The sequence below is a fragment of the Melospiza georgiana genome, unplaced genomic scaffold, assembly GCF_028018845.1.
Source record: "Melospiza georgiana isolate bMelGeo1 unplaced genomic scaffold, bMelGeo1.pri scaffold_29, whole genome shotgun sequence".
NCBI lineage: Eukaryota > Metazoa > Chordata > Aves > Passeriformes > Passerellidae > Melospiza > Melospiza georgiana.
This window is the reverse complement of record NW_026652215.1, coordinates 8,258,670-8,329,544: the sequence shown is the minus strand read 5'-3', so window position 1 is coordinate 8,329,544 and position 70,875 is coordinate 8,258,670. Positions and strand designations below refer to the sequence as shown.

The following is a 70,875-nucleotide window of genomic DNA, read 5'->3' as shown; positions in this document are numbered from 1 at the left end:
GTTTGCATCCAACTTTGCAAAATCAACACAAGCTCTTCAGAAAGGGCTGCTGCCCACTTTTCTTATTTTTCCCCATTTGGTGGAACATTTTCATTCTGTTGTTGTTTGGAGCAATATTTTAATATATCTGGCTGCTTAAAATAGTACAGCAAGACACTTGTGTGAGGGATGGAAAACTGAGCTCTTGCACATCTAGTGTTTCTGTTGTTGGAAGTCTTCAATCCCACCTCTCTAGTGGGATGAAATAGGTGCTACTAATCCAATATCTAAAGTATCATGCATCAAGCTGGCATCAAGCTGACACTATTTTAAGACTTTAAAAACCCCAGCCAATTTAAACAAACCTCTGCTCTTTTCCATTTTCTCTGTTCCACAGTTTATGACAGAAGACAGGAGAGAAAGATTGTTTTGGGAACAATGTTTTCAGCAGCACTCTAAAAATAATATAAAAACTGCTGTGCCACACTCTCGGCTGTTACAGCCCCACAAAGCACAGGCTGTCTTTGCTCACAGAGTCACAATTGTGGTGGGATTTCTACCACACCAGAGGACAATCAATTTTTTGTTTTCTCCTGGAAATAACTACAGCACTTCTGGGTAGCAAGGCAAACATGAGCCTCTTTCAATGGCCCTTGAAACTGGCCATGTGAAATGAGGGACACAAAGCCAAAGGCCAGCTGAACCTGTGATCTCTGAATGTCTTCACAATCTTCCCAGGAAGATGAATGGCAATCACTGTTCTGCCAGGGAAACTGCATCTGCTGGGAATGGGGTGTAGAAAATGTGCTTTCTGCTCCTCTCAGAGCCAAAATTCCTATAGATTTCTTGTAAGTCCCTCTTAGAAAAGGACCATGTTCAGCTGAGTGACAGTGAAGCAAAATGGCAATCCAGGAATAAATGTTCCTGTGCACAACATCCTCCATTCACATGGATGGTTCCTCACTGGCACACAGGAACAAGGAAGGAACAAAAATGCATCATTGTACATAAAGTCAGATGTGTTGAGGGATGAACAGATCTCACAGGCATATGGAAACCTCCCCTGAAAACCCAGTCCAGGGAGAGCCTGAGCTGTTTTGTGGTTCTAAGCATGAGGATGCTCAGGATCTTCCACAGATGCTCAGGACTGTGCCTGGATCTTGCTCTGGAAATGCCAGTGGCTCAGCTGAGAGCTGTGGGGATGATTTACACTGCACTGAGAGGGGCCACAATCCAGCAAGGGTCTTTCATCAGGAGCAAACAGCAGCCTGGAGGGTGGGGAATGCTGATCTGAACCACTGCTCATCCTTCACCTTAATGTGGAGCTGCCCCCAAAGTTGCCATGTATCACTTCTTATTTTTCTCCTGTTGGGTATATTTTGGAGCAGCTGTTTTACGTGGCTTTTTATGGTGAACCTGTGGGAAGCAGCCATTTGCCTGCTGTGATATCCTCACAACTAACACTAACTCCTCATTCCCTTTGGTTTTATTTGGGATTTTTATTTGTTTGGTTGGTTTGTGTGGGTTTGTTTATTTGGGTTTTTGTCTGTTTTGGTTTGAGCTTTTTATTTGCTTTTTTATAAATGACTGGTTAAATTGGCATAGTCAAACTAAAGAAAATGTAACCAGGCTTGACTTTCCAGAAATTACTTTTGTCTGGGTTTAGCTGCATCCCTAGACTCAGGACCACCAGTATATTTGCAGGTTTTGCTCTGCATCATCAGCCCATCCAGACTCTGCTTGGTGTTTCACAAATGGAGAAGACAGTGGGCATTGCGCCAAGCTTCCTTTCAAACAGAAAAACCGTCAGCATGACAGAAAAGAAGAAAAAAATGAAATTCACCAGTTAGAACAAGTGTTCCACCATCTTTCCCTCCACTGATATTAATTTTGTACATTTAGAGGCAAATGTGGGTCTAAAACTTCCATCTCTCAGTTCCTGATGCTATTTGCTACCCTTCAGCCTTGACATCCCCTGATCTGACTGACTGCTGTCCAAGTGGCACTGGGGATGCTCGGCCTGAAAAGAGGAGACACTGGGAGGCTCCACTGTGGCTGTGCAGGACTGGGAGGGTCCCACAGGAAAGAAGGGGACAGAGTGTTCAACAGGGCCTGTGGTGACAGGACAAGGGGGATGGCTTTCAGCTGCCGATTGATTGGAGCTGAATCTAAGGAAGCTGCTGTTTTACACTGAGGACAGTGAGACACTGGCCCAGGCTGGGCACAGAGGCTATGCATGCCCCATCCTTGGGAACAGGGCTCCCCCAAGGTCTGGGGGAAGATTGCTCAGCTTGGAACAAGATGATCTTCAGGGTCCGTTTCAAGCCCAACCATTCAGGGATCCCCAGTGACCACTTCTGTTGACCCTGGAATCTTGGGATCTGTGTGATGTCACTTCCCACGTTCCAACTGGAACTGCCACCACCCAGCACAGAGAACAACTCAACCACTGGCCCTTGTGTCAGCCTACCATTCGGTGCGCTCCTGCTCACCCTCATCACCGTTCTTGCCGCCCTTCTTGTCACCCGCCTGCTGCTACTCCCATCAGTGCTGAGAGCTCCCTAGTGCCTGGATTTTGTCATCCATCACTTCAGGATGCTCACGTTTATCCTTTGTCTCATTTGTCAACTGAGGGAGGTATGGTGCCATTCCATGGAGGTGGACACCTCCAGCTGCCCGAGTGGGCTGCAGCTCTGTGGGGATGGTGTGGGACAGGGACCCCACTCTGAGGTTTTGCCACATCTGCAGGCTGTCATGGACAGAGAGGAAGAGATGGAGGTGGATGTCCAGACTTCTACAGTGGAGGACGTGGAAATGGAGGAAGAAGAGAGTGAAGAGGAAGAGATGGAGGTGGATATGGATACGGAAGAAGAGATGGAGGTGGATGTGGAAGAGGAAATGGAAGTGGATGTTTATGAGGAAGAGGAGGAGATGGAAGTGGAAATGGAAGAACACACTGAGGACATGGACATTGATATAAAAGATGAGGAAGAGGAGATGATTTTGGGATGAAGACCAATGCCAGCAGCAGGATAGGCACGTGATCCCCACAGGCAGAGTTGATCCCCTGCTGCCAGACTGGAGCTAGGCTGGTCCCTGTGCAGAGACATGGCACCTCGCGAACTGGAGTCTGGTGGCCACACACTGCCTGTCCTGTGCTCACTTTGGGCCACTCAAGCTCCATCCCACAGCCAGCCAGGCTCAGCTCTGGTAGCAGAGTCCTGCTTTGCCCACCTGTGCCAACCTGGGGACCCATGGAAGAGCCCTCTGTGCCTGACTGCAGTGACCACGGCACCTGCTTTTCTTCCAGCACTGATGAACATTCCGGACAGAGATGCCACCCTTTTGTACATATGTTCTACAGTTTTTTGTCTTTAGGAATAGGATTTAGGACTTAAGACTTTTAGAATTTTTTTATCTTCTACAAATGCATTTCATATATTTTAGCTAGATAGGTTCTTACGTATATATGTTCTACAGATTGTTGTTGTTACAAATGTTCTTACATTGTAAACTGTTCTGTATTGTTGTTGATGTTCTTCTGTAATAAACAATTTTTTTTTTTTTTCACACCCCCGTTCTCTTACCATTTGCATTGGGCACAGGCAGCATTTGCAAAGTTGTGGCTTCCACTTGCTCCAGGTTCTCAGGGCTGGAGGTCCCCGGGGGAGCTGGCACAGCCACCCCAGGAGTGGGGGCACCTGTGCACAGAGGGGTCCCACTGACAGAGGTCACCCCCTCCCTGCAGTTTCTCTGGACACACCTGGTAGCTGCAGGGGCAAATCCCAGCGTGCCCTGTCCCATGGGATCCCATGTTGGAGCAGGGCTGAGCCCGCCTGCTCCTGCAGAGCCTCAGCCATGGCTCTGCCCTTGGGAGCCCAGGGCTAAGGAGGGTGCGCTGGGCTGTGGGGAACCCCTATTCCTGAGCACCCTGAGGGGCTGGACCAGCCTGGAGGGAGCCCCAGCCCTACATGGACCAAGATTTCCCTTGGAAACCCTGTCTGTGCCCAGACTCTGGTACAAGCACAACAGGAATTGATCCTCCTAGTTAAAGGTGTTAATTGGCACAAATTTGTCCCTTGGACTTTCTAGTACAGTAAATGTCAGTACTTGTAATCCCTGTTCTGCACTCCCTGGTCAGGCACCAAAACATCTGAACCTGACAGAACATCTTTAATTAGCACCAGCCTGCAGAGAGCTATGGGGGAGAACCTACCCCCAACAGCCAGAGAAACACTTGACATTGATGGTCTGAGGCAGAGCTGAAACTAAAGCATTTTAATGCCAAGAGAGAGGATTTTTTTATTGAAAAATAATGAAAGCTTTTGGTCTCCTCACCTGCCACAGATGTGTATTGTCAAGGTTTGCTTCTGGATTATGACTGATTTTTATTAATCTGTTCAGAACTCTGCTGCTGTTCCTGGCTAAGGTGCAGAGATGATATTTCAGAGCCAGATGAGCTCAGCACAGCTTGTGCAACACACAGTTTCCACACCCAGACATTCAGGCCATGCAAACTGATACTTCTTCATCTCTGTGCAAAGATGAGTGTTAGGACATCACTGATGTACCACACACTTCTCAGAGCTGTCCTTTTCATCCAGCTCTCCCCAGTCACTTCACAGACTTCACTCCAAGCAGTTTATCTCTGATAGAGTTCAGTGGCACATGGGATTTATTCCTGGTTTTTCTTCATCTTCTCCTGAGCTGTCTCCAGACACAGTGTGTGGGTACTGTCTGACAGCAGCAGCATTAACGTGTCACCTCCCTGACACTCAGGTTCATGTCACAACTTTTCATCAAAAACAGCAAATAAATGATTCCCACTGTGTCCCACACAGCTCCATGGGGAGTTTGTGTGGCTGCGGTTCCAGCACCAGCCCTGTGCACAGGAATTTCAGGAGGAGATACAGAAGGAATCAGCCATTCACAGAGAAAAACATCACTTTGCACGGCCCAGACCCCCTCAACACTGCAGACTCTGGTGACCCAGACTCCCAGACTCTGCATTTACACTTTGGCCTCTGGGCCTTCCTTTTCTTCTCACTAAACTCCTCCCAGTTTCCCTCATGCTCAGGTTCCCAAGATAATTACAAGCAGCATTAGGAGCAGAGATAGATGACAGGAACTGTCCCAAGGCTTTATAAAATTTATCTTTTCAGAGAATTCCAGCCAAGGAGAGAGGAAAAACCTGTGTGAAAGAGGTGCGAAATCAAAGCAGTAATCTAATTTAAGTATAATGAGAGAAGCTGAAGAGGTTTTCAATGTTCAGAACAAGATTAGCAGCTCCAGGCACAGGAGGGATGGGACAATTTCCCTGCTGTAACAACTCTGTTATGCAAATTGCATCTCAAACCATTCTCCCCAGCTCTGGGACCTGTTCAGCCACAAACGTGGTGCTGAATTTTTTAAAGCAAAGTGGAAGTTGGTCAGGGAGGTGGTTTGCAAATAAAAACCACAGAGGACAGCTGGGAAGCACCAGATGGAGCAGAGAGGGGCAGAGCCTGGCCCTGAGATGCAGCACAGCCTGAAACTCTAACAAATTAAAGAATTTACCACTTGTTTCTTTTTCCCCCAGGAGATACAGAAGCTGCTTTATGGAATCCCTGCCTCCTTCACACCGCATCAGCCTGCAGGAGAGCCCAAGGATGAAGATTACAGCCCCTTCAGCTGCTGCTTCCATCTCCTGACTCAAATCTCACCAAAATCTGTCACCACTGGGCCTTCCCAAAGCCTCAGATTCACTCAGTCTGTGCAGGATTTCAGTTCTGAGGAGCATGAAGGAAGATAAAGGCACTTGCAGACACCAGAGAAGCAATTGCTGCCTAAGGTGCATTTCACTGCCCAGGTTAGTGCCTCTAAAACCATCAAAATCAGCCCCTTTGAGAGCACCAAGCCAACAGCAGGACATCAGGGCCTGCACGTGGTTGGAAATGCCATTTTTTAATGTTCCTCTCTCTGTCTCTCATTTCATGGTGCCATTGCAGGAGTTAATCCCATCACTTGGCAATCAGCTTCAGATGGATTTTTAGTGCTGAGCAAATAAAAGGCAATTTTACTTTGTCTCCAATGAATGAAATTTCACCTAAATCAGAAAAACTCTGTGTTCTGAGGCTGGCCAGGCACTAACCACTGCCAGGTCCCCAACCTGGATGTCAAACTGCTTTAATATTGAAAAGTTAAATTTATTTGGCTTTGTGTACAAGATTATTCTCTCTCAAAAGAATTGGAATCCATCTAATTGCATTTCCAAGCACTAAACTCAGACCAGCCACAAAGAGCACAAGAGACAAGAAAAGAAATAGGAGAAGAAATTTCCAAGGAGATGGAAATTGAATGCTGAGTTTTTTCCCATTATAGAAAATTTTATAAATTATCACCTGCCAGCTCCTTGCCTTCACTTGTGTGGCCACCACTGAATACACTCACAGATAATGTGAAAATGTTTGTCCTACTGAAAAGTGGGACTAGAAGCAGAAAAAGGCTCAGATGTCTGAATTAAAAGACAACATAATGAAAAGAGCTGCCTTATAATAGCAAGATATTATGGACAGCAGGAATGGCTGAAGCTGGCAGAGATATGTAGATAAGCATTTCCTTGTTTAAATCATGTCATTTGTCCTTATTATTTCTTTCCCATAAAATTGCATGGATTTGGTGCTGGCTCAACACTCAGAATATTGACAGCACAAAGTCTAGTTCTTACACTGACCCCTCCAAGTTTTGGACCAAGCCTGCAAAGAAGGAAATACAGCAAAGAAATTCCAAACTGGGGCCCTAATAAAGGTAATAAAATGCCACCTGTGTTTGCTGCAGGGAAGAATAGTGCTGCTTATTAAATCATTACAAACAATTAAAGCAGCAGAGGGGAGGACGACAGCGCTATCCTTTCCATCTCCCCAGCCCTCTGCCACTGGCAGGAATTTCATAAAGCACAAATCTCCCAGCAGAAATCCCTCATCAATTGATTTGCTGCTCATGGAACACAGCAGGCACACACCCTGGTTTTCCTGACCAGAAAAGGAGAATTTGCCTCGATGTTTTTCCCTCGATGTTTTTCCCTCGATGTTTTGTGATGTCAAATCCCCCTCCCTGCCCTGAAATGACATGTTTCTGTGGGGTGACAGCCCTCTGGAGAGGCACAGAGAGCTTTGTGTCAGTGTAAGGGATCCCCACAAGGGCAGATCCCTAATTCAGGCTCCATCTCTGCTTACATGCAGTTCCTAGCAGAAAATTCATTGCATTTCCCCAGAACAGGTAATTTCAAGCACAATTTTCTGCCTTCCACAAAAGCAGCGTGCCAGGGATTGCTTTGGAGACCAGCATCAGGAAACATAGCAACACCTAACAGCCAAGACCATCCAAACCCACTTGTCAGCTCACCCCCACATCTCCTGGACTCACTTGAATGCCCAGGAGAGTCTGAAGAGCCAACTGTTTTCTAAGAAATGGTTGTGCAATCAAAAGGTAAATGACAGGGACAACCAGCCCCACACAGGTGCCCCAGGCAGGAGAAAGAGCAGGAGGGATCCATCCCTTACTGACAGAGGTGCAGCTCAAGTGATGCTCTCTCACTGTTTAGGTTGTTTTTGTTACTTCTACATTAAAAACACATCCTCTCAGGAGACAGTCTCATTTAAATCTTCTACCTCTTTAGCTTTGTACACACAGCCCATTACATTGAAAGATTTTACCTTAATTTCTTCTCCAGGAAAGAAGTAATTGATCTTTTATTTGTGGCACTTTAAGTTGGCATGTTGACTACAAAAATCCACTGCTCATCACATCAAAAGTTGATCCAATAGTGCCAATTACTCCAGTAATGGAGATCTTTAGAGGGATGGGTAGAAAGGAACAGGATCAAAATGGATGGGTCTTCTCAGAGGAAGAAGCAGAATCTGGGAAGACAGCACAGCTTTAAATTAGGATATCTGCTGTGCATGGCAAGACAAAACACAGCCCATTCCTCATCCTGGCTCTGGATATGATTCAACCCAGTCATCCCCAGCTCTGGAGGTGTGGTGGAGTCTGATCCTCACTCCCCTGGCAAATGACAGAGCTGAGCTGATCTCAGCCTGGAATCCCTGAGGGTTGACAGCAAGGACTCCTACCAGATGTAACTCGTGTTTGCAACAAGCACAGCATCCACTGGCAGGGAATTATTTGCTCTTCATCCTTCCCACTCTCCAGGTATTTCTCTAGGAAAATCCCCTCTCTAGTGGGGACAAAGCAGTAGATATGGAAGGTTCTGTGTGCCCCAAAAAGCCACCAGCCTGTTCACCCCACAGCTCTGCCACTCACAGCCACCAGCTCTGCACAGAGCAGGCAGCAAACTAGTGACTACTGGCACTGCCTGTGGTCTGAACTGGGAACTGTGGATCACCATCAAGCTGCAAGTGTTTTCTAGTGGGAAGTATTTTACCCAGTTTTATTCAAGAGAACATTGCAGTTTTTATAGAGTGAGATGATTTATTCTATTTGATTGTCTGGTTAACAAAAACACATTACACTGTCCTTGAGAAGAACAGAAAGACGAAGTAGAAGAACACCACCTGCAGATTATTTATACTTAACAAGTTATCACATCCCTACAATACCCTAAAAATTCTCACACACTGCTGTGGGAAACACTTGCTGTTTCTCTCTCTCTCTGGAGATCAAGGATCTGATCAGAGAGGAGAGGAGGGAGATGAAGGAGGAGGTAAAGAGAAACAGTTCCTATATGGCACCAGTGCGAGTCACAGGCCCCAAAGTCAGAGCCCAATATCCCCCAGCCAGAGAGAGAGGGTACACCCCACGGGCTGACCTGTGGTTCTTCCTGTGTGACCATGGGGAAGACATATGAGGGTGGGATGGGAAGCCCACTTCTGTCCTGGCAGCACAAGTGCATCAACTCAAAGAGGGAAACCAAAGAGTTCCACCAAAATGATGGTAGCCTCAGCCTCCCATGACCGAGCTACCAGGTGGGATCTGTCAGATTCCCTTGAAAGTATCTCTAGTATGTATGCCCAGGAAAGAAATAATAACCAGGGTTAGAGGGGCCCTGCCTCTAGCCAGGAAGGAAGAGGCATGGGGAAAACTGGATCTTCTGGACGGTGTGGATCAAATGGCCTGGCACATCAGAGCCACAAAAATACAACACCTTTGTTGATACAGGTGTGCAGTGTACCCTGATACCATCAGGACATGTGGGGGCAGAACCTGTTTCCATTGGTGGGGTGACAGGGGGATCACAGCAATTGACCCTGTTGGGACCCGTCTGGAATCATACTGGAAGTGACTGGGAGCAGGCTGAGGGCAACTGGGACCATGTTGGGGCAATTGGGATATACAGGAAGTGACTGGAATTGTGCTGGAGGTGACTGGGAGTGACTATGGGCAACTGGAATCATGCTGGAAGCTACTGGGAGCAACTGGGAGTGAGTGGAAGCACACTGGGGGTGACTGGGATATACTGGGAGAGACCAGGAGTGACTGGGATCCGAGAGGAGCCATAAAGGAAGTTGCTGGAATAATACTGGGAGTATCTGGGAGTGACTGGAATCATACTGGGAGTGACTGGAATCCTACTGGGTGATATCAAGTGACGGAACTATACTGGGGGCAAGTGGCACCGTACTGAGAGTGACGGGGTTCATACTGGAATCATAGTGGGAAGGACTGGAGCCGTACTGGGAGTGCCTGGAATTATAGTAGAGGTGAATGGGAACACTTGGGATCATACCAGGATCACACCTGGGAGTGACCAGGATGACACTGGGATCACACTGAGTGTAACTGGAAGTGACTGGGACCATCCTGGGGGTGACTGGGAGCCACAGGGCCCGTGCTGGGAGTGACCTGGGGGGAACTGGGGGAACTGGCCCAGCTGGGGCTCAGGGTTGTTCTCCCCCAGGGCTGCCCTGGGTCCTGCTGCTGTCCCTGGCCCCACAGAGCTGAGGGACAGGGGACAGCTGAGGGACAGGAGACAGGGGCAGGGACATGGAGAGGTAGAAGGGAGTGCCAGGGGGTCCTTGAGCCCAGGAAATGGGAGTCCAGGGTTTCCCAAAAAGGGGGGACCAGGGTGGGGACACTCGGGATGTTCGGGAAGGGGGAGTTCAGGGGGTCTCTGGTTTTGCACAAAGCTGGGGCTGGGGGCTGGGAAAGGCAGGAATGGGGATCCAAGGTGCTCCAGGGCATCCTAGGGTGACGCCCATGGCAAGCCTGGAGGCTGGGAGCCATGGGATGGCCGGGAAAAGGGGAGCAGGGGGTCCTGATGTCCAGAAATGGGGGATTCAGCCGGGTCCCTGTGCAGGATGAGGGGAGCATGGGGGTCCCAGTGCCGGGGGTCCCACTCCCCCCTGGCCCCCCAGGAGCGCCCCCAGCCCCAGCACTGGAGCCATCACGCTGCTCCTCCTCACTCCCAGGATGATCCCAGGATGATCCCAGTAGAACTCAGTTACCCAGGAGCTGCTCCTAGTATGATCCCAGTTGCTCCCAGTCATTCTTTATTATGATGCAATTTGCCCCCAGCACAGTTACAGTTGCTCCTACTGTGATCCAGTCTGTTCCCAGTTCTCCCAGCTGCCCGTAGTATAGTCCCAGTAACTCCCAGTATGATCCCACTATGATCCAAGTCTCTCCCAGCAGGGCCCCAGTGACTCACATTTGCCCCCAGTTGCCCCCAGCTGCCCCCAGCATGGTCCCAGTTCCCCCAGCACATTCCCAGTCGCTCCCAGTGGTCCCAGTCACCACCTGCATGGTCTCAGCACTCCCAGCATATCCCAGTTTCCCTGAACATTCTCCTAGACATTGCCAGGCACTCCCAGTTACCTCAGCGTGGTTCAGCTGCCCCCAGTTTTATCCCAGTCACTGCCAGGACATCCCAGTTGTCGCCAGCATGCATCCTGTCATTCCCAGTTGCTCCCAGTTCCTCCCAGTATGTGCACAGGCAGCTCCCAGCATGGGCCTGGTAGCTCCCAGTAACCCCAGTCAGGGTCTATTGACACCCACTGTAATCCCAGTGTGATCCCAGTCACTCCCAGTATGATGCCAGTCACCCCCAGTGTGATCTCAGTTGTTCCCTGTAAATGCCAGCAGGACCCCAGTAGTGTCCAGTATGATCCTCATGACTCCCAGTGTCTCCCAGTATATCCCAGTCGACCCCAGCATGCTCCCAGTCACTCCCAGTTCCCCACAGTTGCTTTCAGCATGATTCCAGTTGCCCACATCCCCTCCCAGTCAATCCCAGTATGATTCCAGTCACCCACAGTGTGATCCCAGTCTCAGCCAGCATGGGCCCAGCTGCTCCCACTGTGATCCCAGTATGATCCCAGCTGCTGCCAGAATAGTCCCAGTTGTTCCCAGTTCCTCCCAGTATGATCCCAGTTGTCCCTAGAATAGTCCCAGTCCCTCTCAGCATAGTCCGACTCACTCCCACTTGCCCCCAGCATGGGCCCAGCTGCTCCCAGTGTGGTCCCAATTCCTACCAGCATGTTCCCAGTCACTCCCAGTCAACCCTCAGTTGCTTCCAGCCTGATGCCAGTTGCTCACAGTGACTCCCAGTCACCCTCAGTGCAGTCCCAGTTGCTCCAAGAATGACCCAGTGTGATCCCAGTCAATCCCAGCATGGGCCCAGCTGCTCCCACTGTGATCCCAGTAGGAACCCAGTTGTCCCCAGGATGGTTCCAGTTGCTCCGTGCCGCTCCCAGTGTGATCCCATTTGCTCCCAGTATAGGCCCACACACTCCCCATATGATCCCAGTCATCCCCAGTATTGTTACACACACTCCCAGTATATCCCAGTTGCCTTCAGCATGTCCATGGTATTTCCCATACTTCCCAGTGATCCCAGGAATCTACTTGTTATCCCAGTATCATCTCAGTCATGCCCAGCATATCCCAGTTACCTCCAGCCTGCATCCAGTCATTCCCAGTTCCTCCAGTTTGCTTGCAGCATCATCCCAGTTGCTCCCAGTAGTCTAAACTGTGATCCCAGTTGCTCCCTTTCAATACCAATAGGAGCCTAGGAAGCTCCAGCATGATCCTTGTCACATGCCAGCACTTCCAGTATGGTCCCAGTATAATCCCAGTAACTTCCAATCACTCCCAGTATGGTCCCAGTTGCCTCCAGCTAGATCAGCCCAGTCAGTCCCAGTATGATACCATTTGCTCCCAGTCAGGCCCAGTATGGGGGATGATGTGCAGGGTGTGTTCCTAATTGGTCTCAGATACTCCCAGTATTAGTCCAGTCACTCCCAGTATGACCCAAAGATGAGCCCAGAGTGCTCCCAGTCACTGCCAGTATGAACCAGTTGTGCTCCACATGGTTCCAGTTGTGCCCTTTACCCCTCACTTTTGTTCCAGTCTCTCCCAGTCTCTCCCAGTGTGCCCCAGTTCCCACCAGCATGTTCCCAGTCACTCCAGTTCCTTCCAGCATGATCCCATTTGCTCTCAACCACTCCCAGTCATCCTCAGTGTAGTGGCACTCTGTTGTATTCATATTGTTGTCTAATTATATTTCCTGAGTCCCATACCTTCTCTCGATGGTTTTCTCATGGCAGATCTTCACAGCAGTGGTGTTGCTGCTTCTCGGTCAGGGCTCCTCTCTCAGGCTCTCCCTGACCACCCCGCCCCCTTTTATCTCAGCTACCTCCATGGGCTACAGCTGCTGCCCAATCAAGGACATCACAGCTGCAGCCCATTTACAATAACTAGAATCAGGGCAGGGTCACTAATACAATAGAGAGATCTTTAACTGCCATACATATACTTACAATACATAAGTTAACTCAGGCCCCCACAGCACTCACTGCCAGTATAATCCCAGTCACCTCCAGCATGATACCAGTTCAACCCAATATAAGCCCAGTGGCTTCCAATTACCCCAACATGCACCCAGTCACTCCCAGTTCCTCCCAGTTGCTCCTTGCATGATTCCAGTTGCTCAGAGCTGCTCCTGGTCACCCTCAGAATGATCCCAGTCACTCCCAGTATATCCCATTTTCCCACAATATGGTCTCAATTGCCCCTGCAGGCTCCTACTCCATCCCAGTATGATCCCAGTATGATCCAGTCTCCCTCAGTGTGATTGCAGTCTGCTCCAGCATGGGCCCAGCTACTCCTCGTATGATCCCTGTAGCATCCCAGTACAATCCCAGTCATTGGAAATGTTGATCTTTGACATCCCTGAAGGTCCCTTTTGGTCCTGAAACAGACTTGCAGAATCCTGAAAAAAAGAATGGCTGAAGAAAAATCACTAATAACTATTAAAAGAAATCCCTTGATATTTATCAAACAATATTGAGAAAATTTCTGGAATGCCTTGGGCACTGTCCTTACTTGAATCACTTGGGCTGAGTCTGACTCGTGGCTTTCCAGTACTTTGAGCTGGTAGCTCTGTCCACCTTCCACAGAACGGTGCCCCGGCTCCAGGTAGGGGGATCACAGCCCCCAGACCTGGCGGTGGGCAGGCCAAACAGCCCAGACCTGGCCTGCAGGGCGGGGTCTTTGTTCTCACAGCCCACCCCCACCGTGCTGCCAATGCCTCGGCAGCAGGAGTGACCGAACGCTTTTTCCCTCTCCCCCCAGAACCACCAGTGCACACTGGTGGCTGGGAAGGAGAAGCTTTCCCTGGGATCTCCATCCCGGATCTGCAGGTCTTCTTTCCCCAGAAAAAGTGAGCGATGCTCGCTGTCCACCCCCCCACTGAACCCCACAATTCAAATTCCAGTGTTCCTGTTTTCTGCTCCTCAACATCACCCCCATCCCCTCCAGGCTTGTGGCCAGAGGCAGCACCTCTGGGAGCCACATCCCCCACGCCACTGGCGCCCATGAGGGGCGTCAGGCACCCCAAATCCCAGCGAGAAGCACCTGACCAAATGTGAATCAGCCTGTGAAAAATGTTGTGTCCCAGAAAAACACTGAGTTTGAAAGTTTTCAGGTGGGAGGCCCGGGCAGTTAACAAATGAGCCATGCCTCCCCTGAGGGACAGGCCAGTGTCCCCTTCTTCTCTCCCAGCTCCCACCACAGGGGTGTTATAAATGAGAAGCTTGACTGGGCCAATATTCAAGCAGCAATCAATTCATTCATTACTATGGTAAAGTATGAGAAATACAGCGTTGGGTAGAGTGGGGGAAGTTTTCCATCCAACTGCACACTGATAGTTGAGGCTTACAGGCATTCATAGGGGTACTCATCAGCTTTCTCAGAAGTTTCTATTCCCAAGTCTTCTATTCCTAATTCCATACCTATTGTGATTTAGTTTTTCTCAGGATGTATCCCAGAAAGGAGTATCCACAGATGGTGGTGGTTCGGTTTCTGAAAGAAGGAAGAAATCTCCCAGATGCTGTGGTCCAGATTCCAGACGTGGATCCACCTTTTAGTTGCAGAGACTATAAATCTCAAAACAGTGATGTCCAGCTTCCCTTGGTTGAAACTATTAATCCTTGAGTTGATGTTCATCTTCCTTTCTCAAGCTGCTTTTCACTGTTTTGTTAAAGTGTGAGATAAGCATGTTTCTTTTTATATATTCTAAAGCTATCATTTCAAAGATCCTTACTACAAGCAATATTCTAAAATTGTACTTCAAAAGGTTATTATTGCCAAACTCCTGGAGGCTTAGCTACAAGCAGAAAGTTCCTGTCAAAAAGCAACATACTTAAAGCTTTAATTCAAATGCTCCTAAATCAACTTAAGACTTATAAAGGTTAATTACGAACAAAGGATAGGTTCAAAGGCCTTCTTCCATGCTTTACTTTCCTCAGTAATGATTAGAATTTGTCTTTATAACTGTCCCATGGTCAGTTTCCACACATACCACAATCACAAATACCACGTTGCCTGTATGTACCTGACACGAAACACAGCTTTGTATTTCACAAGGGGGCACAGAGATGGCTCCTGCTGGAAGCTTCCACCGTGTCTGGCACAGCCAGTTCCTGGTGGCTTCAAAGATGGACCTGCTGCTGGCAAAGGATGGGCCAGTTACAAATGGTAGCAATGCCTCTGTGATAACAGATTGAAAAAGAAATAAAAATAGAGATTGTGGCACAGATTTAAGTCCAGCCAGAGGAGATCAGAGGGAGAACATGTGAGAAGAACAACTCTGCAGACATCAAGGTCAGTGCAGAAGGAGGGGCAGGAGGTGCTCCAGGCCCTGGAGACCCAGGCACCCTGCAGGAGAGCCATGGAGAGAGGGGCCCTGCTCCCAGGCTGGAGCAGCCTGTCCCTGGAGGAATGCACCCCCTGGAAGAGTGACCCATGCTGCAGCAGTTTGGGATGGACTGTTGTCCCTGGCATGGACTCACACTGCAGCAGTTTGCAGAGGGCTGCTGCCCCTGAAATGGACTCACATGGGAGAAGCTCCTGCAGAACTGTCTCCCTTGGGAGGGACCCACGGTGCAGCAGGGAGCCACTCCTCTCCCTGAGCAGGGGCAGAAGCCATGGGTGATGAACTGACTATAACCCCATTCCCTGTCTCCCTCTACTGCTGGGGTGGGAGGCAGAGCTGGGAAGGAGGGAGGTGAGGAGCTTATTTTATTTCTCCTTTTCCTGCTCTCACTTTGTTAGAAGTAAATGAATTTCACATCTCTAAGCTAAGCCTTTTTTTCCAGGACAGTATTTGATGAGTGATCTCACCCAGTCCTTATCTCAACCCATGAACCCTTTATTAAATTCTCTTTGTCCAGCTGCAGAGGGGAGTGAGTGAGCAGCCCACATGGATGCCTGGCATTTGGCCTGGGTCAACCCACGACACCTTGGTACCACAGGGTCACAATGGACCCTTGGTTCTATGGGGTCTCATTGCTTCCATCAGGTCCTGCAGGGCCACTTAATTCAACAAGGCCCCAAAGTTTCACAGTGGTCTCCAGGATTCCATGAGGCCCTGCAAGGTCAAAATGGACGGTTGGATCCCTGGGGGCCCACAGTGTCACAATGGGATCTTTTGGTCCTACAGCTTCACAATGTCCCCTCGGTTCCATGTGTCCTGCACTGTTCCATGAATCCTTAGCTCCATGGGGTCCTGTAGGGTCACAATGGTCTCCTTGGTTTCGTGGTGCCACAGTTTCCATAATTTCCATGGTATCCCAAGTGGCCTTGGATCCCAAAAGGCCGCAGAGTGTGACAATGGCCCCTTGCTTCCGTGACGCCCTGTAGTGTCACAATGGTGTCCATGATTCCATCAGGCCCTGCAGTGTCACCATGGACAGTTGGTTCAATGACACTCCACAATGTCACCACGGCCCCATGGTTCCACAGAGCCCCACTGTGTCACTGTGGTCCCTTTGCTTCCAAGGCTCAGAAGTGCCAAAATGATCCTTTGGTTCCATCAGGCCTTGAAGTTTCAAAATGGTCTCCATGGTTTCATGAGCACCCCCTGTGTCACAAGAGACTCTTGGGCCATATTTTGAATGCAGGCAAATTGCATTCAAGTGCATTTGAATGCACTCGCTATGATGGGGAGGTGATAATCCCCTATTCCAAGAGTGAACTTAAGAAGGGCTGACTATTGAAGGAACTACAGAGAACCACAATATAAGAAAAGCAGGTGGCACAGGTAATTCTGGGATAGGCAGACCAGAAAGCAAGAGCAGATGAACCAGTGCAGTCGCCACCAAGAAGATCACGTTCACATGCTCTGGGCAGCAACCCCATCAGGCTGTGCCACGATCCCCTGGTACAAGGGGGGTCACGATGGTTCGTTTCACTGATCTCAGTGTGCAAAGACACACAGCAGGGGACTTTCAGTGTTAACCAAAACAAATGCACCTTTTATTGAGTGCCCAGAGCAGATACAACACAAGCATTAGAAAGGAGATAAAGGATAGAAAGACAGAGAAAAGGAGGGGGGAATAGCTGCCAACAGAGAGATGAAATCCTTGTGGTCAGGCCAATAGATCTGTCTTTGGTTAACTCAGGGCTCTTTCATAATCTACCAACAGGAGGGGAGCAAGGCAGTACATGGAGGGAACAGTGGAGAATAAATCCATTGGGAACAGGTACAGACAGTGCAGTTCTGAACAGCACAAACCGGTGCCAGCAGTGAGTGGGGCCCGTTGTTTCAGGACTGGTTCCTATGGGAAACATCCCACTTCCTATGGCAGACATCCCTCTCCAGTCAGGCCAGCACTCCTGCGTTAGAATTTGAAGGGTCTCAGTCTCAGTCCTTGATGGCAGCTGTGAGGCAGATGAGGGATCTTTGGACCATCTCTTACAGACTGACATCCCAAAACATAAAAATAACTCTGCATTTCCCTTTAAAAATAAAATGTACTGAATTAATAAAATGATAATTGCTTTTCTTATTTTATTATATAAAAGAATTATTCTATATTTGTATTACCAAATTTGAATGTTTATATTAAAAAATCCATACCTTTTTAGCAAGCAAAAAATTTATTGGTCATTAGTTCTAAGTAACACAATTCCCTTCATTAATTCATTGAGCAGGTGGCTATTGACTTCTTCTTCTTTATGCTAATTAGTCCTATTTTCAATCCTTTTGTCATCTTTTTATCTTTTTCTCAGACAGTGCAAAAGGGGCCACTTTGAGGTCCCTGGAGAACTTTCTGGGCCACATTTGGGGCAGTTCTGGGTCTGGGGAGGGAATTCAGAGAGAACTTGAGGGTCTGGAGGACACTTGGGAGAGCCAGGTGGGCACTTGGAGGGGCACTCAGGGATTCCGAGGGACAGCTGGGGGTCCGGGGCAGCACTTGGGGGTCCAGTGGGCCCTTGGAGGTCAGGGAGGTGAATTTGGGGCCGTCAGGGTCCGGGCGGGCCCTTGGGGAGCTCTGACGGCACTCTCTGTGGCGCAGGCGGTGATGGGAGTTGTAGGCGCGGGTGTAATACGTCTTAACGGGGCGTGGAGCATCACGGGAGTTCAAAGTGCAGCTGCAATGGCTCTCAGTGGGGCGCAGGGCATGACGGGAGATGAAGTCCCGGCTAGAACACCGTTGGACATGCGCCCTGGAGCATGGTGGGAGCCGTAGTCCCGGAAGTGGCTCCAACGCTTTGTTTGGAGTTCAGGGAAGGCTCTTCGGGGACACTTCTGCATCCGAGCTGCGACTTGAGGTCCTCAGGGAAACGTAAACGGTTCGGGAGTACTTGCGGGAAGCTCAGGGAGCGCTAACCGGGCTCTTTAGGGCACAGGGGACGGCAGGAGTTTTAGGCCCGGGACTGTGTTCTGAGGTGCTCTGGGGCCACTGGGGATGAGAGGAGATGAATTCCCAGAAGTGGCTGTACCGGGCATCTGTGGGGTTGGCAGCACTCAGGGGGTCCGGGGACGCTTTTGGGGCGTCCCGAATTGGCGATGAGGGGGCACTGAGGGATCCTGGAGGGTCTGCGGGACACCTAAGGGACAAAGGGGGGGCGGATCCCAGGGGTTTTGTTGAGCGCGGGGCATGACGGGCGTTGTAGTCCCAGCTTCAATGGGGCTCAATCGGGCCGTGGGGCATGGAATCATAGAGAGCACTGTGACATTGCTGGGGCTAATGGAACCAAGGGGATCGTGCTGACTCTGTGTGGCTCCATGGAATGTAGGGATCATTGTGATACAGCAAGACCCCATGGATCCAAAGGTTCATTGAGACATTGCAAGTCCTTATGTAATCATGGAGAGGCCATTTTGACACTTCACAGCCTCATGGAACCCAGGGGCCATTGTGACACTGTGGGGCACCATGGAGCCAAGAAGATCATTGTTACACTGAGGGGACTCATGAAATCATGGAGATCATTGTGACACTATGAGGATCCATGGAATAAGCAAAGTATTGTGACACTGTGAGGCCTCATGGAACCAGTGAGACCATTGTGACCCTGGGGGTCACCACAAAATCAAGAGGACTATTTTGATACTATGGGGCCTGATGAAACCAAGAGGCCTTTGTGACACTGCAGGGCTGCATGGAGCCAAAGGTCTGTTGTGACATTGCAGGGCCTCCTGTCATCAATGGACCATTGTGAGACTATGCAGCCAAAATGAGACCATTGTGACACTGCAAACCTCCAGGGTCTAAAGGTCCATTGTGACATTGCAGGGCTCATGGAACAGAGGAGTCCTGTGACATTGTGGGGCCTGGGGAACCATGGAGAACATTGTGACACTGCAAGGCCTCTTGGAATCAGTGGGACCATTGTGAAACTTGGGAGCCACTGTGACACTGTGGGATCCCATCGAACAAGGGGTCCATTGTGACATTTCAGGTCTTCTTGTAATCAAGGAGCCATTGTGGCAGTGTGGAGCCCCACAGAACCAAGGCACCATTGTGACACTTCAGAGCCCCATAAAAACAAAGGAATACAGCACAGGTCTGGCTGGTTTGACCTCCCAAGAGGTCAGGCTGACCTTGGCATGTTGAGGGTCTCATCCGCTATTGAAACAGTGGTGCTCCGTGCTTTCCTTCCTATGAAAAAGATCTGATATTCTGTTCCAAGGATGGCCAGAATTGGAGTTTCACCTCCAAATTTCCTTATATCCAGGGATTGTTCCCATAGGAATATTGCCAGGACAAGTCTGGCTGGCAGTGGTTTCATGAGGGTCACCTCTCATCTGTTCCCAAAACACTTGGCAAGATTCTGTGCTTTCCTTCCTATGGAAAAGAGCTGTCCTTCTTGGCCAGGTGCCCATGGCCAGAATTGGGATTTCACCTCCAACATTCCCTGTTGTGACAGAATGGAGGAGATTGTTGGCTCAAAACATTTCATGTGTGGGGGAGGAAGGGGCAGGTCCAGCCTTGCCCTGCCCTGGAACCCCAGCACTGCCCTGCCCTGGAACCCCAGTCCCCCCAGAGCCTCTATCCCAGCCCAGCAGTGGCTGCCAGTCCCTGGCACAGCACAGGCAATGCTCCACAGCCACCTCTGCAGCCCCCAGCCCAGCTCCTGAGGGACCAAATGAGCCCAAGTCCCACCTGCGGGAAGGGTCCAGCAAAACCAAGGGGTATTGAAGGCTGACCACAAGGCAAGCACACATCTTGATCCCACCTCCTCTTGGAATTTCCATCTGAACACTTCTGGAATCCAGGAGGTGGTAGCTGTCTGTGTGCTTCTCTGTATCTTTTTGGTCTTTCTCTTTCTATGTCTTCTTCTGTTTCTGTGCTCCTGCAAATTTTGATTAACATTAAGTTAACCAGGCTTAGACTGTGAATTTGAATGGGCCAAGTCAATGTTTTTGAGAAGTGTTTTTTGTTGATCAAATATCTGCCATAGTTTGACATAGAAGAGTTTTAAAAAGTAATAAAAGTAAACCCATAAATAAATAACTGAAACTAAAACTCACCACACTCATCAATACATTAATTAAGAAATCTCAAGATTAAAAAATCTTAAATTAACAAACGAAAAACCACTACAGTGTCATAATAAATCTTTTGGCAAAGCTTGTCTGATTTTCTAAAGTTGCCAGTAAAGGCTGATTTGTTGTTTTGAGCTCCTGAGAATCTCTTGTTGGTATTTCTCTAGAGAGTCCATCTCAGAGTACACAAGCAATTGTAATTTCATTTAAATATCTCATTGAGAGAGTTGTTTTTTAGTGGATGGGAGCAGGGCTTGTCTGTCCTGCTTGGCACAGCCCAGGCAGGGCTTTCCCAGCCACATTCCACACTCCATTTCCCAGCTGGAGCCGCTGGTGCCTCTGAGTTGTGCTGCCCCAGCCCCAGGGACGCTCTCCTTGTCTGCCCATTCCCCCACGGTCTCTGGGCAGGGATGGCCTCAGTGGGGGCTGCTGACATCCTCAGCACCTTGGAAGCTGCTGCTGAATTTTCCTGCTGCAGAGGCTTGTTCAGCCTTCAGCTCTTCAGTGCAGGAATTCAGTGTCCCAGGGCTCATTGACATTCAGAACACTTTAAGAACACAACCCCCTGGAGTTTGATTTAAGTGTTGATTTGGTTTAAGTGTTCAAATATTTGTGGTTAATTTGATAGATTTCAGTAGTGTGTTCTAAGTGAATGCCTTATATTTAAAAAGACAGTGAGAAAACATTTTTTAGGTCCTGTTTGGGACTTTTTCCTGTTCATAAATCAGTATGTGCAGTCTCCTATTGACACTAAATCCAAGTAGCTTCTTATGCAGTTGGAATAGATAGGAAAATCAAGACCCTTCATGGCTGACAATCAATCACACTCTGTCCCTACCCCCACCCCACCATTTTCCCCACCCAAGCCCTGGCACTCAGAGCAGCCTTGTGCAAATCTGAGCTCCCTCCAGCCCAGGCTGCACCTGCAGCTTTCAGCTCCGTGGCTCCAACTCCCACCTGCTTTCCTTGGAGAAGGAGCTGCCCAAGAAACAGAGGGATGTTCGTTTAATGTCAGCCAACAAAGCCAAGGGAAGGCACAGCTCCATCAAAGGCCAAAGTCATTGCTCTGCTGGACATTAAATCCACTTTCCATTGCAGACAGTCTCAGAGCAATGGAAAACACCTTCTGTGCCCAGCACAGATCCCAAGGTCCCCCCAAACCCTTCCTGCCCCAATTCTGTCCAGATTTGCTCTTTGCACACACGAGTCACATGCTGAAGTCAGGAGCTCCCCCCATGCCCAGAGGGAGGAAAAGAGAGAAAGGGGACAAAGAGCTCTCCTGTGCAGAGCCAAGGTCCAAGTGCCCCTGCAGTGGGAACCACAACTCATCAGATTGTGTCCTTTGGGGTCAGGGACTGGTGACACTCAGAGGCACAGAAAGGTTTCTTGCCAACAAACATAAGTTGAATATTTGAACAGTTTAATAACCATCACAGCTCTTTCCTCAGCTCTCTGTGATGTCCCAGCAGCATCTGACATGTCCACCATCCCCAAGGGATTTCTGTACAGGAACAGTTTTAGACAAAGACATAAGGTAATTCTGTGATAGATAAAAACACAATTGAGATGATATTTATTATATATTTATTTGAACTTCAGAAATATTGGGCAATTTCTTCCAGGTCAAAGCATGAAGCCACTTAGTTGAGAGGCACTTGAATGACCAGAGAGCATCTAGAGGAGGAAATCAGAGAGCAGTAGAAGTATATAGATCCACCTGCTTTAAAGGAAGAGATGTCCTTAGACATGGCCATTTCAACAGAAGAGCTGAAAACACCTGAAGGAAAATGGAGAGGAAGTAATAAACAAAATATTGGTCACACCAGTAGAAGGCAAGATCAGTATTTTTCCTCCTGCCATCTGTATACCTCCAGGAAATTCCTGTTCCTGCTGGGAAAACTGTGCCATTTCTTAACAGTACTGAAATGACCCAGATAAAAAAGACTTGCTTGTATATTATGAAACTAACAGGTAATAAAAGCTGTGTCCCCTGTGCCCCTATCCAGGCTGACATCACTTTTGTGACCATGAACACCCAGTTCCACTTGTGCCCTGAGGTGCCCAGCTGGGATTGGATCTCTCCCAGAGCACCAGAGGGAGAGCAGAGCCCCTTGCAAGCTGCAGGTCCCTGACAGCCCCACAGGGCTCCTGTCCCATCAACATCTCCTCTGCTCCAGTCTGAAACAGGGCCCAGCATGGTGCCAGGATCATCAGAGAGCTGAGGTGTGTGCTGGAATTCAATGCCCTCCCCATCCCGCAGCAGCCCTGCATTTCCCTCCTGCAGCCTTGGTCTCCAGCACAGCCATGGAGGCACTTTGGGCTCTGGAGTGTTGCTGTAGCCCCCAAGGGCAGCTGAGCTCTGCCTTTGGCACAGTCAGGCCTGGCCAGCGCAGGCCATGCTCAGCAATTGCCTGTGTGTGCCTGGCCTTGCTGTCAGCCCCGGCAGCGGCTGCGTGGCCCCTTTGTGGCCCTGTGCTGGCCCAGCCCCTGTGCAGAGCCCGGGGCACCTGTGGGGCTGCACAGACAGCCCTGCCCTGGGCTCTGCCGGCCTCTGGGCCAGCAGAGAGGCAGCCAGGCCTGGCCATGGCCGGGAACAAGCCCTGAGCCCCGCAGGAGGATGGAGCTGGGCCACAGCCAAACTCAGCCCAGGCCAAAGCTTGGCTCAGCAGCCAGGGCTGCCAACACATGGGGACAGAGGCTGGCACTGACAAATGTCCTGGGCCACTTCCCTCCTCTCTCCATGCCACCAAGGGCACAGAGCAGCCTCCTCTCTGGGCCACTTGCCTGTTTGCAATGCTTTGCACAGGTGCTGGCCCTGCCCCACAAGGCCTGGCCTGAGTCCTGCCCCTGCACGCTCAGCCAGGCTAAGATGGACACTGATGGTTTCTGGGCCAGGCTCTCGGAGCCCAGCCCAGCTCCTTGAAAGCTCTGCCAGCTGCCCTGAGCTCTGGGCAGCACCAAGGGTCTCTCCCCAGCCCAGCCCAGCCAAGCCCAGCCGGCTCTGGCCCCACAGCTCTGCTCAGGCCAGGCTGCTCTGGGCACTGCCCAACGGCCTCAGCCCCTGGCAAGGGCACAGCAGCAGCTGCCGCTGCCACAGCACTCAGCCCCAGCCATGGGGGAAGGTGCTTCGCCAAGACCAAAGGAGGCTCCCTGGCTGCCCTGCTTGCCCTCAGGCTGGGGTGCTGAGAGCTCTGCAGCCCCTGCTGCCATCCCATCTGCCCAGGGCAGCACAAGAGCTGCGGTCTTGGGGCTCTCAAGAGCTGCTCCTGCTCCACGCCCAGGGCCCATGCCATAGCTGAGGCTGCCACAAAGCTGTGCCCTGTGGGGGCCTGAATATATGTATTGTTATAACAACAACAAGAATACAACGACTGAAATATAGTAGGAGTCCTTGTGAATATCTATATGTAGTGAGAGTCCTATGTATTGGATAGGTGGGTCCTGTTGCTCTGGATGAGCTACAGCTGCGGGGTCCTTGGTTGGGCAGCAGCTGTGGCTCATGAAGGCAACTAGGACCCACTTATCCAATACATAGGACTCTCACTACATATAGATATTCACAAGGACTTCTACTATACTTCAGTCGTTGTATTCTTGTTGTTGTTATAACAATACATATTTTCAGGCCCCCACAGTGCCCATTTCTGTTCATTGCTGCTCTGATGAGGATGGATCCTCAGCCACTTGGGAATTGCTGATGAATTTTATTCCTCCAGAGGCCTCTTCTTTCTTGAGCTCTTCAGTTCAGGAATTCAGTGAGAAAAGCTCATAAACATATGCTCAAAACATCCAAACAAGAAAAGCTCATGGGAGTAACTGAAGTTTTCAATTCTTTTGTGGCTAATTAGTCAGATTTCAGAAGTGTATTCAAAGTGAATATACTGTATTGAAAACAATACAGAGAGAACTCTTTTGTCCTTTTGACTTTTCTTTTCCTAATTATAGATTGATATCAGCAATGTCCAATTGACATGGACCCCCCACACCTCCTAATGCAGTTCGAACAGATATGAAAATCAAGACCCTTCATGGCTGACATTTAAACAGACTTTGTCCTCACCCTCTCCCCACCATTTCCTACATTCAACCCCTGGCACTCTGGGCAGATGAGGAATGGAGTCACATCCAGGGGTGTCCCCAGCGCTCAGAATTGGGGCCAGGTCAGTGAAATCCCTTTATTGCTGATCTGGATGTGGCAATCGAGAGTACCCTCAGTCAGTTCCCAGGTGAGCCCAAGCTGGGTGGGAGTGTGGCTGTGCTGGAGGGCAGCAAGCTCTGCAGAGGGATCTGGACAGGATGGAGCCATGGGCCCAGGACAATGGGATGAGGTTCACCCAGGCCAAGGGCTGGGTCCTGTCCTGGGCTCACAACCACCCCAAATCCCTGGCTGTGCCCTGCCCCTGATCCCCACAGCCTGTCACATTTCCTTCATCCCTGCATTGCCAGGGACTTTTTGGAACAAGGCAGCTCTGCACTGGGTATGGAGGGAGATGCAGGTGCCACCACTGTTGTGAGAACCCCAACTCATCAGGTGTGTGTCCTTCTGGGTCAGGAACTGGTGAGACTCAGAGGCACAGAAAGTTTTTCTTCATGGCCAACGGACCATGGTTGAACAGGACAAAATTTCATAACAATCACACTGCTCCCTGAGCTATGTGCAATGTCCCAGCAGTGTCTGATGAGTCCACCATCTACAAATGATTTCCGAGCTAAAATTAATTTCAGATAAATGTGATTCTGTGATAGATATAAACACAATTAGGTTCTTGTAACAGGATGCTCGTCCTGGAGTGGGGACAAAACAGCTCAAACAATTCCTGATTTGCAAAGCTGTCAGTGGTGGATGGAGAAGGAGGTCAGGCTGCTTTTGCTTTTGAGGAAATGCTAAAACCAGCCTGACTCATTTCATCTCCTCTTGTCCTGGCGGATCTCTCCTTTCCCCTCCCACCCATTGGCTCATGTCTCCCACCAGCCCCCTGTGAAGAGCCTGGCTCTGTGTTCTCCATCCCCTCCTCGCTGGCACTGCCAGGCTGGGATGAGGAGCCCCTCAGCCTTTCCTGCTCCGGGCTGGACAAGCCCAGCTCCCTCAGCCTCTGCTCACAGCCCAAGGGCTCCAGCCCCACCTTGGAGGCCCTTCCCAGACCCTGCTCCAACTGCCAGACATCTTTCCTGCCCTGGGGAACCCAAACCAGGCCACAGTGACCTGGATAATCCCCGTCCTTTATGTCCGGGTCATACAGCTCTGGCCCCTTGTCCCCTGTCAGGCTCTGGGGTGGATCCTGTGGAACATCCTTTGGTGGAGGCTGTGGCTCTAGGTGGCCCGGGGGGATCCTGAGGGACAGGGACCCTGCTGGGCATGAACAGCATTGGACTTGTTGGGAGAAACTGTGAGGGGGAGCTGGGGCAGAGTGACCAACCCAGTGACCTGACGCAGCCCTGCTGGGATGTCACACAGCCCCTCTGGGATGTCACACCTTGCTCTGTGATGTCACAGCCCAGTCTCTAATGTCACACAGCTGGTCTCTGATGTCACACCAGAGTCTGTGATGTCATAGTCTGCCCTGTGATGTCACAGCTGGATCTGTGATGTCACAGAGATGACCTATGATGTCATAGCGGCTCAATGACCTCACATAACCCACTCTGTGACGTCACAGCCCACTCTGTCACCTCTTGTTACCAGATGAGAAATTGTCTACACCAGCTGAGCTGATACCTGGAGCTTGTTCTCCACAACCCCAGGCCTATGGAAACCACACAGTGCCCATTGTGTGAGAAGGGGAACTGGAAGCTCACTAGCATCAGTGTCCTGCCAGCTCAGCCAGGCCCACTGGAACATTGGAGTCCACAATCAGCAAGGATCACCAGAGAGACTCCCAGGGCAGAAGAACCCATGGGTAAAGGGGAGGGGAAATATGTTAATGATTTTGGAGAAATTATTATCTTATGTATGTTTAGTCCAGGACAATCAATGAATATGTGCGCACAATACAGAATATAAAGAGAAACTTTCCTGTACTCAGCCTGCATAGCTTTGGGAGGAGCTATCCCTTGTGCATCCAGCTGAATAAAGAATGCTGCTTCTTAATGCTACACTGGTGCTAAGGAGTTCTCTCTTTTACTGAAGTTTTGGTAACACTCCCACTGCCAAGGAAAACTCTGTCTCCTGCTGTTCACAAACAGAGAAGGGCTGGTGGCAGATGTGGGGCTCGGAGGCTGCCTGGGGCACAGTGACCATGAAATAATCAAGTTTTCAATGTTCTGTGAAAGAAGGAGGGGCAGCAACAAAACTTCTGCATTGGAATTAAGAAGGGCAGACTTTGGCCTATTTAGGATGCAGATTTGGGGAGTACCAAATCAGGTACTGATTTTTTTAAGTGAAACATCTCTTAAAAACAAAGGAGTCCAGGAAGGATGGACACATTTCAAGAAAATCATCTTTAAGGGGAAGGAGCAGCCTGTCCCAGTGTGGCAAAAGATGAGCTAGTGAGATAAATATCTGGCCTGGTAGGGCATGGATCTTTTCTGGGAACTCGGGGAAAAAGGGCCAGCAACTCAGGAAGTATTTAAGGATATTGTTAGGTTATGCAGAAACAAAAGTTGGGTGGTGAAAGCTCAATTAGAACTTAACCTGGCGGCTTCTGTAAGAAGAATAAAAAATGTTTTTTTAAAAAGTTCATAACAAAAGGAGGGAGAAGAAGAACGACAACCCTTTATTGATTGCAGTTGATAACAGAGTAACTGAAGATAAGTAAAAGCCTAAGCTACTTAATATCTTGTTTTAATTTTCAATATTAGGACAGGCTGTCCTCAGGACAAGTGCTCTCCTAAGCTGGTAGATGAGCACAGGGAGCAGAACAGCCCCCTGGAATCCAGGAGGAAGCAGTTGATGACCTGCTGAGACACTCAGATGCTCACAGGTGTATGGGTCAGATGGGATCCCTCCTAGTGGGATGAGGGAGCTGATGGATGAGCTCCCCAAGCTGCTCTCCATCATTTACCATCAGTCCTGCCTCACTGGGGAGGTCCCAGAGGACTGGAGGTGCCAATGTGAGCCCATCCCCAAGAAGGGCTGGAAGGAGTATCTGGGGAACTCCAGGCCTGTCAGCCTGACCTGGGTGCCCAGCGAGGTTATGGAACAGATCACCTTCAATGCCATCACAGGGCACTCACAGGATGGCTGAGGGATGAGAGACAGCCAGCGTGGATTTAGTGGTGCCAGGTCCTTCCTGCCCAACCTGGTCTCCTTCTATGACCAGGTGACCCACCTGTGGATGTGGGAAAGGCTGTGGATGTTGTGTGCCTGGAATTCAGCAAAGCCTTTGACACTGTCTCTGACAGCATTCCCTGGAAAAGCTGCAGCCCACGACTTGGGAAGGTTCCCTCCTCGCTGGGAGATTTAAGAGCTGGCTGGAGGCTGGGCCCAGAGAGTGGTGGGGATGGTGCTGCATCCAGCTGGTGTCCAGCCACTGGTGCTGTCCCCCAGGGATCTGTGTTGGGCCCAGTCCTGTTTAATATCTTCACTGATGATCTGGGTCAGGGGATCGAGTCCACCATTCACAACTTGCAGATGGCACCAAGCTGGGTGTGAGTGTGGATCTGCTGGAGGGCAGGACAAGAAGACACAGCCTTAAGCTGCAGCAGAGGGGGTTCAGGCTGGACAATAGGAAGAAGTTCTTCACAGAAAGGGTGAGTGGGAATTGGAATGGGCTGGCTAGGGGGGAGGGGGAAGAGTCACTGTCCCTCTCCAGTGGGACTTAGTGGCATGGTCTGTGTGACAAGGCAGTATTAGGGCATTGGTTGGACTTGATGATCCCAAAGGTCTTTTCCAGCCTATTTGATTCTCTCATTCTGTGATGACTGGGAGACTCTGGGGCCATTGTGACACTGCAGGGCCTTGCGGAACTAAGAGGACCTGGTGACACCATGCAGCCCCACAGAACCAGGGGTCCACTGTGGTGCACTGGGGCCAAATGGACCCAGGGAGTGCACCGTGACACTCTGGGTCCTCGTGGAACCACAGGGGCCATTGTGACATTGCAGGGCTTTGTGTAACCAAGGAGTTTCACCATTTTTGCACTGCAAAACCAAGGACACCATTGGGAGACTCCAGGGCTCAGTGGAACCAAGGGGCCGTTCTGACACTGCAGGGCCTCATGGAACCATGGGGACATTGTGACCCTGCAGGATCCTGTGTAACCAAGGGGCCACTGTGACACGATGAGGCCTCAAGGAGGCCACTGTGTGGCCTCATGGAAACAAGGAGTCCATTGTGATATTGAGGGGACTTGAGGAACCACAGAGACCATGGTGACAGTGTGGGACCTCATGTAACCATGGGGCCATTGTGACACTCTGGGGCCCCATGGAACCAAGGGGCCACTGTGAAACTGCAGCACCAACGAGAACACTGTGACACTCTGAAGCCCCATGGTAGCAAGGAGTCCATTGTCACATTTTGGGGCCCCATGGAACCAAGGAGACCAGTGTGACAGTGCAGGGCCTGGTGTAACCAAGAGGCCATTGTGACATTGAGGGGCCCCATGGAAACAAGGACATTTTTGCAAATGACACCAAGCTGGGTGAGTGTTGATCTTCTGGAGCATAAGAGAGCTCTGCACAGGGCCCTGGACAGGCTGAATCCAGGGAACAAATCCAACAAGGTGAGATTGAACAAATCCAAGTGCCAGGCCCTGATATTTGGCTCCAGTGCTACAGGCTGGAGACAGAGTTCCAGGACAGCAGCCAGGCAAAAAGGAACCTGCGGGGATTGAGGGACAGCAGGCTAGACATGAGACAGCAGTGTGCCCAGGTGGCCAAGGAGGCCAATGGCTCCTGGCCTGGATCAGGAATAGTGCGGCCAGCGGGAGCAAAGCTGCTGCGCCAGCACTGATCTGCCCCCAGCTCTGCACACAGACATTGCTGCTGCAGCTCCAGAGAAGGCAACAAAAGGGCATCTCTGCAGAAAACTCTGCTGGACATCCTTTAGTTCCTTTAAAGCCACTGAGATTGCAGCCCCTCATTGACACAGTCTGTGGCCACAGGGAAGGTGGAGAGAAACAAAATGAGAAATGGCACAAACAATGACATTTTTTTGTGGACAATATGAAAAAAATAAAACAAAGGAAAGAACCTCCAAAATGAAACCAACACAAAGTATCAAAAATGACTTTTATTACAAGTGATTAGCAAAAACTGGCCAGAAGTTTAATTTTTTTGAAAGGATCCAGTCATCAGTCTGCACACTGCAGCCTTGAGCTCCTGATTCCTCATGCTGTAAATAAGGGGATTCAGGGCTGGAGGCACTACCGAGTACAGAACTGACAGGGCCAGATCCAGGGATGGGGAGGACATGGAGGGGGGCTTCAGGTAAGCAAATATGGCAGTGCAAAAGAACAGAGAGACCACAGCCAGGTGAGGGAGGCAGGTGGAAAAGGCTTTGTGCCGTCCCTGCTCAGAGGGGATCCTCAGCACAGCTCTGAAGATCTGCACATAGGAGAAAACAATGAACACAAAACAACCAAAACCGAAACAGATGGAAAACACAAGGAGCCCCAGTTCCCTGAGGTGGGATTTGGAGCAGGAGGGCTTGAGGATCTGGGGGATTTCACAGAAGAACTGGTCCAGGGCATTGCCATGGCACAGGGGCAGGGAAAATGTATTGGCCGTGTGCAACAGTGAATAGAGAAAGCCACTGGCCCAGGCAGCTGCTGCCATGTGGGCACAAGCTCTGCTGTCCAGGAGGGTCTCATACTGCAGGGGTTTGCAGATGGACACGTAGCGGTCGTAGCACATGATGGTCAGGAGGAAATAATCTGTTATACCACAGAACACAAAAAAGAAGACCTGTGCAGCACATCCTGTGTAGGAGATGTCCCTGGTGTCCCAGAGGGAATTGTGCATGGCTTTGGGGACAGTGGTGCAGATGGAGCCCAGGTCACTGAGGGCCAGGTTGAGCAGGAAGAAGAACATGGGTGTGTGCAGGTGGTGGCTGCAGGCTACGGCGCTGATGATGAGGCCGTTGCCCAGGAGGGCAGCCAGGGAGATGCCCAGCAAGAGGCAGAAGTGCAGGAGCTGCAGCTGCCGCGTGTCTGCCAATGCCAGCAGGAGGAAGTGCCTGATGGAGCTGCTGTTGGACATTTGCGCTGCCTTGGCATGGGGATCTGTAAGAAAAGTAATCATGGAATAGTTGGGTTTGGGGAGCACTTTAAATATCCCAACACAGCCTGGGGGCACTTTTCCCCCACTGCCTGCCCAGGGCTCTGCAGCCTGGAGCTGTCCCTGCCAGCAGCTGCTTCCCTGTGCCCAGGGCTGGGCCCTGCCAGTGTTGCCAGAGCCCAGCCCAGCCCTGGGGGCTCAGCTCTGCTCTGCAGACCCCTCCCAGATCAGGCACTGCCCAGGGGCAGCTCTGGCTCTGCAGGCTCTGATGGCAACATCAGATCAATCCTGAGGAGGCTGGAAAAGCCTCACGGATGCAGCCTCTAAGGGGTCCTGTGCTGATTTCTGCATTGCCTGCTTTATTCAAGTCTGAGAAAAAAATGTTTTTATTTTTCTTAGCCTGAACTGACAGATTAATATCTATGTGCTATTTACTATCATGGCAACCCAGTGTAGTAGATTTAAAAAGCAGGATTTTTCCCTTTTATGCAGCCCCTGCCTTGCTGTGCTCCCTGTATAACCTACTTGTAAATGTTCTGCAGTTAAATGTCATGCTGGGAGCAGTCCTGAACAATGCAGCATCCTCAACACACAAGGAGAACACTTCCAAGCATTACCAGCTGTCTCCTCCCACCCAGATCATGTCCCCCAGCGCTGGGAGCAGCTGCCAGGGCTGGCTGAGAGCGTTCCCTGGCAGGCAGCAGAGTCCCTACCCCAGCACAGCGCCCTGGGCTGCAGGACCCTGCTCTGCAGGACAGCCCTGGGCACCCCTGGCTGCTCTGCACAAGAGACAATCAGAGAATGTACTCACAGGGTCTGTAGGCATTGGGATATTCCAACTTTAGGAGATCATTCCAGGAGCTGCAGCTGCATTGTCCTGCAGCCAGAGGTTCCTTGTGCCAAGGGCTGGCAGTGATTCTGCCCCAGGCACTTCTCAGCACCTTCCTAGCCCTGACTGATTGAAGCTCTCTGTGCCTCTGTGCTGTGCCTGGGGTGGCTGCAGGCAGTGCCCCAGCCCTGCTGGGCTGGCAGAAGAGCTGCTCATCAAGAGAAATGTGCTTTTGAAGCTCTTTTTGGTTACCAGGAGCTGCCTCTGTGCCAGGAGCGCCGCCCAGCTCAGCAGCACAGACACAGCACAAGTACTTTAATGAGCCTCTGGGGCTTTGTGCTCAGGCCCTGAACATCAGTCCCTGAGAGGGAGCTGAAGAAATTTCTCCAGAACTCCAAGTCAGAATCACACTCCAAATTTTCTTGGACTTTTAATGGGTCCCACTAAGGGACACGACAGAGAATGTGTCTCCAGGCCCCAGGCAGAGCAGAGAACTGCAGGCAGTGATGACAGGTGGGGACAAAGAGAAGCCAAGTCTTGGTGCCCTGGGGCACAGCAGCAGGGTCTGTGCCACCAAGGGCTGTGAGGAGACACCTAGTCCTGAGGTTCTGGGGCCTCCCGGTACAGCCCCAGCCAGGCTGGGCACTGTCAGCCCCTTGTCCTGCCCTCAGCATCCCCCCCTAGCCCACATCCCAGTGGCCTCAAGGATCTGCTAGAAGGAGTCCCTGGGGAGCCTTGCTCAGGAATGGCCCTGGGGCCTCCTTAATGCTCCCAGGGCCTGTAGGTTTTTCAAAGGACTTTGGGTTTTGCTTTTGCCTTGGAGTCTCTGGGAGGTTTATTGCAATCATGGCCTCCAATTATCTGCTGTAATTAGTCCCTGGAGGGGCTTTTTCAGTAACAACACTCAGTGGGCTCATTAATGCTTCAAGGTACGTCAGTTATTTCAGGGTTATTTGGTGTTTCACTTTTCATACAAACTCTATGAGAAGTTTGTGCAATCATGACCCCAATTTTCTCCTTTAATGAGTCCCTTGAGAGCTCTGTACTGACACTCAGTGGGGCTCATCAATGATTTGAGATACTCAGGGCTTTTAAGGTACTTTGGATTTTCCTTTCCACACTGAGTCTCTGAGAGCATTTAGTGCCATTCTAGCCTCCAATTCTCTCCTCCAAGGAGTCCATGAGGAGCCTGTGTTGGGGATGGACCTCAGTGGGACGTATTCATGCTTTGAGACACTTTGGGTGTTTCCTCTGACTTTGACTCCTGGAAAGGTTTGTTCAATCTCTTCTCAGGCCTTGAACTTCCAGGGCTCAGCTCCAAATGCACCACAGGGCTCATTAGGATCAAGCAAGTCCTGACAAACCATGGCTCTGCCTTGATTTCCCTCTGTTCTCATGCAGTTCATCACGAAGTTCTCTGTAGTAGTTTTGGATCACTAATATGAGATTTTTTAGCCAATGCATCAATTAGTGTGGTGGGTTAAGTGTTGGCTAATTACCTGTGCACTCACTAGAATATTCTTACTGATTTTCTGCTGTGAAATCAAATTAGGAGGAAGGCAAAGTGGGCTCAAAACTTTAAAAGGGCTCAAAACTCTTAGAATACTTCTCCACTCCCTACAACCTTTTCTTTGTGACTGACAATGTAATGAGACAAGTCCTAAAAGTTTAAGTCAGTTTACCACTTGTATAAGAGCCTTCCTTCAGTTCTCTTGGGGAGAGGAGTCTCTCTTTCATTCTATGGAGACTTCTTCATAAGAAAATAATTCTCTCATTGCTCTCAATTTCAGTGAATAGCAGCTGCCAATCAAATCTGCAATTGTGAAGTCCCTCTCATTTTTTCCACAACTTTTCCCACAGCTGTGTTCATGGGCCATGTCTGCTTATGGGGTATTATTTTAAAGATGAGCCGTTTAAGAGCAAAGGTCCTCTTCACCTATTTCTAAAATCATCTTCATCTCTAAATACAGAGAACTTCTTCTCTTCATGAGGGCATAGGGTCTCAACAATCTTCTCTCTTTATCTGTTCAGACTTCTCATGGGATCACAGCTATTTTAACATTTGCTTACTTTAGCATGGAGGCCTGTCACGTTAAGGGCTCCCGGCTGGGTAATAATAGACATTGACTCAATGATTCACAGAAGGCGGATCAATAATCTTTATTAACAAACCCATACTTTTATACCCTAGTTCGCTACAAGTTGACCTAATTGATCCTCCAATCCAAACACCATCACAATTGGCTAATTAAGAACCCACCCTTTGGTAAACAAATCTCCGTAACACATTCAACTTGTTTAAAATACCAGGTGCAGCAAGTCAAGCTAAGAATTTTTTCTTTTTTCTGATCTTCTCCAAAGGCTTTTCCAAAACAATGCCTGGGAAAGTTGTGTTTCTCTCTATGGCCAGAGAGCTGCTGCCATAGAAGACTTTGCTGAACAAGTAGTTTCCTCATACTTTTCAATGCCTTATAGGGAAAAAGAGAGTCTGATGTATCAATTACATACTTCTCCATAGCTTTACAAGAGGATTTCAGCCCCAAGATCAGGACATCTCCTCATCCCTCCCATCAGGGACTCGATTTCCTCTTCACTGACCTTGGTGTCGTCATGTTGCTCCTCTGTGAGCCTGCACTTTGTCCTTTTCTCTCCCTCGAGGGAGGATGAAAGCACTGAAAGAGTTCACATCTCACCCGGAGCCTGCAGATGGTTCCGTGACCCCGGCCAGACTCGGTGCTTGCGGCCGGAGCTGTTTTACGATGGAGGTTTCTGCAGCGGCTGCGCTCGGGCTGTGTCAGAATGGGCTGTGCTGGGGGGAGGGCCAGGATCTCAGCAGCCAGGCCAGAACACAGCAGCAGCAGCATGGCCAGGGGCCGATGGCTTCTCCTCCCCCTGCCCAGGGCTTGCGGCTGAACCCCAGCGGTTTTTTCATCTTTAACATGTGTCTTCACAGAGGCATGTACAGTTTCCGTAGTAGTTTAGCAGATTGTCAATTCTCCAAGCTAATTACTGATTGGTTTTTTGTCAGACATGGAGGACATTCCTAGCATCTTCTCTTAGAACATCACTTCTGTGATGCAAAACTGCCACAAGAGCACAGAGCTCCTTTGTCCATATGTAGTGGTCATGTGCCCGAGGCCTCCAAACCCCTCCTTAGGAGGTCTCTGGGCCCTCTCCAAGGTGTTTTTAAATGAAAACATTCAGCTTTTACTCTAAGAAAATCACCAGAGGACAGGGCCAGCCTGACCTCTCTGTCCTGGCTACTTTTGTCTGGGACCAATCCTTGGATATACAGAATTTGGGAGGCCAAATTCTAAATTTGGCCATGGTCCCTGGACAAGAATGCCAGTTCTTTTCCATAGGAATGAAGGAACAGAGCCCCAGTGTTTCAGGGGCAGATGAGAGGTGATCACCAGAGGCCAAGGCCAGCCAGTGCTGGCAGATTTTGTTCTGAGAGATACCCTTGCACATAGGAAATTTTTAGGGAGAGTATCAATTTTGGCAATGCATATCTGAAAAGAGGAATGGTTCTTTTCCATAGCAAGGAAAGCACAGAGCCCCAGTGTTCCACGAGCTGATGAGAGGCAGCCTTTGACATCCCAACATCAGCCAGACCTGTCAGGTGGCCCCTGGGAGGCCAAGTCAGCCAGATCTGGTCCATGTTCTCTCAGTTCCATGGGGCCCCACAGTGTCCCAATGGTCCCTTGCTTCCATGAGGCCCTGAGGTGTCATAATGCCCCCTTGGTGACACAAGGCCCTGAAGGGTAACAATGGTCTCCATGGTTCCATCAGGCCCCACAGAGTCATAATGGTCTCTGGGTTCCACGAAGCTTGCTGTGTCACCATGGCCCCTTGGTTCCATGGGCTCCATTGGTGCCACAATGATCCCCTTGGTCCTATGGGCTCCAGTGGTGCCACAATGATCCCCTAGGTTCCATGAGGTCCCCACAGTGTCCAGTGATCCCCATGGGAAGGAAAGAACCCAGTCCCAGTGTTGCAGGGGCAGCCACCAGAGGCCAAGGCCAGCCAGACTTGATGGTACAGGCAGATTTTGCTACAGAATTTTAGAGGTCCAGTTTCAGACATGGACACCTATAGAAGAAGGATCGTTCTTTTGATAGGAAGGAAAGCACAGAACACCGGTGTTTGAGGGGCAGATGAAAGGCAGCCATCAGAGGCCTAGGCCAACCAGAGCTCTCTGTCCTGGTAGCTTTTGTCTGAAAGCAACCCTTGGATATAGGGAATTTTGGAGGTGGAATCCCATTTTTGGTCATTTCTGCACAGATATGAAGGACTGTTCATTGCCATAGGAAGGAAAACACTATGCCCCAGTGTTTGGAAAGCAGGTGAGAGGCAGCTCCCAAGAGGCCAGGGGCAGCCAGACCTTTTTAACTTGGGAGCAAGTCTTGGATGTACAGAGTTTTAGAGGTAGAATGGCAGATTTGGCCATGGGCACCTGGTCAAGATGGATGTTTTTCTCCTATAGGAAAGAAAAGTAAAAAGTCCAAGTGTTTTGGAAGAAGATGAGGGGTGGCCAACCTTAGGCCAAGGGCAGCCAGACCTGTCTCTCTTGGCACCTTTCATCTAGGGGCTATCCTTGGACATTGGGCATTTTGGAGGTGGAATCTCAGTTTTGGCAATGAGCACCTGGACAGGAAGAAGAGTTATTTTTATTGGGAAGGAAAGCACAGAGCCCAAGTGTTTCAGAAGCAGATGAGGGCCAGCCCTCAGGAAGCCAAGGTCAGCCAGACTTGTCAGTCCTGGCAGCTATTGTCTGGGAGCTATCCTTGGATATAGGGAATTCCAGAGGCAGTTTCCCAATTTTGGCCATGGGCACCTGGTCAAGATGGATGTTTTTTTCCCCTAAGGAAGAAAAGCACATGGTCGCTGGGTTTCAAAGGCAGATGAGAGGTGGCCCCTGGGTGGCCAAGGCAGGCCAGATCTGTCTCTCCTGGCAGATTTCATCTAAGAACAATCTGTGCATATAAGGAAATTTAGAGGAGGAATACCAATTTTGGCCATGGTCCCCTGGAGGAGAAGGACAGTCCTCTCCCATAGGAAGGAAAGCCAAGAGCCGGAGTGCTTCAGGGGCTGATGAGAAGCAGCCCTCGACATTTCAAGGTCAGCCAGACCTATCAGGTGATCACCAGGAGGCCCAGCCAGCCAGACCTGTTCCATGTTCCCTTGGTTTCATGGGACCCCACAGTGTCACAATGTTCCCCTTGCTTTTGCAGTGTCACAATGTCCCCGTGCTTCCATGGGGCCTTGCAATGTCACAACAGCTTCGTGGTTCCACAAAGCCCTGATGTGTCACCATGGCCCCTCAGCTCCACGCACCCTTGCTGTGTTACACAGGCCCCTTGGTTCCATGGAACCCAACAGTGCCTCAATGATCCCCTTGGTTCCACAACTTCCCACAGTGTCCCACTGGCCCCTTGGTTCCATGAGGATCTGCAGTGTCACACAGGTTTATGACATTTGTCCTTGCTGCCCCTCACATCCCAGTGCCCCACAAACAGCCCCGAGGCAGCTGTGAGGGACAGGCCCTGCTGTCCCAGGCTGGGCTCAGGGCTTGGCCTTTCTGCTTCCCCCAGCCAGCCCAGGCCGTGCCCAGCATTGCAGTTCCCTGCTCAGAGCCTGTGGCTCCCTGCAACCCTGGCCTCAAGGATCTGCTCTCAGTAGTCCCTGGGGAGCCTTTGGCTCTCAGTGGCGCCCATTGATTCTTCAAGGGAGTTGGAGTTTTGCTTCTGACTCCTTGAGCAGCCTTTTCAGCTTTCTCTCAGTGCCTGAGGGTCCTGGACTCAGCCCCAAATCCACTGTGGAGATCATCAAAATACAGAAAGCCCTCAGGTGCTCTTTTCCTTCCTTCCTTCCTTCCTTCCTTCCTTCCTTCCTTCCTTCCTTCCTTCCTTCCTTCCTTCCTTCCTTCCTGCCTGCCTGCCTGCCTGCCTGCCTGCCTGCCTGCCTGCCTGCCTGCCTGCCTTAGGCATTATGGACAGGAGATGGTGAAGATGTTGCTCAATCATCAACAATTAAAAATGCTTTTGGAACAATCTCTTCCCACCCATGACCTGGAAGATATTCTGAGAAGAATTAAGAAGAAAGTAAGTGCTTGGCAGGAGAAATGTCTCCTTTGTGCAAGTATTGCCACTGCTAATATGAGATCAAACATACCCAATCTGTCTTTAGCTCATTCCTCTTCTGCTGAATCATTTTGCTTCTGGGAATGAGCTGTTAATCCTCAGCCTGTTCCTCTGCAGACTAAAAGGAACTGATATTATTAGGGAAAAGTGGGGTTTTGAATAATTTCAATATCAGTCAAAAAGAGGAAAGGGAAAGAGGAGAAAATGGGTTTACATTTAAGCGTAAGCCCCCACCATGCTCTCCCTACTCTGCCCCCTGTAAAGCAATTAAGTGAGAATTGTGCTTCTGAAGGTAACAGAGTCTTTGCAAAGGACACTGGAAGTAGTAGTACCAAGAAAATTCCCAAAATTCCAAAAGATGTCCAAGTCAATTCTAGTTACTACAATTACTGTCTGTCTTTTGGGAATACTGCCCTGCTGTCCAGCCCTGTGGAGCTGGAAGAAGCTTGGTGAATTCAGCAACACCCAGTGGAAAATCCCTTGTTTGTTTGAGGGGGGGGGAATTTCATTTTTTTATCGACATTACAGAAGGGGTCTGTCGTTGTGCAGGCACAGGGAGAGTGAGTGTTGAAACAAATCATCTTCCAACACAGTGCACCAGCCCCTAAAGAGTCCAGTTTGTTCTGCTGCTTCCTTCACGAGCACTCATTGCCTGCCAGTTTGCATTATTCCCATTTGTGCTCAAGACTAAGGAATTTGGGATTTTAGATTGCTGCTCAGTCTGCTAGCACCCATAACCTGCCTTGGGCTGTTGAAAACAAAGAGTTGGCATCACTGAATCTCTGGTCTGTTTCCATCTGTAAGTTAGGAAACGTTTCCCTAAGCCTTGGTAGCAGTGATCCTGGTTCTAACTTATTTTTTCAGCAGGGAATTTCCTGTTTTATACTCTAAAGATTAATGGGGTTTCTCTGTGTCCTTGTAGGGGATGGAAAACCAGAAGGCTGAAGCCCATCTGTCAAGGAGCCGATGAAGGAGAGGAACGATGGCTCAGAGGAGCCCCAGGCCACATTGTCTGCTAGCAAACGGTACTGAGCACTTTTGTCAGATGTCACAAAGCACATGACAAGCTTTACATGCCTCTTCCTCAGGAAAAACTTTCTGGAAGAGATGACCAGTGCCACAGATTGTTTCCTTTCCCTACAAATGCTCTAGGATAAAAAATGTCTACTTCTGCATTGTGCTGAACACAACTTCCCTGGCGCGGTTTCCACAGAAATGGAGAGACAAACAGACACCCATTGGTTGCAGCTCAGACGATCCAGTGCAGTGGCAAGGGCAGTGTTGTGGAGGCTGGGAGAGGGCAAAGGTTCTGCTGCATGACTTGGGACAAGTAAATTCAAAGAGGGCTTTTCTTTCATCTGAGTGGAGTCTTTTTCAGATGGGTGTTTTGATGAGAAATCTTAGTCTGGAAGCAAGATGCCAATCCACAAAGATGCAGTTCTCATCCATGTGGTTTGGCCTGGCTGAATCATGGTTCTCTTACCCTCAAACAGTACCAAGTTTGAGTAGTAAGTAGCAAGGCAATTCCTGAACAACTTCAGTCAACAGGTGTCTGAATGTGGACTTTTTGTCTTGATATTCCTGTCCTTCATGTAATTTGCTTGATGGACAGCATGTTTGGTTTATTTCCCCCTGTGCTGCAATCAGCATTTAAGACAGGAATTGCTCCTTTCTGTCTCTTCATGGCAGTGGCAGAGCTGCTTGTACCTGTTCTCCTCTGATAGCAGAGGGGGTTTATTTAGCTCTGTCCTGCTCAGCAGTGGCAGGAAAGTGACCACATGCCTCAGTAGCACAGCTGGCATCTTCCCGTGCTCATGGAAGAGACAGGTTGATCCTGGAGAATTGTTCCCAGTGGGGTTGTTAAGCTGTGCATCAAGTCTCCAGGGAAGCAAATGAAATGTGAGTGTAGTTCTGGGATGTCTGGCTTCTGTTTTTATCTCTGTTACTGATTTTCTGAATCCTTCAAATATGGCCCTGTTCATCTGTTCAGATGCATCTGAGCTGCTTTTCCAGATTGTCATGCCTGGTTGCAGAGACACTTCTCCAGAGTGATGATTTCCCTTATTCTAAGACACACACGTCCCATATGAGGAGGCATTAAAACTTGGAAGTGTCTCTCTTTCTCCACAAAGCAAAGTGACCTGTGTGCCCTGGCAGCCATCTGAAGATAGATCAGATGCATCTCATCCTTGGTTTTCCTGAGTGAGCAGTGGTGAGAATGTCACTTGCAGATTGTCTCCTGTAATGATTGTCATGAGGTCCACATTGTTCTTCAGAGCCTCAGGATTTTCCTGCTTGAAATCATATAATTAGGAAAGCTGCTCAAGATATTTTGCTCACAGTCAACTGAAGGTATTGTCTGTGGCTGCAGCTCTCTCCACAGAGAGCAGCAGGCACAACTTTCCCAGGCATTGTCCTGGGGAAGGATGTTAGAAGATCAGAGAAAAGAGTGAGAAATAATTCTTATCTTCACTTGCTGCACCTGTTGTTGTGAACACGTGGAATGTGTTCTGGAGATTTGTTTACCAAAGGGTAATTTCTTAATTGACCTCTGGTGATGGTGTTTTGGATTCAGTTGACCAATCTGGTCTGTCTGTATCAGACTGTCTGTAAGGGCAATGAGTTTCACTACAGTATAGTACAGTATAGTATAGTATAGTATAGTATAGTATAGTATAGTATAGTATAGTATAGTATAGTATAGTATAGTATAGTATAATAAAGTGATGGATCAGCCTTCTGAAATCATGGAGTCAATGCTAATTATTTCCACGACGGGGATGCCATGCTACGATAATTATCACCACCAGGGCCTCATTTGGTTTTATTTCCCAGGGTGAAATCTCCCTCTGATGGACACCTCCTACCCTGTGCACAAGCCCAGGTCACGTCACCTCCAGCTGTGGAAGAAATGGAGCTGCTGCAGAAGCTTTACCATCTCCTGGAAGCCAAGGGGTTTCAGACAAGGATGGAAGGAGTGGAACTCCTCCAAGAACTGTGCAAAAACAGCCCCCAGCTTATCTCCACTAACATTGCCCAAGTATGTAGGATATCTTCACTGCTCTTTTCCTTTAGCTCCTTTCCTAAGCCTGTAGTAGCAAAGTTAATTCAGTGTGTCTTGGCACTCTCTCCTGGCTGTTTGGGACACGCTGATCCCTCTTACCCAGACAAATTTAATTCAGGTCAAGCTTCAGGACAAGTTATTTGAGTCCAGCTGTATTTGTCGGGCAGGTGCCTATTAATGCTGTTCATCAGATGATGGCAGAATTTTCTGCTGGTGTAACTGCTGCTCTCTCCTACTCCCAGCTGGGTTAAGTGAAGGGAATCTAGCCCCTGAAAGCATGGCAATTGTTCTCTAGACCAAAAATGGGTTTGCACAGGGAAGAGAAGAATCAGGCTGGGTTGATTTAAACCCAGCTGGTTTTTTTTAAAGATTACTTCTATATACTCCATCTTGTCTTACACAGGCACAGCTCTGGCTACTCATTTCCATCCTTGTTCCTATTCCTCTTGGTAAAGACAGTGTTCACCCTTCTTGGGGGTCTTTTTTTCTCTTTGAAAAAGGAGGAAAACAGCTAAGGACTCATCTCTGCCTTCTCTTCCCAGTAGCTGCTTTTTCCCTTTTTCCAGGAAAAGGTGCCTGATAATGTGGCAGTCAAGGGACTGAACCTGCTCTAATGAGAGCTGTACAGCACATTACATTTCAGAAGTCCACCTGTTACCTAGAGAAATGGTCTGGTGTCGCAGGCATTTTTTTCATAGAAATCCTTTCTTTGGGATTTTTTCATCTTCTGGGAAGCTAAGGCCCCAGAAGAAGAATGTAAACAATTGTTATCGGCTGGTGTGGAATGTAACAGGTGCAGTGGTGATTGGGCTTCTGCGAGTGTTTGGATTTGCTGACCACTTACAGGAGAGTTTGTCCTTGCTTTCTGCTGGACACAGAACTTTGTTATTCATTCTTTTCTATTCTATTCTTAGCTTAGCAGCCTCTGCAACTTTTCTCTTTATTCTTTTTAGTATAGTTATAATGTATTATATATTATATATCAATAAATCCAGCCTTCTGATCATCAAACAAGATTCTCGTCCACTTCTCTCACCGCTGAAGACCTTCATCAGGTCACTGTAATAGTCTGGATCCTGGAAGAGATGATCAGAGCCCTGCTCTTCTCCAGACACTGCCTCTGAGACAAACAAAAGAAAACTTAGATCTCCTCCAGCCATAGTTTTGGCAAAATCATAATTGCCCTCAGTACTTGAGGCAACTGTATAGAAAACCAGGCATTGTAAACATCTGCTTCCATTCAAAGCAAAGGTAGTCTTTAGCATTAATAAATGGAATTGATTTAATGATTTATAGATGGAGAGAAATACCATAGGAACTATTCAGTCCCCAGCCAAACCTCTTAAAAACAGAAGAAAATCTTTCAACCAGCATGAGGTTGTGCCACCCTTCCAGTGAGTGGCCCACAGGAAAACAGTGACATTGTGCAAGCGAGTGCTGACCTGACAGAAAGGATCACTTTCATCTTTGACATTGCTGACTGCTACATCCACTCTTCAAACAAGGACATTTGAATCCAGCCTTCACGTTGCTTGTTCTCTTCACAGATTTTTGAATATTTTGTCCTGAGAATATCTGACAGCCACAAGAAAGTGCAGCAGAGGGCGCTGGAGATGCTGGCTGAAATCACAGGAGCCCTGAAAAATGCCTTGAACCCGGTGATCATTGGTTTGGTGGAGGGAATAGCAAAGAACCTGAACTCAAAGGATCCCAGGGTTCGTGGGGCAGCTGTGAAAGCACTGGGAGAATCCATTGCTCATTTGGGTAAGGCTGAGCCCTGGCAGGGACTCTCCTCAGCTTCATCTCTGTCTCTCCTGCACAAGAGAGCGCTGAGTGCCTCAACAGCTGCTCTTGTCTGTGGAACACTGCAGCTGACACCCACCAGAGACTGTGCAGGTGCAGTCCTTATGCACCATCCCCAACAGGCTGGAATGGGATCAGCATTTCCCAACAGTCCCAGGAGCCCTTGGCTCTGTGCTGCTTGTCTGAAGAGCAAGTCCTGGACTGCAGCTCTGCTACAGTTCAGAGGCAAAGGGGGTTTGGAGTTTGCTTGGGCCCCGTCTGACTTCCCAAATGAACAGCTTTGCTGTTGGCATGAAGGGACACTGACCCATCGGAGCTTCTGCAGAGCAGCCACCTGCAAGGCTCTACATCAGAGGCATTAGCTGCCTATTTTCCACTTTTCTTCTTTGTCTTCTGTTTTCAAAGGGGAACTTATGATTCACCAAGTTCATTTCTTTAGAACAAACCGGTATAAACTCAGCTGTCAATGATGCCTTGTTCCACATATTGTTTTGCATGGGCCATGATTGCCACAGCAATTGACTACATAAGCAAGGGCTGCTCTAAATTCCTTTGCCACACAGATTTATGTCAGCTTAGAGAATGCTGCACTGGGGAAATATGCCTGAAAAAAGGAGTGTTGAAGAGGCAGGTCTTCAAGAGGAGTTTCCACTTTCTCCTCCCCAGCTGCTCTGTGATCTCAGGAACTGCCTGACTCAGTGCCTTTCTGTGACCCAAGTATGGGGCTCTTCCTTTTTGCTCTGGGATGCAAAACCTTTCACTACTTCCATGTGACTGAACTCCTGAGGTCCCTGATGTGAAATGTTTTAACACAGCTCCTGCTACAGAAGACAAGTTTGGATTTACAACTGTGAGAGGAGAGCCTTTCTTTTGGAATTTAAAACCCTGCCAAGTAGGCTGGAAGGAAAGAAGAAAAGGATTCAAAAATCTGCAGAAATGTACTTTATTTTATAAAATGGGGCTGGCCCTGCCCTTTCTCCTATGACCTGAGAAAAGTGAGCAGAAATGTGTGTTTCCCTTGTAGATAAAGTGTCCCTGCTGAAAGAGTTCAGCTACCAATGGAATCACCTGAGTGGCCAAGCCCTGCTGGATGTCACCGAGCGTATCACAGGCTTGGCCTCCCCTTCTGAGCCCAGAGCTCTTCCCAGGGAGCATTTACAGGGAATGCCTGTGAGCAGACAGCAGAGCAGCTCCTCCAAACCAGGAGGTGCTGAGCGTGTCCCTGCTGCCCCATGGCCAAGGCAGGTGGGTTTGGCAGGTTTTCCCTGGCTGCTGCAGAGCTGGGCAGCACCTGAGATGGGGGCAGCGCTCGGCCTGGGGCTGAGCTCTCACTGGGGCATCTCAGAACCACCTCCAGCAAAGGGAGGGCTGAAAATGCCCCAGCTGGCTCCTCTCTGGGGAGCTCAGGGACATCTGTGATCTTTGAGGGGAAATGGTGGCAAATGCTGTTTCAGGGCATCCGTTTATTTTGTCCTCACAGAATTCTTGTTTTTCTCTTGGAAAGTTTTGAGGCTGAACCGTGCAGAGCCTGGGGGTCACAGCTTAGGCCAGAACTCAACAGAGGTACCAGAGGCACGGGTTTAGTGCAAGGCAGCCTCTGGGGCACAGGGACAGAAGCAGAGTGCTGAGGCTCCCTGCCTGTGCTGTCAGAGGGGCCTTGGACTGAGCCTTTCAGGGTGTGCAAACAGTGTCTGCCTGTGTCAGCGCTGCCCAAAACGCTACAAACGCAGCTGATAATTGATTCCTCAGAGGAGCTTGCTGTGTCAGCAAGAGCCAAGGAATGGAAAAAGGATAATCTCAATATATAGCAGAGATGATTGATAGCCTTGCTTTAACTGGGGCTAAATCCACTGCTAATTATGCCAACATCTTTGAATGCAACGTTTAATACACTTTGTGTCTTCATTAGGAATCTCAAAAGGGCATGTTCAGTGATTGGGAATGTCAAAGGCCCTTTAAAGAGCATTTGAATAAAGTAGATCTCCAGCAACAGGGAATTTAGTTTAGCTGTTCTTTGAAAAAGAGGTCATCTTTTTCAAAAAAACGATTTAACCATAAATTTGGAGTACTTTAGAAAGAGCAGATGCTCTCTCTGCGATTTAGTAGGAACAGACAGGTGCTCCTCCTGTTCAGTAGTCACCAATGTCTTTAATTGCATTTAAACTCAAATGAATTCCCATTTAAAATGGGTTCCATAACCCTTTCCTGCTTAGCAGAATTGGTTTTGGGTACTTGCAGGAGCTCTTTCAATGTTGCTGACTGCTGGTGGATTAACAGCATAGAGAAAATGAAGTCTCTTCCACCACAGAATATTAAATGGCTGCTAGATAACATTTTGTCTGATCAGAAAATAAGAATGGTCTCCAAAGCATTTCAGGTTTTGATCTCTCAGCCAAATCTGCCATGCAAGGAGCCTGTTGGTAGTAACTTGTTGTCTGAGTTTGATATAGTTCAGTTCAGAAAATGAGCAGAGAGATTTCAGAGACAATATGAGAAAACACTCGTGTTTTCGTTATATTTGAGTCCCCTGTGTAGCATTTTTCTTTCTCTATGCCCTTATTCAAGTGGACATTATAAGAAAAATTGCCATTAACATTGAGAGGGGAAATGGCATTAAAATGTGGAGATGCCCAAATGCCACAGCAATGGGGTCTGGGTAATTCTCTAAGACACCCTGAGGTTTGAAACAGCTCTTTGTTGGAAGCCCCAAAAGCATTCTGCCAAAGACCCCAGCTGGTCACTGATGTTTCTCATCCAGCTGTCAGGCAGCAGCCATCTCTGGTGGGCTGGAGTTTTGAGGTGTGTTCTAATCCTGCCCTTTGCTGTGTGCTGCTGAGAACAGGGAAGAGCCAGATTAGGCATCTGGCACTTGACATCAAAGTTACAAAAATGGAATCATCCCTTTTATTAGAAATCTCTCCATTTCCTCTCTATGGTGCATTTCCAAATCTTCAGTGTGGGTTTAGACAACTTCTTAATGGAAATCAAAGGCAATTGGACATTTCATTCATTGTTCATGCAGAAAGAGATTGTGAAGTAATTTAGTAAAGGTAGGAAGTCTGCTGCAGGGACAAGGCTCTGGTTGGAGCAGTTAGTGCTGAGGGGTGGGTGGTTCTGTTTCCAGGATGCTCAGCTGCTTTGCCCGTTTCTGGACCAAGGGGCTCTGGGTGCTGTTTTGCTGCTCTTGGCCAGAGAGGCTGGCAAGAAGCAGAAGCAGAGGCAGATCCTTGTTTGCAGTGAGGCTGGTGGGTAAGGAGCTGTGTCTCTGTCCCGGCAGTGCTTGTGCAGGGCGTTCATGCCAGGAGCCCTGAAGTCGTCCAGCGCGACGCCCTGCCCGTGCTCTGGTCCTGCCTGGGTGTGGAGGATTTTGTTAACAGTTGGTTAGCTGAGAAAGGCCATGTTGACATAATGCCGCTGGTTAAGCTTGAAAGGGAAGTCAGCAGTCAGTGACCAATGATAGGCAAGGACATGATGCCCTTGCCACAACATGAGGATAGGGAAGAGAGATTCTTGCTGAAAATATGCAGAAAGTATCAAAAGAATAACCACAAAAATGCACAAGTAGGCGTAGTTGCTGGTATGTAACTAACCAATCCTGAGCTCAGCTTTTGCAATATGTATGAAGCTTATTATGAACTGTATTTAACCCGCTGTATTGATCAATAAATCGGACCTGCGATGAACCAATTGGTGTCCGGGTCTCCTTCTATCGACACAGGAGGGTGCATGTGCAGCTGAGCCATTCCTGGGGAGCACAGGGCTCTGGGCTCCCTGCTGACCCAGGGCAGCCCAGAGGCCAGGCTGGGCCTGTGCCAGCTCTGGGCAAGTGGTTCAGGGTTTGCCCTGGCCTGCCTCAGTGTCTGCCAGCAGGAGCATGTTTCCCTGTGCAGCTGTTTGGACATTTCCAGGAAATGTGTCCCAGGAATTATGGAGCTTCAGATGCTTTAGGTTTGCATGGTGGCCTCTGTTAAACTTTGCCTCTCTGTTAAACTTTGTGTCTCCATTTTGCAGATCTGGCTGGTTACAGTCTTACTGGGAAGTTTTCTCCGGACACTTCCGATGTTCCCTCACCCACAAAGTCCTCGCCTCCCGTCCAGAAGAGCTCTCTTTCCTCCAAGCTCAGGAAGAAGCTGCCGCCTGTGTGAAGAGTGCTTGAAGAATAGGACTGATGTGTTAGGCTTGATAGTTACAGCTGTACATATGTTCTGATCTTTAGATGTAGTTTTGAATTAATGTCTTTTGATTCTGTCTTTAAGTTTTGATGACATATTTTTAATGGTATATATTTTATTTTGATGATGAAAAACAAAAATAAATAAATAACATTTAAATAAATCAGGAGGAGAATGTGAGACCATGACCTGCTAGCCTAGAGATTATGGGAGTGCAGCTCACTCCATGTGCCAGTGTCTCACCACATCCTTTCCTCATTGGGCCTCTCCTCTTCCTCTTTGGCCATGGTTTCTTTGTGTCATTTGTGCTGCTGTTTTCAACTTGTCATTGTAACAGGGCCACACATTGACATGTTTGGGGGACAATAGATCCAAAAGATCCTATCTAGTCAAAGGTTTTTTACCTAGGTGTGTTCTGTGCTCACCAACGGCCTGAGCAAAGAAACCAAGAGAAGTGTGCCCAAATCCCAAAGCTTTGCTCCTTTGCAATCTCCCACAGATCTGGCTCCCAGGTGTCTTCAATCACAATTCCATAGGTAAGAAGAGGTCATGGATTTCACTGGGAAATGATGCACTGCTTTGGCAAAGTCACCTGTATGTATATTTACCCAGGACAGCAGTGCAGCTGTGTTGTTTGCACCATGTTTGCAGAAGGATGAGTGCACTGGGAGGCCAATAACAAGTGACAAGGGTTCCTCCAATCTGCACTGCAGCCTGGCTGCCATTCAGCCCAGAGCTAGGGGATCATTTGTTCCCATGGACCAGTGCTTGCCAGTGGAATGAATTCCTGCACAGCTGGAAGAAGCAATTCTGGATTCAGCTCCAGCTGTTGGTGGGCTGCATGATCATTGACAATGCTGCCCTTCCAGAAATTATTCTGCAGTTTCCTTTCATAGTCATTTGAAGCTTTTGAACTTCATATTTCAATTTGCTTTGCCTTAGGGAAAAACACTTCTGGGCCCAGTGCAAACTGTAACCTTTTGGCAGCAAAGTCCTCATGGTTGCCAGCTTCTGATGTCGCACAATGTCACCTGGCTGAATGAGTTTGCTTAGCTCTGGGTCTAGTCCTGGCCTAGTAAAGCAGTTGGTAGCTCTATACCTTCCTTTCTCTTCCTCCCTCTTTTTCCTTATTTTTCCTTTTTCCCCCAGTTCCTCCTCAATGCATTTTGCTGTGGTTATTCAATAAAGGTACATTTGTTTTGGTTATAGCAGCAACTCTCTCTACCGTGTCGGTGTTTTTTGCACTCTGAGATCAACCCACAAGCTACCACAAAACGCGTTCGTAAGGACGGATCGTGACACTTCTATACATACTATAGAAACCTTCTATCAAACCTTAAAAATTCTCTACAAATTCATTTCCAACATTACTGGGCCTGGCACCGCCCAGATCTCCAGATCTGGTGTTTGCTGCCACCACCAGTGCCCAGACCTGGAAATTCCCTTGTTCTGGCAGAGCCAAGTCTAGCAATTTTCTGGTAAAGAAAGCCAAAATCTGGCAATTTCTGCTGCCGGCACCGGCAATGCCAAGATCTGGTGTTTGCTGCCACTGCCCGTACCCCAGTCTGGACATTTCTTATTCCAACACAGCCCAAGTGCAGCAATTTTTTGGAAAAAGAAGACAAAAGGCAGCAATTTCCTGGTGCCAAGACTGTCACCACCCAGACCTGGTGTTTGATGGCACCGCCCATGCCCAGATCTTGATATTTCCCTGTGCTGCCACAGCCCAAGTGCAGCAATTTGCTGGCAAAGAAAGCAAAACCAGGCAAATACCTGGTGCCTACACTACTCCGATGTTGTGTTTGCTGGCACCGTCAGTGCCCAGATCCGGAATTTTTCAAATGCCTGCACAGCATAATTCCAGCAATTTCCTGGCACAGTAAGTTAATATTTGGCAATTTCTCAGTGCCAGCACAACCCAAATGCAGCAATCTTCTGGCAAAGAAAGCCAGAACCCAGCAGCTTCCCAGTGCTGCCACCAGCACCACCCAGATCTGGTGTTTGCTGCGCAAGTGCCCTGATCTGGAAATTTCCCAGTGCTGGGAAATTGCCCAAGTGCAGCAATTTGCTGGCACAGAAAGCCAAAACCCGGCAACTTTCTGCTACTGGCTCTGGCACCGACCACATCTTGTGTTTGCTGCCCCAGTACCCAGATTTGGAAAATACCTGGTGCCAGCACAGCCCAAGTCCAGTGATTTGCTGGCACAGAAAGCCATAATTTTGAAATTTGCACGTTCTGGCTCCAGCACCATCCAGCTCTGGTGTTTGCTGGGACCGCCAGTGCCCAGATTTGGAAATTTCCCAATGCCTTCCCAGCCCAGGTCTAGCAATTTGGTTTTAGCTAGCTTAGGCAGAGAAGTTCCTCGGACTGTGGCTTTCCTTTCTCTTGAAATTGTTTAAACTTTCTCTGGACTGAAAACCCAGAAAACCAACGGCAGCAGCTCACACCTGTGGCCCCCCGAGATCTGGGACACTGCATTCCAGCACCAGAGGGACTCAGGAGAGACCGAGTGAGCCAACTAAAACCCACAAAAAGGACTTTCTGAATTGGCCATCTCTTCAGCACTGTCCGAGGTTTTATTTAATATTATTCATTTTTCATGCTTGTGAATAGTTTACTTGTGAAATAAACTGGGGTTTTTTTCACTTTTCTCAAGGGAAGTCTTTTCCTGAACTACTAGGGGGAGAGGCCGCTTGAACTTGCTTTCTAGGCGGACTCCTTTTGGAGGTTTCCTCCCAAAATTTGCCCTAAGCCAGCACAAACAGTCACAATGAAAATTTCACCAGTGGCATAATTTCCTGATGGAAAATCTTGTGACTGAAGCTCGACCTTGCTCTCCATGAGAGATTCTTGGGAAGAGCAGACAGGAGAAGATTCCTGGAAAACTGAAACAGCTTTCCAGAAGGGAAATGAAAATGAAACAAACAATCCAAGATGTTTTCCTCTATTAATTTCTATGCTCCCCTTTTCCATGTTGCACTACTTCTCCATCCCAGTAATTCCAGATGCATAGCACCTGTAAGATCTGTGACTTAGTGATTTTTAGGCACTCTAAAATACCATGAGCCACACAGAGTTTTCCTTCCCCTGTTTTTACAGGAAAGCAACACTGGAGGTGTCAGTGCAGTGCTTGGGTCAGGTAGGAATCCTACCCCAAGGGAAGGCGGCCCGACAGTGTTTGACGCTCAGCAAGGACAATGCACAGCAACAAGCAAGGGGATCGCTGTGCCAGTGTGCAGGAGTCAGGGCTCTGCATCCGGGCTCAGCACTGCAAAGTTCCCGTGTTTGGGCAGACGGAGGGGCTGTCCCCGGGGCGCGCGGGGCTCGAACGTGGGGCTCGTGGGGCGAGCGGGGAACGGACACGGGGACGAACGGCCCCGGTGCTTCAGTTGCAGCGGCGGCAGCGGCGGCAGCAGCAGCGGAAGAAGCAGCAAAAACAGATTCGTTTTCTCTCTTTCTTTCTCTTATTCTCTTTCTTTCTCTTTCTCTCCCTTTGCCTCTGTCGGGCACCCTTCTCTCGGGGTCCCTTGCCCGGCGTCCCTCCCCTCTCCCCGCCTCCCTCTCCCCGTGATGGGCCGGGCCATGCCCCCGGCCCGCCCCCGGCCCCGGGCGGGGCTACCCCGTGCCCGGCCCCGGCCGTCCCGCCGCGGTCTCGCCTCCGCCCGGCTCTGGCCGTGCTGGCGGTGGCGCTGCTGGGCGAGCATCGGTGCCGGGGGCCGGGGCGGCACCGCCGCCTTTTGCCTCCGCCTGGCCCGAGCCCGGCCCCAGACCCGAGGCAGGCCCCAGTCCCGGCCCCGGCCCCGGCCCCGGCTCCTCCCGGGGCCCACGGAGCACACACGCGGCGCGGCCGCTCCCGCCGCCTCCGCGGCGGCTTCCCCGGCCCGAGCTCCGCCGCTCGGCAGCGCGGCCGCCGGCCCCGAGCCGCCCGTGCCGCGTTCCGAAGATGGAACGCCTGGGCATGGCCGGCCCGGGGCGGGTGAGGGGCGCTCGGGGGCCGTTGCTGGCCCCGGGCCCAGCGCTGACCGCCGCGTCCCGCCCGCAGGGAAGGCGCAGGAGGCCCTGCAGGAGCGGCACCGGCTGGGCTCGCTGCTGGGGCGCGCTCCAGGCACAGCCATGGAGCAGAGACCCCCGAGAGTGCCCAAGCTGGCCTGGGTGGAGGAGGAGGAGGAAGAAGGCCCTGGTGCTGCCCCAGTAGAGGAGACTGAAGAGGTGGTGCCGTTCCAACCACCGCAGGAGGGTGAGGGGCAGAGCTGGGCTGCAGGGCTGGAGCCTGCAGCCAACTTGGCCCCATCCCATCCCATCCCATCCCATCCCATCCCATCCCATCCCATCCCATCCCATCCCATCCCATCCCATCCCATCCCATCCCCTGGGGAAATGCCCATGGACAGGACGGAAGAGGGGCCGGGCAGACACCCCGCAGGGGCCGTGCTCCATCCCCTGGAGCATCCCGGGGCTGTCCCTGCCTGGGCAGCGCAGGGCTGGGCTGTGCTCTCCGGCCTCTCCCGCAGCCCCTCAGCTCTGGCTGCGCTTGCTCTTTGCCAGATGCAGCCCTGGAGCGCACACAAGAGCAGGAGTCCAGCCGTGGCCGTTTCCGCTGTACAGGGCAGGTACCTGCAGCCCCCCCGACCTGGGCCTGCTGTCCCTGCTCAGCCCAGCACTGTGTGTGGAGCACTCCATGCAACATCCCCGGCTTCTTGCCCTTCTGCTACAGATGGCTGGCAAATTCATGAAGAGGATTCAAGAGGAAGAGACCAGCGTCATGGGCACTGAGCTCAGAGCATACCCTCCCATCTTCAAAACCAAGAGCAGTGCTGCCCTGCTGGATATGCTTGTGGAGGAGGGTCCTTCCAGTCCAAAGCAAGTAAGCAGCCTGTGGCCTGGCATCCATCCTCCCAGCAATTGCTTGGCCTCCTAAACCACGCTTGCTGCTCACTGTAAGCCTTGAGGCCATGGCAGTGTGGTGGCAAGGGAAGCACTTCTCTGGGGCAGCTGGGCACATGACTCCCTCTGGCAGCTTTCCAAGTCTCCTCTCCCTTCTCCAGGTGCCTGCCATTGTCAGGTACATCCACCAGTGGCTTGTGGCCAGTGAGTTTCCTGAGTACAACCTGCACAGGCCCCTTCTGGATCTGACAGAGGCACAGCCCGCTGATGTGGTGATGGCTCTCCTGCGTGTGGCCCCATCATGTGACAGGTACAGGGCCCATGTGCCCACAAGGCTCAGGGCTCAGCAGCCCATCACCCTGTACAGCCTGTCCCAGTGGTCTGACACACAGAGAATTCCAGGGTCCTCTGGCTCCCCCCTTTGCCAGCCCCCAGCATGCTGCCATAGTCCCTCCCTGCTTCTCAGGGGCCAGTCCCCACGGGCTGGGCTGCCTGTGTGCTGAGGGCCAGTGGGCAGAGGCAGAGCTGGCAGCCAGCTCAGTTCCCCACTGCAGCCCAGGCCATGGTGCTGTGTCTGAGACCCCCCTGAGACAGAGCTCTAACCCCACAGAGCTGCTTTGACCATGTGGAAGAGCATCATGTGCTCGCCCCGGACTGCAGAGCCAGTGCTGCTAATACTCCTGGATGTGCTGGGGAGCTGGCCAGAGCACAGCACGTGCACCTCTGATGGGGACAGAACGGGTGTCTTTGGCCTGACTGTGAGTTTCTGCAACTGGCCTTTGCTGGCCCCAAGGCCGGCCGCCTCTCCAGCAGCTCTCCATCCTCCTTCCCCCACTGCATCTCCCTGCCTCTGGCGCTGGCCTGAAACCTGGCCCAGGGGCAGCTTCAGGCCCACCAGGCCCCGTGCTCCCCCTGCCAAGGTCTCTCCGGGCCTCTCCCTGCCACGCTCGGGCCCAGCCACACGGACACCTCGGCACTGAGTGCTGTCTCGGGGGGCTTTGTCCTTTGCAGGCAACTGTGGTGATGTGGAAGATCCTCCAGGTACCCTGCGTACCACGTGTAGTGAGGCTGTATTTCCCTCACCTATTTGTGCATCTGCTCTTCCAAGTGTTCTTCAGCACAGAAGAGATGGCAGAGGAAGTGGATACCTTCTGGAAGGGATGCCAGGAAGAGCACGGCCTTGCCACCAGCCCCAACAGGTGCTCCATCCCACTCCTCCTGTCCCTGCCACGTCCCTGGGCAGGAGCCAGTGTTCCCAGCATGACCTGGGCTTTGCTGTGCACGCAGGTTTGCAGTGCAGACTCTGAAGTCCCTGCTCTGCCGAATGCAGCACGAGGATGTGGTGGTGTCAATGGAAGGCAAGCGTGGCTGGGACACGCTGCTGTGTGCAGACACCCACCACTATGCCGTGGGTCTGCTGGCCAGGTGAGACCCTCTTCTCCCCACTGCCTCTGACATTTGTGCTCTGTGCCCAGGGAGCACCACACGGTCCCCGAGGTGGTGGGCCACAGGGCCTTGTCACCGAGGGATGGCCAAGCAGATTGGAAAAGGCTGGGAGAAGAGTGTGCCCACCAGGAGCTGCCTCCCAAATAGCCCAGGGCCCCTTGCAGGATGCTGGGGAAAGACCAGACCTGTGTGTGTAAGTCCTGGCAGAGGTTGGTCCCCCTGTCCCACAGTCTTGGTTACTTTATCTCCTGCCAGGAAGATGTGCTGTGTCTCCATCCCCTTGTGTTCCCGGATCGCTCGCTACCTGCTCCGGCTGCTCAGAACACAGGAGCCACGCTGGGAGCTGCCCGCCCTGGCGTTCCTTGTGGAGGTGAGCCTGACGGCCAGCGCTGCCTGGCTGAGCTGCCTCCCAGCTCTCTGCCCTCTCGGAGCCGCAGCTGCCTGGCACCGTGCCCACGGCCTGTGCTGCTGCCTGGGCCCGGCCCTGTGCGGCTCCGGGCTCCTGACAGCCGGGTCCCTGTCACTGCCCTGTGCCTTTCAGGTCCTCAAGTGGCTGGACTTAAGTGAACGCGGCGTTAACAGAGTCCTGCAAATTTTGTCAAGGCAGCTGCAGAGTGAATGCAGGGAGAGGCATCGCCTGGCGCTCAGGGCCCTTCTCAAGCTCACTGATGATCCCTGCATGGTGAGAAGGGGTCAGCAGCTGAGGCTGAGCTGGGGAATGTGGTCACTTGGGCTTGGCAGGGCTTTGGGTGCTGGGGCAGCTGCTCCCAGCTCTCCTGCCTCCTGGTTCAGCTGCCCAAGTGCTTTAGGACAGGCCTTTGGCCTCCAGGCCCTGCAGCAGCAGGATGGCATTTCATAAATTTGTGTTCTGCACAGACCAAAAACATGCAGAGCCTGACTGAAAGTCTTGTGGAGCTCCTGTGGGATGGAGAGATAGTTATCATGACAGTCATGCTACTCAACTCTATCATCTTGGACAGTGACAGGCTGCTGCCCAGCCCCATCACACTGCAGCTCCTTGAGGCGCTGCTGCCACTCTTTGACCATGTAAGGCTCACTGCTCCCAGCCACAGCCACTGGGTGCTGCCCAGACACTTTATGCCCTGTGGATTTACAGGCTTGCGCCAAGCTGAGCTCCGTGCAGCCAATGCTGAGGTCTTTTTTTCTTCCTTTCATACAGGACAATAGCCAGGTGCAGGTGATCTCCATACTGCTCTTCCAAACATTGGTGACTCATCCAGAGGAAAAGGCAAAAAAGGACCTGAAGACACCCCTGCGCAAGAGCCTGCTGCAACTGTTCTTCCACTGCCATGATGAGAATCAGCGTGTGGCAGAGGTGAGGACTCGTGGGCTGCTGCTGTCCCCCTGGCAGGGGACTCGGCTGCCTCCTGCCCTGTGCCTGCTGGACTGCAGCCTCCTCAAGGCCTTGGCACAGGGACGCGGGTGCTGTGTCCTGCACTGTGGAGCCATCTCCATGTCTCTACTGCTCTCCAGGCTTCTCAGGAAACGCTGCTTTGTGTGGCTGAGTTCCTGAAGAGGAGGGATCTTGAAAGACTGCTGAAGAACAAGAAGGTGTGGACGTTCGCTGAGTTCCTGGTAAGGAGGGCCTGCAAGCCCCAGCCTCAGCCTGGAGAAGGCCCCTGAGGGAGGTGCTCTCAGGGGTGTGCGGGGCTGGCAGCTGTGCCCGCAGCTGCACCCAGAGGCCGTGCGGGCTGTTCTCCAGGCTCCCGTGGGCCTGAGTCGGGTGCCCATGGAGCCCCAGCCCGGCGGGGCTGTGGCGCGGCAACACGGTTCTGCGGGCAGCAGCCGGCCCTCTGCCCCCTGCCCTCGGGAGCCCTTGGCCAGCGGCTGCTGGCCGCGCCTCAGGGCTGTGCGGGCAGGGAAGGCCGGGGATGGGTGCAGGCAGCGCCCGGCCCAGGGGCTGAGCCCGCGCCAACCCTTCCCTCCTGTCGCTCTCTGCAGCTGGCAGAGGACAGGAGCCGAGTGGCCGAGCACCTGTGCCGGGCCCTGCGCTACCTGGAGAGCCCACAGGAGCCCCTGCGAGAGGCGGCCATCAGGTTCATGGGTGAGCCACGAGCCCGAGCTGCCCCTCCCCTTCCCGGCTCGCCGCAGCTCGGCCCCAGCCCCGCCTGCTGCCCTGGCAGCGCCAGCTGTGCCCTTGGGGCGCCGTGCAGCCCCGCCTGGCCTGGGCATTGCTGCTGCCGCCCTCTGGCAGCCGTGCCCTGGGGCGGCAGCGTGCGACAAGGGCCGGGCTGAGCCCTGCCTGGCCAGCAGCCCGTGCGGCCACAGCGCCGGCAGCGCCGCTGGCAGGGAGCTGTGCCGCTGGAGCCGTGACAGGCTCTGTGTTCACAGGCATGGCCGGGCGGCGCCTGAGGGGGCAGCAGCAAGAGCTGCAGCTGATCTGCACTGGTGAGTGAGGGCAGCGGGCTGACAGCGGGGGCTGCTGGGGGGAGCTGCAAGCCCTGCCCCGGCTGCGGAGGGCTCTGCTCCCGTGGGCAGAGCACACGGAGCTTTCAGGGCACGTGGGCCATTGGTGGCCAGCAGCTTCGGGCTGATCCCCTTGCTCCCTGCTCCCTCCTGGCTATGGCAAGAGCCAGCTGGGATGGCCCTTGCAAGGGGCTGTCCTGGTGTCCCCGCAGATCTGGCTCTGACCGTGCCTCTGTTCCTCTCTCTTGCAGCCCTGGAACGCCTGACGGAGGACAGGAGCATTGCCGTGTCACAGCTGGCACTTGAAACACTGCATGTCCTCCGGGCATTACAGCATGGGCGATATTCCACCATCCAGAGGCTGCACGATCAGCTGCGCAGGGCATGGAGGACTCGGCCTCGCCTGCCAGGGCTTGGCTGCTGCACTGCCAGATGACTGAGGAGGAGAGCTGATCTGGGAGGCTGTCTTCGCTGGGGCAACCTGAGCCAGGGGTAATTTTCCTTTTCTTGAAGATTTTTCTTCCTTTCCATTTTTTATCTATATTGTAAATAAATAAATTCTAGAGTATATTATAATTACATATATTGCTATATATTATAGATTACTATAAATAATTTTAGAATGTGTTATGATACACAGACTGCCAGGAGCTTTTCTTTGCTGTTCAGGGTCTGCAGGGCAAGAGGCAGGAAAGGGGGAAAAGGGAGCTTGTGCTCAGCAGCACAGCAGGCTGAGGGGTCCTGAGGCCCTGAAGGGGGAGAAGGGTGCTTGTGCTCAGGCAGCTGCCCAGGCGTGCAGCGGGCAAGGGGAAATGGCCAGAAGCCCCTTGGCCTGTGGTGGTTCTGCTGAAGCCTTTGTGCTGCCCACAGAGTGGCTGGACAGGGCCCGGGGCTGTGGGGATCCCTGTGAGAGCGGTGCCTGGAGATGGCCACAAGCCCTGTGCCAGGAAGGAACCACCCTCTGTATCCTCCTGCCTGTGTGCTGCTGGCTGCCTTGCTGAGGGCTCCCAGGTGCCTCTGGATGGGGCTGCTCTGGAGCTGCTGTGGGGCTGCGGCGCTGCTGCCGGGCAGCTTGGCCGGGCTGGGGCAGCCCCTGAGGGGCTGGGGTGCTGGCAAGCCCTGAGCAATGGGCTGTCAGAGGCCACAAGCAGCCCCCCGGCAGCTGCCTTGATCCTGACAGAGGTGACTTGCAAGAGGGATCCTGGGCACTCTGGAACCAACAGCATCAGTGTTGTTGGAAACCCAAACACGGGGAAATCTCAGACCTTTGGTCTTGTCAGCAAAGCTTAGAATTAAACACAGGATTTGATCTGAGACCTTGGAAAGGGCTTCCAAACTTAGGTGCTAGAAGCGAGAACGGGGATTTCTAGTTTATTATAGCAGAGACACGGGGAAGAAAGTTTAGAGTTTTAGAGTCCAAGATCTAGAAAAACTAAAAGTAGTTACAATTGTAAACAAGAAGTTTAGGATGCAGTGCTGTGAGTTTGTGTGTCATAACATGATTGGCTAAGGAAGCTTACACTGTAGCATGAGTCCATAAGATGAAATATTGAAGGGTAGGCTCCAAAACACAAGTATCCTTGTTGGCCGTGTCTTCTTGGCCAAGAAATCCTTCAAAGCTCTTTTAACTACAAGTCTTGTGGCCTTGTGAGCCATGCGGTGGAGATGTGAGCCAAACTCACCCTTCCTGTCTATGTAGAAGAGAAGAAAAAGCAATGGCATCATCTAAAACACTCAGAGGTCCGCTTTCTAGCTCATTCCAAAGTCCTTCGACTCCCCCAAAGTAGGATTTAGCTACAAAGAGATGACAAGGACTACTCTTAGTGCTGGCTCTTTGACTCCAGAGCAGCTGCTTTAGAATCTTTCCCATAACCCTGTGTAGTCATGTGCCAGAAATGGATCATTTGAAGAAACTTTCCCAACTGACTTGCATGGACGTTTGCCTGAAGGGTATTTGAGGAGAAAGGCTCCCAGCAGAGGTCTGGGCTTTGGCCTAGCTGTGTCCCCTGCTGATTGTGAAGTGTGCCATCAGCTGCAGGGCTTTCTGGGCTAAAAATATCATCAAGACACTTGGACTTGCTCTTTTTGGCCTCTAAAAGCTGGACCCAATTTTGGGGCAATTTCGGAGACCTCATCTATGAGTGGATGGAGCACCTAGGATTTTCCCAATTGCTGGGAATGGTTCTCCAGGTCCCTGGAGTATCCAGGGCCCTGGTAAGTTCCTGCTCCACACATGCCTTGGCAATGAGAAGCAAAGGAACCCAGAGCTTTTTGTGCTGCCTGTGTCACTGCACCGGGGTCATGGGATGGGAACACACAGCCCTTGTGCTGGAGCTGAGCTGCTTTGCCCAGCACTGGTGGCCGCCATCCAAGCTGGTTTGCTTGTCGTGGTTCCCTGACAGCTGGGGCCCTGGGCAGAGCCCTGAGAGCCTGGTGTCCCCCCAGAGAAGGAGAAGGAGCCCCTGGAGAAGCTGTACCGGGTGGGGATGCTGCTGCTGCTGCTGCTGCTGCTGCTGCTGCTGCTGCTGCTGCTGCTGCTGCTGCTGCTGCTGCTGCTGCTGCTGCTGCTGGAGAGAGTGAGGATGACACCAAGGATGAGAAGCTCTTCCTCAGCCTGGCCACGGGAGGCTGAAGGTGATGGACTTTGATTCTGGCACCTTCTTCAAAGCTAAACTCCACAGGGAATTTGCAGATGAGTCCCCACCCAGGGAAATTCTGCCAGATTTGGGCATGGCCCAGCCTGGCTGGGAACCAAAGGCTCCCCCTTTGCTGGTGCAGATGCAACTCATTCTTCAGTGGCTGCCAAGCTGCTTTTGGCAGGGCTGGGACGATGGGCTGGGGTGGATACGAAATGGGAGTGGGCTCCTGGCCCTGCCAACAGCCCCCAGCACCCACTGTGCCCCGGGCTGGGGCTGGGGCTGGGGCAGCCAGCCCGACACAAACAAAGCCCCATGGTGGGAGCAGAGGTGGGACTTCAGAACCTGTGCACAGCTGCGTTGCTGTGCAGGCAAGGAAGGGCTGGGCTGCTCCACTGCCCTTGTTTGCTTTGGGGTCACCGTGATTTTGGGGGGCAGTGCAGGGGGGAAGAGAGAAAGTGTGGGCTTCCCTCACCCAAGAGGGAGCCTTCCTCAAGGCTCTGACAGAGATAAGACTTTTTACTATTTTTCTTGTTTTCCCTTTTTGTCTCTAATCTCTTTTCAAGAATGTGTTGTTTATTTTTCCAGAGGAAATGTTCCAGGTGGTCCAGTGTGAATGGGGAAGTGCTGGGGAACAGCTGTGGCGTGGATGGGCCGTGCCCTTGGAGAAGGCTGAGGCCATGGTTTGGGAGCAGCTTTTCTTGCAGCCGTGGCTGGTGTGAGGTGGGTCCCTGTGTGCTTGGCAGGGTGGGATCAGAGCTTTTGGGAGATGGCAGCGAGCACAGGAGCATCCTGCTCTGGGCAGCTGCTGAGGGCTGGATGTGCCGTGGCTGGCTGCAGGCTGGGCACATGTCCTGCCCTCCTGCTCTGCTGCCAAAGGCAGCAGGGATGGGCAGCTCTGGGCACAGCTCTGGGCACAGCCAGCATGGCCTGGGCACCACAGGCCTTGGCACAAGGGCACAGGAGCCCTCAGCTGACGGGCGGTTTCTGCTTTCTCTCCTTGCAGCCGGGCTCTGCAGGTGCTGAGGCTGCTCTGGGCTCTGCCAGGGCTCTGCTGGGCTCAGCCCTGGGCCCAGCTGGGCTGGCTCTGCCCTCACATTGCTCTGACAGCTCTGCATCAGACGAGCCCAATGCGAGCACAGCGCCTGAGCTTTGTGCTTTGGCAGGTGAGTGAGACTCTGCTGCAGGCCCAGAGATTGCAGCTGGGGACACACATCCAATTGGCAAGGACCCAAACTCTCAACAGTCCCAGCTGAATTCCTGGATCTGTACAGGGTGTTTTGTGTGTCCCATTCTTCCTTCTTGATTGGCTGGAATTGTGCAATTGCACTTTCTTCCTCCTCTAGAACTGCCACGAGTGGGCCAAAGCTGGCAAGTTGGCCATGCTCCTGAGGCAGTGCAGTCTGGAGCTGGTGGATGGAGAATTGCCCTTCTGCACTGCCAAACAAGAGCAAAAAGCTGTAAGTGGGACTTTGTGTCTCTAAGAAATCCATGACAGTTTCAAAAGGAATGTGTAGCTCATTCCCAGGCTGAGAAGGAAGATCATCTTGGAAAGGATTTGTGCTTCAACACAGTTTCCATTCCCAGTCCTGCTTGGAGCTGGAATGGCACAAAGCAATTTCCTCTTTCTTCGACCACAATTTAAAATAACAATATTGGAAACAATCCCCAAAAACTTTTTATAATGATTGCTGAGGTAAGTAAGATGGATCCATGCCATCAGCACATTTACAAAATAAATAACTGAGTACTGTTTCAAAAGATCAGTTACCTCTTAAATCAAAGTTAGAGAAGATTTTCCACTGCAGACTTGGGTTTTGTTGTTATCTTTCACATTTTATAAAGTTTTTTATTGCTTTTTAATTTTTTTCCTTTCAATAGAAAACATGTCCTACAAAAGGAATGTTCTTTGCTTCTGGTTCCTGTGTGGAGCAGCTCCCTTCCTGCTGGCTGAGCTGCTCAGGCAGAGCCCGGCAGCTCCTGGCCCTGCAGCGCTGAGGCTTTTCCCCGTTGCTGGGCACAGACTGATGGAGCAGCACTGCTGAACACGGGCACACACAGAGGGACCAGCAGCAGCTGCCTTTGGCCACCTGAGGCTCCAAGGCCCAAACTCAGAGCAGCCAGGGCTGGAAGAGACTGGCAGGATCTGATCCCTGACTCTGGGCCAGGGCTGGACAAATGACCCCACAGCAGCAGCAGCAGGACATGGAGCTGTCTTTGAACACAGCCCCTGCCTCTCTTGCCTCCCGTGTGCAGCGGTGTCACAGCAGCCTGAGGCACCTGGGAGCCCCCAGTGCCAGCAGGGACTGGAGAATGGCAGCCCTGGGCTCCTGGAGGCTGTGCAAGGAACAGAGCTGGGCACTCCCTGTCCATGGGGAGCTTCCAGATGGAAAAGGCTACTGTGCCCAGGCAGCTCCAAGGGCACAGAAAGGAGGCTCTGGAGCACTGGATCTGTGCCAGTGCCACAGTCCTGGGCAGCAGCCAGCGAGCCCTGGGGGAACAGAGGGCACAGCAAGAGGGACAGAAGCAGGCAAGGGCAGAGACTGGAGAGAGCCAGGCCTGGGAGCAGGAGCAGCTGCTCCATTGCACTCTTGGAGAAAGCTCTTGCCTGGTTCAAAGCAGTGAAAGGCGTGAAGGGCAGAGAGGAGGCCACAGCAAACAATGCTCCTGTTTGCACAGCCTCCCCTCTCCGTGTCCCAGAAGGAATTGCATGGACTGTGTTCTTCTCTCCGAGTCGTCTCGTTCAGCATGAGCAGCTCAGCACCAGGAGCTGAAGGAGCTGAAGCCTCAGGCCACAGGAGCAGGGCAAGAAGGAACTTTTGGAGCAAAGTAATGCTGCTAAAATAACCCCAGCTGAATGCAGTGGATAGAATCATGGAATCACAGAATCCTTTCTGTTGGAAAAGCCCTCTGAGCTCACCCAGTGCAGCCGCTCACCCAGCACTAAACCACGTCCCTGAAGTGCCAAGGCCTGGACACCAGCTCTGAGTGAGGCCTGGACAGCAGGCCCTGAGCCAAAGGTGGCCTCTGGATGAACCTTCCTAGCAAAGGTTATCTTTGTATCTGCTCCCTGATGAAAGATGCATGGTCATTAGCATTGAGATAGATGTAGCCACTAATTAGTGAAACATTAGTGAAACCTTTGTGTATTTAGAAGCCAGACAAGGCCATGAAATCTGACATCTGGCCTTGTTTGGGGCTGTATGGTCAAAGTCAGCTCCCTTGGTTCCTCCTTGAGCCCTGGCCAGGCTTTGGGAGGGACGCAAGAGGAGGATGAAAGCAGATGTTGCCACACTAGCAGTGCTGTCAGTTTGTTCATTCAGCACTGTCAGAGCTGGGCCCTCTCCCAGCGGGGTTGGAGCCTCACCTGGGGCTGGAGGCACCTGCAGGAATTCCCAGTGCCCAGGAGTGGCTCTGCAGCCCTTGGCTGTGACAGCTTCCCCAGCTGCTGTGTAGGTCTGGGGAATGGTAAAGGCTGAGGGTAAATGCTGCTGGATCTTTCTTAATCACTGGTGCAATCTTTGGTGGGGATGGTTGGGTACATTGCTGAGCTGCTCCTTTTGTGATTCTTTCCTGCTCTGAACTGCAGGAAATGACACTGATTCCTTCAGTTGGAGTCTGTGTCTTTGGTGCTGACCCTGCCCACTGGTAAAACAAAACTGGCACAGTCTGGCCAGATGACAACAAAACGTCACTTGTTCAATGTAAATGTGAGGAATCAGTCCCATCAGAAATTCCCAGCTGGGAAGCCCTTCCCTGGAGTTCCCTGGCTCTGGAGTGGGCTGAGTTTGGATCCCTGTGTGAGCAGTGGGGCAGTCGGGTAAAAGAAGCTGCACCTCTGGATGGCTTCAAATGCATCCAAAAATTGCACATGGAAAAGGGAAGGACCTTGTGGATTTGGGCAGACAAAGATGAATTTGTTAAGAGTACATAGGAAACAGCACCATCAGAAGAAAGAATTATGGTTGGAATGCTCCCACATGGAGCAAGAGAAGAAGGTTTTAATCTTGAGCTCAGATGCATTTGTGCAAGTGAAACATCTATACACATAATAATTATATATGTATTTATAGTATAATAAGACCTCAATATATATATTTATATATATTTATTTATGTCTGTATCTATCTATATTTCTATATCACTATCTATGTATAAAATTATATAATAATGTGAAATAGTGCTGACAATACTAATTTGGTAGCTTTGGCTGCTCAGGGATGTAACACTAAATAGCCTACAGAACAGGATTGGCCAGGACCCTAATGTCAGTGGTCAACGTTTTGAGATTGTATACAATGAAAAAGGGAGAAAGGGAGGAAATTGGCTATTTTTGCAGGGTTTGCTGATACTGTGATGCAGAGTGCTTTGTCTGTTCCTGTGAAAAATACAGTGATTTTGCCTGCAGGGTTCTTCATGTACCAGACTATGCACGAGCTGCAAGAATGGTTGAAAGGGTGAAGGGGTTGTTAAAAGAGCAGTTGGAAAAATGAGGAGATGGGAACCTTCGCCACATCTCCCAAATGTGCTCCATGCCCTTCACAATGGCCCAGTGGGGAAATGGCTGTGCACGGCTGCCCCCAATTTGCAAATCCAACCATGGGCAGTGAGACTTGGGCTGCCTGGGAAATTGTTCTGGCTGTGATGGCCCCTGGCAGGGCCGGCCCAGAGGCTGCAGGGCTGGGCCTTCATGCATTGGAATTCATCAGGAAAAATTCAAAGCAAATGTGAGCTATCAGTACTGAAACAGGAGTTCAGATTCCTCCAGGACGCTTTGCTTTGGTAACTGTTCCCTTGGAGCTTGGCCTTGCAAAGTGTTCTTGTCATGGCAGGAGGAACTGATGCAGAATATCAAGGAGAAATTACAGTTATTCTCTTAAACAATAACAAACAAGATTGGATTATTCAACCCCATGACAGGGTAGCACAATTATTGATCTTGCAATTTTAAGAACAATTGTGAAAAAAGGAGATCCACCTCCGGTCACCACCATTTGTGGAGATAAAGGGTTTGGATGCAGCAGCCCTAATAATGGAGCCAGAGTGTGGGTCCAGAGGCCAAAAGGCCCTCCCGAGGCAGCTGAAGGAACAGCTCCTAGGAGAGACAACACTGAGTCCTGAACCCTGGGCAGGAACAATGGGAATGTGTCCCTGCAGCCAAGGATTCTGTGTGAGAACAAGGAGATCTGCCAGGAGATTGTTTTACACGTCCTGCCAGACCAGATCTCCCTGTTTGCCCCAAGGGCCCCTTTTGGGAAATGCTCTGATCCAAGGGGCTCCATGTGAAGGCTGCTGTGACACTGAGGGACTTGCACAGGAATTCCATCCAGGAGCCTGGGTGTCCCTCAGGGACTGGGACCCGGCCCCTTCCAGCCAGAGGGGAAAGGGCCCCCCAAGCCTTGTTAGCCACAGACAGCATGGGAAAGCTGAACAGCAAAGGGCCTGGGGGCATTATTCTGGAATTAAAAAGGTGCCAGCTCCATGGACAACACAATTCTTGTTCCTAACTGGAATGAGATTGAAAAAAAAGAATGAAGAACAGTGTCACTAAAGTACTACTGGTATCTGTAAGGTGTACCTTGATTGTCAGCCACAATCTTTGTCTCCACAAACACCTCTAGTGTTTCACCAAGGAATTGGTCATGAAAATGTAATGATGGATTATGATGGTTTGCTGAGCTTCTTTTGTAATTCTTTGCTAATGATGATGTGCTTTGCTGAGCTTATCCTTTTGTAAATCTCTGCAGCTATGCATGATATAAATGACACAATTCCTTCAGTTGGTGTCCGTGTCTTTGGTAGTGACCCTGCCCACTGGTGAAACAGGGCCCCCTCTTGCCTATGTGTTACCTGAGAAGGCAAAAGCCCTCCCTCCAAAATTCCCCCCTTCCTCCCTGTTCCCCCCTTCATGCCCTGAGCATGATGTGCTCTGGTCTGGGGTATGCCCGGGGTCAGTTGGGGTCCCCTGTCCTGGCTGTGTCCCCTGCCCAGCTCCCCCGCTGCCCCAGCCCCTCCCCAGCGTGGCTGGACGAGGGGCAGGACAGGCCTTGGCTGTGCTGCAGCTCAGCAAGAACAAAACCATCTCTGTGTGCCCAGCCCTGTGCTCAGCACCCGGCCCAGCAGTGTCTCAGTGCCAGGGGCTGTGCCCTCAGTCCCTGCCGGGGGTTTCCATGGCAACTGCCAGGCCAGGTGACCCAGGTGTCCCCCCAGTGCCGGTTGCCATGGAAACAGTGCCCAGCCTGCCCCTTTCTGTCTGGCTGACCTGGCCTTTGGCCCTGGCAGTGCCGGTGGCTGCTGGTTCCTGGTGCCTGAGCAGCCAGCGCGGCACAGGGCAGGTGGCCATGGCACAGCCCCCAGCAAGGGATCCCCTCTGGCTCTGGGCACTGACACCAGCCCTGAGCAAGGGCCCAGGGCAGCTTTCCATGGCCACCAACCATCACAATGGCTCCAGGCATTGGTTGCCATGGCACCAAACCAAGGAACGGGTCCCCGTGGACATCGCCATGGCACCTGGTGGCACCAACGAGTGTCACTGCAACTGTACCTGGAACAGCCCTGGCACCGCATTTTCCTGAGGGTTGCCGTGGCAGCTGAGGACAGCAACAGCTGGGGCTCTTCAAGGGCCCTGGGGCAGACGGGACGGAGCAGCAGAGCAGGGGCTGATCCATCCCCAGTGCGCTGCACAGCCCAGGGCAGAGTCCCAGAGCGTCCTCATGGAGCTGCCAACAACATCCCCCCTCTGCAGCCCTTGCCTCTCCCCCAGCTCACACAGGTGCCCCAGCCTTGCAGGCACAGACACGGCAGCACTGGCTCAGCAGCCCCTGTTTGCGTTGCACACAGCAGGGGGAGCACCCCCATGCTGTTGCTGTGGGGACATGAACCTGAGGGAGCACAAATGCCATCAGCCCCTGGGGCCAGCAAGGGCTGGGGGACACCAGGGAAACCACTCAGCTTTGTCCTGGCCTCTGCAGTCAGCCAGAAAGTTTGTTCCCATCAGCTGGGAGTTTCCTGTCCCACTGCAGACGCTGTTGCTCAGAGCCAGGGCTGCCTGGCAGCCACCTCCAAACTGCCCTGAGCATTTCCTTGGCTTCACTTTCCTTTACTTTCTTTACTCTTTGCTTTCTTTACACTTCCTGCTACACATTTCTTCTTATTTTCCACCCCTGTTCCCTGCCCTGCAAACAGCCCATCTCTGTTTGCCCTTTCCTCTCTGGCCCCACTCCCTATTGAAGTTCCTGACTTGGCACCATGGGAACGTCCCTTGGGCAGCAGGATCATCCTACAAGTGCTGCAGGAATTGTCTGCAGGCTCCTGCAGTGCCTCCTGCTGCTCCCTTGCCAGCGGCACCCCAAGCCAGGGGACACATCTGGGCTGCTCTGTCTGGCTCTGGGGCTCCCTGTTCTGGGCAGTGAGGAGGAGTTGCAGAGGCTCCTCTGGACTGACAGGATGGGCTTTGGGGCTGGCAGGAGAAGCTGAGGGACCTGGGCTGCTGGAGCTCCTGAAGAGGAGGCCCAGGGCTCCTCCTGCAACTGCTCCAAGGGTGGTTTCAGAGAATCCCAGAATCAGCAAGGTTGGGAAAGACCTTGGAGATCATCAAGTCCAACCTGTGCCCTGACACCGCCTTGTCTCCCCTGAGCCTCCTCTTCTCCAGGATAAACACCTGCAGGTCCCTCAGCTGCTCTTCACAGGAGTTGGTAGCTTGTGTTCCAGACCCCTCCCCAGCCTTTTTGCCCTTCTCTGGACACGCTCCAGCCCCTCCATGTCCTTCCTAAATTGGGTGGCCCACGACTGGACACAGCACTCGAGGTGCTGCCCAAGCAGTGCTGAGCACAGGGGAACAATCACTGCCCTGCTCCTTCTGGCCACACCATTCCTGATCCAGCCAGGAGCCATTGGCCTTCTTGGCCCCCTGGGCACACTGCTGCCTCATGTCCAGCCTGCTGTCCATCAGTCCCTGCAGGTCCCTTTCTGCCTGGCTGCTCTCCAGCCACTCTGTCCCCAGCCTGTAGCACTGCAGGGGTTGTTGTGGCCAAAGTGCAGGACCCAGCACTTGGACTTGTTAAACCTCACCTTGTTGGATTTGGTTCCTGGATCCACCCTGTCCAGGGCCCTGTGCAGAGCCCTCCTACCCTCCAGCAGATCCACACTCACACCCACCTTGGTGTCATCTGCAAATTTGCTGATGCTGGACTCAGTCCCCACATGCAGATCATCAGTGCAGACATTGAAATCCACGCTGGCTGGCTCTGATCCCTCGGCCATCCTGTGGGTGCCCTGGGATGGCACTCAAGGTGATCTGTACCATAACCTTGCCGGGCACCCAGGTCAGGCTGACAGGCCTGGAGTTCCCCAGATCCTCCTTCCAGCCCTTCTTGGCGATAGGCTCACATTGGCACCTCCAGTCCTCTGGGCCCTCCCTGCTGAGCCAGCACTGATGGTAAATGATGGAGAGCAGCTTGGGGAGCTCATCCACAGCTCCCTCATCTCCCTGGGATGGATCCCATCTGCACCCAGAGACACCTGTGAGCATCTGAGTGGCTCAGCAGGTCATCAACTGCTTCCTCCTGGATTACAGGGGCTGTTCTGCTCCCTGTGCCCATCTACCAGCTCATCAGAGCACTTGTCCTGATGACAGCCTGCCCTAATATCGATAATTGAGAGAAACAAGATGTTAAGTAGCTCTGCCTTCTCCTTATCTTTAGTGTCTATATACCCTACTGAATCCAATAAAGAGTAGAGGTTTTCCTTACCCCATGTTTTGCTATTAATTTAATTGTGGAAACATTGTCTATTTTTTTTTCACAGAAGTGGTCAGGTTAAACTCTATTTGAGCTTTCACCTCTTGACTTTTTTTCTGCACAACTTCACAACATCCTTAAACATTTCCTAAGCTGCTTGACCTTCTGTCCAAAGTTGATGCACCTCTTGTTACCCTTGAGCTCCCACAAAATCTCCATGGCCAGCCAGGCCAGTCATTTTCCTCACTAGCTCGTCTTTTGCCACACTGGGACAGGCTGCTCCTTCCCCTTAAGATTACTTCCTTGAAATGTGTCCATCCTTCCTGGACCCCTTTGTTTTTAAGGGATGTTTTCCTTCAAAAAATCAGGACCTAATTTGGTACTCCCAAAATCAGCATCCTAAACAGGCCAAAGTCTTCCCTTCCTAATTCCCCTGTAGAAATTTTGTTGCTGCCCCTCCTTCTTTCCCAAAACATTGAAAACTTAATTATTTCATGGTCACTGTGCCCCAGGCAACCTCTGAGCACCACATCTGCCACCAGCCCTTCTCTGTTTATGAACAGTAGCAGACAGAACTTTCCTTGGCAGTGGGAGTGTTACCAAAAACTTAGTAAAATAGAAAACTCCTTAACACCATTGCAGCATTTAAAAGCAGCATTATTTATTCAGGGGGATGCACGGGGGACAGCTCCTCCCAAAGCCCTTCAGGCTGAGTAAAGGAATGTTTCTGTTTACAGTCTGTATATTGCACACATATTCATTGATTTTCCCAGACTAAACATAAATATGATAATGGTTTCCTCAAATTCATTCACATATTTCCCCTCCCCTTCCCCATGTGTTCTTCTGTCCTGGGGGGTCTCTCTGGTGGTCCCTGGTGGTCATGGACCCCAATGTTCCAGCGGGCCTGGCTGAGCTGGCAGGACACTGAGGCTGCTAAACTTCCAGTTCCCCTTCTCACACAATGGGCATTGTGTGGTTTCCACAGGCCTGGGGTTTTGGAGAACAAGCTCCAGGTGTCAGCTCACCTGGTGGAGACAATTTATCATCTGGTAACATGAGGTCACAGAGTGGGCTTTGACATCACAGAGCGGGTTATTTGAGGTGTTTGAGCAGCTATGACATCATATACTGCCTCTGTGACATCACAGAGCCATCTGTCACATCAGAGGGCAGAGGTCTGACATCACAGAGCAGACTGTGATATCACAGAGTTGGCTGTGACCAGCTGTGACCAGCCATCAGAGATCAGCTGTGTGACATTGGAGAATGGGCTGTGACATCACAGAGCAGGCTGTGACATCAGAGAGCAGGCTGTGACATCCCAGAGGGGCTGTGTGACATCCCAGCAGGGCTGTGTCAGGTCACTGGGTTGGTCACTCTGCCCCAGCTCCCCCTCACAGTTTCTCCCAACAAGTCCAATGCTGTTCATGCCCAGCAGGGTCCCTGTCCCCCGGGATCCCCCCGGCCCACCTGGAGCCACAGCCTCCACCAAAGGATGTTCCACAGGATCCATCCCAGAGCCTGATAGGGGACAAGGGGCCAGGGCTGTGTGACCAGGACATCAAGGACAGGGATTATCCAGGTCACTGTGGCCTGGGTTGGGTTCCCCAAGCTAGGAAAGATGTCTGGCAGCTGGAGCAGGGTCTGGGAAGGGCCTCCAAGGTGGGGCTGGAGCCCTTGGGCTGTGAGCAGAGGCTGAGGGAGCTGGGCTGGTCCAGCCTGGAGCAGGGAAGGCTGAGGGGCTCCTCATCCCAGCCTGGCAGTGCCAGCGAGGAGGGGATGGAGAACACAGAGCCAGGCTCTTCACCGGGGAGCCTGGTGGGAGACAAAAGCCAATGGGTGGAAGGGGAAAGAGGGGAGATCAGCCAGGACATGAGCAGATGAAATGAGTCAGCTTTTTTCAGCATTTCCTCAACACCAAAAGCAGCCTTACCTCCCATCTCCATCCACCACTGACAGCTTGGCAAATCAGGAATTTTTGGAGCTGTTTTGCACCCACTCCAGGATGAGCATGCTGATACAAAAACTTAATTGTTCTTTTGTCAGAAATTAATTTTGGTAAGGAAATCACGTGTGAATGGTGGACTCATCAGATGCTGCTGGGACATTGCACATATCTCAGGGAGGATTGTGATTGGTTTGAAATGGTGTCCTGTTCAACTGGGGCCTGTTTGCCATGAAGAGAAATTTTCTGTGCCTCTGAGTGTCACCAGTTCCACAGCCCCCAAAAGACACAAACGTGATGAGTTGTGGTTCCCACTCCAGTGGTAGCACTTGGACCTCCCTCCATAGCCAGAGCAGAGCTCCCTTATCCCACAAAGTCCCTGGCAATGCAGGGATGAAGGAAACAGGACAGGCTGTGGGGATCAGGGGCAGGGTAGGGCCAGGGATTTGGCGTGGTTGTAAGTCCAGGGTAGGACCCGGCCCTTGGCTGTGGTGAACCTCATCCAATTGTCCTGGGCCCATGGCTCCATCCTGTCCAGATCCCTCTGCAGAGCTTCCTGCCCTCCAGCGCAGCCACACTCCCACCCAGCTTGGGCTCACCTTGGAACTGACTGAGGATACTCTTGATGGCCTCATCCAGATCAGCAATAAAGAGATTGAACTGACCTAGCCCCAGTTCTGAGCCCTGGGGACACCCCTGGATGTGACTCCATTCCTCAGCTGCTCTGAGTGCCAGGGGTTGGATGAGGGAAATGGTGAGGAGGAGATAGAGACAAAGTGTGACTGATTGTCAGCCATGAAGGGTCTGGATTTTCATATCTGTTCAGACTGCATGAAGAGGTGCTAGGGATTAATATCAATTGGACATTGCTGATATCAATCTATGAACAAAATAAGAAAACAGGAAAAAACAATTCTCTCTGCATTGCTTTAAATACAGTATATTCACATTAAATAGACTTCTGAAATCTGTCTAATTAACCAAAGAACACATGAAAACTTAGATTATTCCCAAGGGCTTTTCTTGTTCAGGTGTGTTGGGAACAAATATTTATTAGCCTTTTACATTGAATTTCTGAACGGAAGACCTCAAGAAAAAAGAGGCCTCTGGAGAAATAAAATTCATCATCAACCTCCAAGTGGCTGAGAATCCATCCCCATCAGGGCAGAAATGAACAGAAATGGGAACAGCTTTTTGGCAGGCCCAGCTTTGGCATGGGCCCTGGGCCTGCGGCAGGAGCAGCTCTTGAGGGCCCCAAGGCAGTGGCTCGTGTTCTGCCCTGGGCAGATGGGATGGCAGCAGGGGCTGCAGAGCCCTCAGCACCTCAGCCCGAGGGGAGCAAGGCAGCCAGGGAGCCTCCTTTGGCCTTGGCCAAGCACCTTCCCCCATGGTGGGGCTGAGTCCTGTGGGAGCTGCAGCTGCTGCTGTGCCCTTGCCAGGGGCTGAGGCCGTGGGGCAGTGCCCAGAGCAGCCTGGCCTGAGCAGAGCTGTGGGGCCAGAGCCGGCTGGGCTGGGCTGGGGAGAGGCCCTTGGTGCTGCCCAGAGCTCAGGGCAGCTGGCAGAGCTTGCAGGGAGCTGGGCTGGGCTCAGAGAGCCTGGCCCAGAAACCATCAGTGTCCATCTCAGCCTGGCTGAGCGTGCAGGGGCAGGATTCAGGTCAGGCCTTGTGGGGCAGGACCAGCGCCTGTGCAAGGCATTGCAAACAGGCAAGTGGCCCAGAGAGGAGGCTGCTCTGTGCTCTTGGTGGCATGGACAGAGCAGGGAGGGGGCGCAGGACATTTGCCAGCACCAGCCTCTGTGCCCATGCATTGGCAGCCTTGGCTGCTGAGCCCAGCTTTGGCCTGGGCTGAGTTTGGCTGTGGCCCAGCTCCATCCTTCTACGGGGCTCAGGGCCTGTTCCCAGCCATGGCCAGCCCTGGCTGCCTCTCTGCTGGCCCAGAGGCCGGCAGAGCCTGGGGCAGGGCTGTCTGTGCAGCCCCACAGGTGCCACGGGCTCTGCAGGAGCTGGCAGAGGCTGCCCAGCAGGGAGGCCATGGGGCACAGAGCCCCAAGGCTGCTGTGGGCACCACGGCACAGGGGCCGTTCCCAGCCGCAATGCTCCTGGCCTGGGCTGGGCCTGCACAGGGGCTGGGCCACCATGGCTGGGCCAGCACAGGGCCACAAAGGGGCCACGCAGCCACTGCCGGGGCTGACAGCAAGGCCAGGCACACACAAGCAATTGCTGAGCATGGCCTGCGCTGGCCAGGCCTGACTGTGCCAAAGGCAGAGCTCAGCTGCCCTGGGGGCTGCAGCAACAGTCCAGAGCCCAAAGAGCCTCCATGGCTTTGCTGGAGACCAAGGCTTCAGGAGGGAAATGCAGTGCTGCTGCGGGATGG

At 51.5% G+C, this 70,875-nt stretch overlaps 1 protein-coding gene across 1 annotated transcript; it reads right to left on the bottom strand.

Moving 5' to 3' along the window:
• Positions 1-29,458: 29,458 nt before the first annotated feature.
• LOC131096477 (olfactory receptor 14J1-like) lies at positions 29,459-30,391 on the bottom strand. The gene has a single exon (XM_058044816.1). The coding sequence runs from the start codon at positions 30,389-30,391 to the stop codon at positions 29,459-29,461; it is 933 nt and encodes a 310-aa protein (XP_057900799.1).
• Positions 30,392-70,875: the final 40,484 nt, after the last annotated feature.

What these genes read in the sequence shown, in the direction of transcription:
- LOC131096477 (XM_058044816.1), bottom strand. Translation starts at nt 30,391, where the DNA reads ATGTCCAACAGCAGCTCCATCAGGCACTTCCTCCTGCTGGCATTGGCA.